Source organism: Prosopis cineraria, unplaced genomic scaffold (assembly GCF_029017545.1).
Source record: "Prosopis cineraria cultivar Desert tree isolate PC_DT_omini unplaced genomic scaffold, ASM2901754v1 PC2, whole genome shotgun sequence".
In the NCBI taxonomy this organism is placed as follows: Eukaryota; Viridiplantae; Streptophyta; class Magnoliopsida; order Fabales; family Fabaceae; genus Prosopis; species Prosopis cineraria.
The window spans coordinates 38,130,587-38,202,675 of record NW_026555333.1 but is presented as its reverse complement, the minus strand read 5'-3'; the positions used below and the strand labels follow the sequence as shown (position 1 = coordinate 38,202,675).

At 30.9% G+C, this 72,089-nt stretch overlaps 1 protein-coding gene across 9 annotated transcripts; it reads right to left on the bottom strand.

Moving 5' to 3' along the window:
* Positions 1-29,577: 29,577 nt before the first annotated feature.
* On the bottom strand, positions 29,578-53,729 carry LOC129304119 (uncharacterized). Of its 9 annotated transcripts, XM_054943766.1 has the most exons (12): positions 53,500-53,729; positions 53,188-53,398; positions 52,882-52,972; positions 52,605-52,750; positions 51,494-51,737; positions 51,181-51,285; positions 50,889-51,071; positions 50,035-50,236; positions 32,002-32,444; positions 30,367-30,524; positions 30,073-30,274; positions 29,578-29,887 (listed from the first exon to the last, which is right to left on the bottom strand). In XM_054943766.1, the coding sequence occupies exons 1-10, from the start codon at positions 53,666-53,668 to the stop codon at positions 30,486-30,488; spliced, it is 1,833 nt and encodes a 610-aa protein (XP_054799741.1). In that variant the 5' UTR covers positions 53,669-53,729; the 3' UTR covers positions 29,578-29,887; positions 30,073-30,274; positions 30,367-30,485. The 9 variants fall into 9 exon arrangements, with proteins under 9 accessions (XP_054799741.1, XP_054799740.1, XP_054799745.1 ...); XM_054943765.1 differs by having other exon boundaries at positions 30,073-30,524; XM_054943770.1 differs by lacking the exon at positions 32,002-32,444.
* Positions 53,730-72,089: the final 18,360 nt, after the last annotated feature.

The window sequence follows — 72,089 nt, the reverse complement described above, 5'->3', positions numbered from 1 at the left end:
CATGTAATTGGTGAAAAGATTATGAGTATTATTATTTCTTATTTTATTTGATTTAGTTAAATAATTATTATTAATATTTGTAGTCTATTGTTACAGGATGAAATTAAAAATAAGAAAGTCAAGGGATTCTTTAGGCTAGACAAAAGGAATGACGTCTTGACTATTGTTATAAGGAAACAAGAGCATCTTGGCTATGTTAAGGGAGTTGGGGTGGGGTGGGCATAAAGGACTTCTTTAGAGCACCTACACGACATGCCTAAAGAGTGGTCATCAGGGAGGATCTGGAGGCAATGTTGGCCACTATGAAGGCAGAGGCAAAAGCATCATTTGATGCCAAGCTAGATAGTAGGATGAAACAAGTAGAGGAGAAAATGATGAATATCCTTAGCTCAAGATAGGATACCTTTGATTCACAAACCTATTGTCGTGCTAGGATTGAGACTTTTTTGGAGAAAGAAAGTTGACAAATGTAGGAAAATGAGAGTCACCACTAAAGTTTTTAGGAAAGCTTAAAAAATGTATATTGGAAAAGACTGGTCCTTGAAAAGGGTTTGGGAGTCGATTGTATGTGGGGAAGGTGTTAGACACTTCATGACAGTCATTCACAAGAATGGTTACCTTAAGTTGACTAAATAAAGCTAATTGACTTTTTAATAATATCTTTAATTACCCTTTATATCCACATGTAAAATAACTCCGCCTATGTTTATAGCCGGTCCCAAGCCCGGGTAAAGGAGGAGGGTTGTGTTAGGCCATCAACAGCCAATGTAAAAATTTGTTGAATCTATCATGAACATGGACAATAGACGTTATAATGTTAATGCTAGGTCGTTGCCCGTAAGTAACGCGCTGCATGGCTCGAGTACAGTGATAAGTGAGTTAGAGCCGCTGCATCGGCGCCCGGATGTAGTGTTAAATGAGCAAGGGCTACCACGTCATTCTGAACGCATGCGGCTAAAGAAGTTAGTCCATAAGAGCAAAATTAGATTTGGTACTTGGAATGTTGGGACATTAAATTGTAAATCTGTAGAGGTTGTAGGGGTTATGATTCAAAGGAAAATCAATATCCTTTGCTTGCAAGAAACAAAATGGCATGGAGAAGGAGCTAAGGATATTCAAGGTTTCAAACTTTGGTATACAGGAAAAGTAAGTGCACGCAATGGAATAGGCATCATTATAGATAAGGAGTGGAAGAAGAACGTTGTAGAAGTTAGCATAATTGGAGACAGAATTATTTCTTTAAAAATGATAATTGGACGTGAGACTGTTAATATTGTTAGCGCTTATGCGCCGCAAGTCGGGACAGAAGCCAGTCTTAAGGAATTATTTTGGGAGGATCTGGAGGGGTTGATTCGACACATACCACAGAGTGAAAAGATTTTTATTGGAGGAGACTTTAATGCGTATGTCGGGAGGGAAGCTGGTCAGTATGCGAGGGTGCATGGTGGTTTTGGTTTTGGAGAGCTAAACAATGAAGGGCAAACTCTTCTTGATTTCTCATTGGCGTATGATTTTAAGATTGCCAACACTTGTTTCAAGAAGAGAGATGAGCATCTCATCACTTACAAAAGTAGAGCCTCAAGGTCGCAAATTGATTTTCTTTTGGTTAGGAACACAGATAGAAAACTTTGTAAAAATTGTAAGGTGATCCCTGGAGATGCTGTAACGACACAACATAGGGTCCTAGTCCTTGATGTGTGTATTATGAGTAAAATCTAAAAACGTCGACAAGTAGTAACACCAAGGATTAGGTGGTGGCAATTAAAAGGTGAGAAGCAAGATATTTTCAAGCAAAATCTTTTGGATAAAGGAATTTGGGATTCTCAGGGAAGTGCTAACATCATATGGGAGGATATGGCTAAAAAGATACGGGAGGTTGCAAAAGTAGTTTTGGGAGAATCGAAAGGTTCTGGTCCGAGAGATAAGGAGTATTGGTGGTGGAATAATAGTGTACAGGACAAAATCAAGTATAAGAAGAACTGTTTTAAAGCCATACATTTGTGTAACAATGAGGAAAATTGGGAGAGGTACCGTATGGCTAAGAAGGAAACTAAGAGAGCTGTGGGTGAAGCTCGTTCCAAAGCTTTTGAAGAATTTTATAAGAACCTTGAGACGAAGGAAGGAGAGTAAAATATTTATAAGATTGCCAAGAGTAGGGAAAAAAATCAAGAGATCTAGAACAGGTAAGGTGTATTAAGGATGAAGAGGGAAGAATTTTAGTTACAGATGATGAAATTAAAAATAGATGGGAGACTTATTGTTCTAAACTTTTCAATGATGGAGAGGATTCATCTAGTAACTTGGAGGATTTAGTAACTGGTGAAGGAGAACAAAATTTGTCATTCTATCAAAAAATACGTGATAAGGAGGTAAAGGAAGCTCTTAAGAAAATGGCAAATGGTAGAGCTAACGGACCTGATTGTATATCTATCGAAGCGTGGAAATGTTTAGGTGAAGAAGGGGTGAGATAGTTAACTAAGTTATTTAATGTGATTTTATGGAGGAGAAGTACATTAATTCCTATTTATAAAAATAAAGGAGATATTCAGAACTGTACTAACTATAGCATGAGCCACACAATGAAATTGTAGGAGAAAGTAATTGAGCACAGGTTGAGATTGGAGACAAGTATTTTTGAGAATCAATTTGGTTTTATGCCAGGTAGATTAACTACAGAGGCGATTTATCTACTAAGGGGATTAATGGAAAAGTATTGTTGTAAAGATAAAGATCTACACATGGTTTTTATTGATTTGGAAAAAGCTTATGACCGTATACCAAGAGAAGTGCTTTGGAAAGCATTGGAAAAAAAGGGAGTACGGATTGCTTATATTAAAGCCATACAAGATATGTATGAGGGGGTAAAAACTAATATAAGAACGCCTAGTGGTCAAACAAAGGATTTTCCTATAGAGATTGGACTACATCAGGGATCATCTCTGAGTCCTTATTTGTTCAACTTGATTTTAAATGTTTTGACGGAACATATTCAAGAGGAAATCCCGAAATGTATGCTCTTTGCGGATGATATAGTTCTTATAGCAGAGACAAGAGAAGAGGTTAATTGCAAACTTTAGTTATGGAGGAGGACATTGGAGTCGAAAGGTTTTCGTCTGAATAGAAGTAAGACGGAATATTTATATTGTAAATTTGGTAAAGGACTATTCGAAAATAATTTGGAAGTGAAATTGGGAGATCAAATTATACCTCAAGTGGAAAAGTTTAGATATTTGAGAGCCATTATTCAAAATGATGGCGAAATCAGTGGAGTTATTTCACATAGAATTCAAGCTGGGTGGTTTAATTAGAGAAAAGCTAAAAGAGTTATTTGTGACCGTAAGGTGCCTAATAAACTTAAAGGAAAGTTTTATCGTACTGCTATCAGACTGGCAATGTTATATAATAGTGAATGCTGGGCTCTAACGGGACAGCAAGAGCATAAAGTTGGAGTAGCAGAGATGAGAATGTTACGATGGATGTGCGGACATACACGTAAAGATAAAATTCGAAATGAGCACATACGTGAAAAAGTGAGGGTGGCACCTATTGAGGAAAAAATGGTAGAAAATCGGTTGAGATGGTTTGGGCATGTACAAAGAAGACCAAGGGAGGCACCAGTGAGAAGAGTGGAACATATAACTTTAAGTCCAATTAAGAGAGGTAGAGGAAGGCCTAAGAGAACACTCTTGGAAGTTGTTGAACGTGATCTCTTAATTAATAATATTTCTAAAAGCTTAATAAATGATAGAGCACAATGGCGTCTTGCAATCCATGTAGCCGACCCCACCTAGTGGGATAAAGGCTTGTTGTTGTTGTTGTTGTTGTTGTTGTATCCACATGTAAAATAAACATAGAAAAGAAATTAATGAAAAAAAATTATTTATTTACATGAAAGGACTTGATCTAAGATCAAAGCCTAGGGCTTATGTAACCTATAATGAAGATCAACATCTATATAGTTTGGGGTATTATTATTTAGGTTTATTTAAATTTTTTTATTATATTTTATGAAGAGAATGTTAATTATTTTTATTTTTTATTTTCTTTTAAATTCTTTCCTTAGAAATACCTTTGTATAAAAGGAAAGTAACTAGTGTTGGAACTTGATTGGTTGACACTTTAAGTGCACATAGTGATTTAGTATCAATTAGGGCAAACCCTAAAAGAATTCTCAAATTCAATTATCTACAAAATGATTTAATTATGAAATTTTAAATGAAAAATTTGACACCTGTGATGATTTAGTGTTATTCATGATATCTAATTTGACATTTTTATGGATCCATGGTAATTTAGTATCACTCATGGCATAATCTTAGATTTGCTAAAAATTTTGTTATTTTCATTATTTTATAATAATGCTTAAAGGGCTTTTTCTTTATTTGACAATCATGGTAATTGAGCATTACTCATAATGCATCGAAACATTCATGGTAATTTAGAATCACTCTTGAACTCTTAAAATTATAAGGAAGATGGAATTGGAATAAAAGATGTCAAGTGGGTATAGATTGTAAACAAAAAAATTGTGTTGGACCAAACATCACAACAATGCTACTAGAACCATGAATGAATAAACCATGTGTGGACATGTAGCCAAACCAAGTGAGGATAAAATATGAAGCAAAGAAAGACACGATAGTCAAACATGTAATTATTTTGAATAAAGGAAGCAAATGTAAGAAGCCATGTAAAGCCAAAAAAATTCAAATCAATGTAAGTGCATTTGGTGGTCAAATATATGGCTATTATTACAACACTTGGTGAGGACAAACTACCATCCACAGACTCAAAAGCATATCACCCTAAGGTAAGGAAACTCTTCTCTACTTTCAAACCAAGCATGCATCTAAACTAAAAGAAATGTGAAAGTAGTACAAGAAAGATCACTCACTTTTAAAATTTTACCAATATGCTCCGTCGTCTCCTCCCAAAAATTCCTCCTCATTGTGGCCCCCTTCTCTCTCTATTATAGACTGAACTAGGGTTTTTGCTTATTAATGGCCCAATCAAATTATGATCCCATCAAATCAAAAATCCTATTTTGACTTTTCAAATAATATTTTTAAATTCTTCCTTTAATTAAATCAAATTCCAAATCAAGTCATAATCATCTTAAAATCATATTTGAATAATTTGACTTTCTAATTTGTTAATTTTCCCTTAATTAAATTAAATTTGGTAGGAACATGATTAGGGGGACTTGGGGTCAGTAAAAAAGAAAGATTTTTATTTTGAAATTATTGTATTTATCTATTTGTTAAGTATCCCTTCACTATAAAACAGCACTTGTCATGTTTAATTAGTGATTGTTGCCTTTGTAATTTTGATGATATGGTTATGAGGACATACCAACATTCCAAGTTGGGGAAACACACCTTTAAGATCAAAGACCCTATATGGATCATGCTAAAGGTAAGAGTATATTTCTTTGGAGGTAAATATACTTAATTTTTTAAAATACTCATTTTGATGTTCTTTCACAGAGTCATAGACAGCTGAAGAAATCTTAATTATGGGGTTTGCATGTCATGTGACACATTTTCAATATTATCAAACATGGCATGACTTCATTCACCCAAGAGGTAAATGTATTGCTTTGGTTTTCTACTCTGAAATTTTTTCTTCCTTTAAAATTTACTAATATTTTGATTTTCTACTTTTAGATGTTTAAACTTACTGAACCATTCCTTGAGGAGGATGTTAATGAGGTTAAGTGATGGTGAATGGAGTTTTTTTTATAAAGCTTTGTATGGTGTAGTACATTTAATAGGGGATATGGAAGTAGAATCATGCTAATTTAGGGATAGAACCCTGAAACACAATAAAAACACAAGAACAAAAAGAAAGGGCCAAAATTTATGACAAAAATAAAGAAAAAAAGGAAATAAACAATATGATAATGATCAAGAATAAGATCCTCTAGAGCACCTATCTCTAGGAACCTCAACCTTCAAAGACACCACAAGAGTCGATCACGCTCTTGATCACGTCTGTTTCTCACACGGAATGCCACTATAAAGCATTAAGGCTCACAAGAGTTATAAACTCTAAAGTGAATAATTTCATTCAAATTCTCTTCCATTTACAAGAGAGGGCATGTCAAATATATATAGGCTCATAGAGAAGACTATTTCTTAAAATTAAAACCCTAATTTCTTAATACTAAAAGAAGAAAATAATATAAAATAAATATTTAGCCACATAATTTAGGAGATATGATCCTAAAATTATGGGATTACAAAACTTAAAAATTAAAATAATATAATTATTCCTAATCTTTGACTAGACTTAAAATAGAAAACTATGACTAGTCTTGCTCTTTAAGAATGGAAGTCAAAGGACCATTAAGATAAAAAATAATTTAGGAGACAATCAAGGGATCATAAAGGATTTAAAACCACACCACCCTTAATTTTTTTACTAAGGTTTCATGCCTCCTTACTTGTAAGAGGCTCAACTTGTAGTCTTCCTTGCATTAGGCTAGGATTTGCATTTCTTGGGCTTGACTCTTTATAGATATGAATCTTAGGCACATTATACATGCTTAAAGGCTCTCCTTTAGGCTTGAGAGGAGTGCCCCAATGCTCTCCAAGCTCTTGGACTTCTTGCACATGACTAAACAAGGCTTGCTTCATGGCTTTAGTTCGAGCTCTTATCACTGGACCTCCAATATATTGTAAAGGGTCTTTAGGTACGTTGGATTGAAAGTGTTGGGCTCTTTGTTCCTTGCCTTAGGCTCCTTTCATGTCACCATGCTTATGATTACTATCCTCAAGTTTCGCTTCCATTAATGCCATGTCATCCATGCTATGGGATCCATCAACATTGTTATAAAGCTCTATTTTTAATTTGAATTGTTAGTTTGATTAGTTTATTGCAATGTTCAATTGTACATAGCTTAAGGTTTATTTGAATTAGATATTTAAATTGGATATTATTTCAATTATGTCATTTATATTAGTTATTTGATTATATTAGATCGTATTAGATTGAATTGGCTAGTTTTTATTTGCAAGTTAAGTGAAGAATGTGCCCTAAAAAATAGGGATTTGTGAAGAGAACAAGGCAAAGTATTTTTTTTTTGTTTAAAGGACAACTTTCTAGACCGATTATGCATAGATAACTAATTTAAAAAGTCATCTTCTAAACCAATTAATGTCATAACCAATTTAGAAAGGATGCTTTTCTAAGCTGGTTATTGTTGTTCGAAAGTATGACTTTCTAACCCATTTATTACATCAACCGGTTTAGAATCATGACTTTCTAAAATGGTTATCTATGCATAATTGGTTTAGAAGATGATTTTCATTTTTTATTTTTGTTGTTCTAGGTCACTTTCTAAACTGGATTTTTAACTCTTGAACCAGTTTAGATGAGCATTTTTAACTAGTTTAGAAGAGTTTTTTCCCTTGGGTGTCATGAATTCACATCACATGACACCAAAAATAATAAAACAAGTCCTTTATGGGAATATTTTATGTAATTTTAATAGGCAAAGCCTTAAGGAGGGGAGAAAAAAAAGATTAACCCATAAGGGCTAACACATGCCTGATAAAATTAATCTTCATAATATCCATATATTATGGTGATGTTTCTTTGATGATAATCTCTTCATCGTCCATGTTATATGAGCTTCTTATACCAGCCAATCAACTCATTTATTTGTTAATATATTAATGTGCTCATGGAATATCACACAATCTCACATGATTAATCCTCTTATTAGTGATTTTGATCACCAAGTGATTCTAACTGTAAAAGGTTAGAGATATTATGTAATGCTTCAGTGTCCTTCTATAACCTTGATTCCAACAAAGATTTAGAACTTCTTTGATTCCTATCATTTAGGAATCGTCACAAAATTTTGCACTTAAAGGGTTAGTGAATTATTTGAATGTTCTTTGTCCTCATAATTTTTTTAAAGGATTTCTACCTATTATAGTATTTCATGAGTAATTGCAGTATTCATACAGTCTATTTCATGTAAAAGAGATGCTACTTATTTTTTTAATAAAATGATCAAATGTATTTAAAAAGGTAAAAAAATTAAAATAATATAAGTATGTAAGCTATGCTTGAATGAAAGAAACTAAATCTAGCAATAACAAAAGAAACAGAGGCAAAGTAAGAACCTAAGTGGTGAATCTTGTGATTAAGAACAGTCAAGATTAAAGATATTTGCTGAAAAGTCCACAAATGCTAGTTACATTTTGTTTTTCTGCCTAACTTAAGGCTCATTGGGTTGTTGGAAAGAAATGAAATTGAATTGAATTGAATTGAATGAAAAAAAATAAAAGAAAAAAACAATAAAGTGATCAAAATGTGAAAAGAAATAGGTGAATCATATTTATAAGAAAGAAGGGTAAGTTAGTTCATAATATTAGGAGTCATGATTTATGAGGCTTGCGAAGGGTTTGATAATTCCCATAGTTATAGTATTTAATATTGAGTTTTGTCATGTTTACCATAAAGGAAAATGATAATTTAGTTCTTTTTTATTTTTTAATATATTTCATTCTCATTCTTTCTAACAATTAAATGGAACCTTACTTCTTTTCTATAAGAATATTTTATTGAGACAATATTTTATAGAAACTAAAATTATTAATGCTTTTTTATTTTAAAATAATTATAATTAAATTATTAAAAATGAAATGAAAAAGATAGAGTGTGCATGTATATCAAACATAACTAGTTACTCGCATGGGATATATGAAAGTAATTTTTTTTAAATACAAGTCATTTATAATTAAGGGTTAAAATATATTTTTCTTTCATACTTAATTATTTTTTAGAAGTGCTGGCTTTTTTGTGCTAATAAGTGAGGTATTTTTTTTTTCTTAAACAAGTTTTCGTTAACGGAGGGAAATTTTCAGTCCTTTAGAAAATAGTTTAGGAGAAAAAATCCCCCACCTATTAGCACAAGGTGCCAAGCCCTCTTCAAAAGAAAGAAATTTAAGCGTACCTGGTGCTCCTGAAAAAAAATTTTAAAGATAAATTAGTACCAAAGAACACGCATGCCATATTAGTAGAAAATGACAAAATTAATGGATTATTAATGAAGAGGAATTTTTTCTCCTCTAGAAAATAATTTAGAAAAAAAATGCTCATTTATTAGTACAGGGTGCCCACCATTCTTTGAAGGAAAGTATGGGAAAAAATAAATTTTAACCCTATAATTAATTATTATTAATGTGTGAAATGGTAAAACATACTTCATTCATTTATAAATATAAAAGAAAAAAATGAACTCCCACACTTTAAGAAAGTTAATTAAGTGTAATAGTTATGTCTAAAAATAAAAAAAAATTAAACTAAATTATTCCTACAATTAATAAAACAAATATGTCCAGTAAACAACAAATTTTAATTACATTAAGTCATTTCATCTTGCAGAGTAATATCAAAATTATTTAGTTTTGTAGAGCAATTAATTGTAGCGTTAATATACAATTTAAATCTTGAACTATAGGTAGAGGGATGTTTTGAATCCTAAACTTTTAAAAGAAACATTATAAACTCTAAACAATTAAAATTGGAACAATTTCACCCCTACCATTAAATTTCAATAAATGTCTATCAAATTAACGTCTAATGTGTCATTTTCACCAAATGAGAGTAAGAGAGAGAGGGAGAGTGAAATTTAGGAAAAAGCTCACATCAGGCCCTAATTTGACGAATGTTTGTTGAAATTTAATGGTAGGGGCAAAATTATTCTAACTTTAATTGTTTAGGGTTTATAATGCACTTTTTAAAATTTTAAAGTTCTAATCATCCCTGAACCTATAGTTCAGGGATCAAATAGCATATTAACCATTAATTTTATCCAATGGTCCTTGATTGTGATTTTCCTTCATTTTCATTGGTTGGTCCACTTTATTCTTACTATTTCAAAAGTAAATAAAATTATGGGTAAAACTACATTTTTGCTCTTGAATTATTCTTGAAGGAACTCTTAGCACCCTAAACTATGGTCAGAGCAATATTATCCTTAAAGTAATTAAAACGAGACATTTTTGCCTTTGTCGTTAAATTTCCAATGCTGACCATTGGAAAATGCTAAATGCAACTCTAAAGTTAAATGGAACTCTAACATTGACTATTAGAAAATTTAATAGCAAGGGTAAAAAGGTTATATTTTAATTGCTTTAAGAGCAAAATTATTTCAACCAGTAGTTTAAGGTGCTAGATGTTCCTTGGATATTACTGCATGAGCAAAGGTGCACCTTTACCCTAAAATTATTATAAAGAGACTCAATATGATGTCATGAGTTTTGAATTTTATAAATAATGAAAAAGAAGATTGTGTTAAGAGTGGCGTTTGGATTTATTGTTGAATTCTCATCCACTAAAACACAACAATTTATTAAATTTTAGGTCAAAATTATTACTCCTTTAATCTAAAATATAAATATTTTTTTAACCAGTCTTGATTCAAAATATAAGCAACTTAGTACTTATAAAAAAAATTCACATTTTAACCCTTATATTTATTAACCTAGATTCTTCTTCTTTTCTTTTTTTTAATAAAGAGGTAGACAAGCTACCGGCTACACATCCATACAAGAAGGCTTCCTAGGCCAATACTTATTCATAATACTAAGGAGTTCTCTAAGAGGTTGAAGAACCGAATGATAACCCAATGTTATTTCAAGTCCCTGTTTTGCTAAGAAGTTGGTAGCCATATTATGATCACGGTACATATGTTGCAAACGTACTTCCTATTGACACTCCAGCATCCTCCGAATTTCCATAATAAGGTCATACTCATAGGGCACCACATTTGGCTCAGTTTAAAGTAAAGATAAGGCATTTAAAGAATCTGATTCAAGCAGTACTTGATGAAAACCAGAATCTCATGCCATTTTGAACCCGAAAAGGCAAGCCCAAAGCTCAGCTGAAAGCCCATCTCCATCTGTTAACCAATTCATGAATCCCTAAAATGACCTACTATTGGAATCTCTCATAAGCCTGCCACAAGCAGTAACTTTCCCGTTAGCTGAGAATGCATCATCAACATTGATTTTAGCCCATCCCATCTCTGGAGGCATCCGCCCCTTATGATTTCCTATTGGAGTTCTCATCTTTTGGCCTAAGGTTGAAAGTTTGTGAGTAGCTTCCATAGTAGTCTCTATGGTTATCTGTGCTTGATTCAAGACTTCATCAAGTCTAATAATCTTGTTTTCAAAGATAGCAACATTCCTTCAGTGCCACAAACCTCGACATATAATTATGAACAAGGCTTTCTATTGAGCATAGATCTCATTTCCTCGATTCAAAATATTCTGAGCAATCTATTCATCTAAAGCTACAGTAATAAACCAATTCCAAGCAAAACTTGACACCAGGGTTCTCCATATCTGCTTACTTTGACCACAGTCCCGAAGAACATGAATTACATCTTATGGGCTTGCTTTGCACAAAGGATAAGCACCATCTGTGCTCAACCTTCATCATTTACATGATGAATTTGTAATAAAGGCATTTCTAAAAGCCAACCAGAGGAACGATCTACTCTATTGCGGAGCTTTCACCTTTCAAATCCTCTCCCAAACAGAATTGAGAGGGTACTCATGTGATGAAAGCATTTCGTAAGCAGACTTAATAGAGAATAGTCTATTTTTTGGCCACACCATCAGAAGTCCAAGCCATTTCGAATATATTTCATGCCAGCCTAAGCCTTCTCCCAAGTAGACTTGATGCCAGACCATATGTTAAAGCCTGGTCTTTTCATATTGATCTTGGGAATCAATCCATCACCACAGTGATATTTACTATGCAAGACTTCAACCCGTAAGTCATCTCATCTCCTACACAGCCCCCAGCGTAACTTCATAAGTAGAGCACTATTCTGAAGTTTCACATGCTGAAGGCCTAACCCCCCTCTCTTCTTAGCAGACAAACCTCATCCTAAGCAACTATACCGATCTTTCTTCATTCTCAAGTACTTCCCTAAAGAAACTCCCTGTTACACCTATCAAGCACATCATATGTATTGCTAAGGAGTAAGCAAGTTTGCATCACATGACCAAGCATCACAGATGTAGTAGAAGACACTAAAGTATTCCTCCTAACTAGAGATAGTGAACTAGGTTGCCATCTCGCTAGTTTAATTTTCACCTTAACAATAATATCTTGGAAGGTATCTTTATTAACCCTCTTATAAATTAAAGGGACTTTAAGATGCTTGCTTAAGTCTGTTATATGTGAGAAGCCTAAACAAGAACTAATCTTTGTATGCTTATTATGATTCACATTCTCAAAGAAAAAGATAAGACCTAATTTGGTGTGAATGGAATTGGAATTAAAATTAGAATCAGAATCAGAATTGAATTGAATTTAAAAAATGTGTTTGGTATGAAGATGAAATCTTGATATAATTTTAATATAAATATGTACTTAAAATTTAAAAAGACCAAATTGCCCTTTTCAAGATTAATAGTCTTCTTTCTCACCCTCAATACTGTCAGCTCTTCTCTACCTAGTACCCCATTACAACAGTGGCTTTCTCAAGAGTTTTGAGTGACGCAAGGGATAAAGCATCCATCGAGCAGCAGAAGAATGCCACATCATTGCCGAATGACTTGATCGCAAACTCCTTGCAAGCAACTGGATGAGCATTCCTAACCATGGACGCCAAGTCTTTTGCCTCGGAGCTGGAGTTTGTGAAGAAAGCTTGAAACCCGATGATTGCTTTCAGATCCTAAGGATTGTTGTCCCAAGCACTCAGCTAGCCTTCAATTTTACAACAACTAAAATCGCTAACCCTGATGAACGTTTGACAACTCTTGCTCTTGATTTCATAAATCATATTGAATCATCTATGGATGCTTGTAGCGGCGACCATGAAGGTTCGATTCATGAAGGATGAGGCGGCAACAGGGATCATGTAGGATGTGTGAAGGTAGTAGGTAGAATAATACTGAGGGCTAAAATTTCCAGGAGATAATTTCATGACAATTCCATCGTGCTTGTGATGGAATCCAATTCTAGCCATTTTACTGGAATCCAGATTCTTAAGAATCCAAATTCTATCATACCAAATATGCTGAAAACTAGATTCTGTGTCCAATTCCATTTCTGTAGGTAGAATTCTTATGTACCAAACTAGGCTTGGGAGTTTTTAAAGAGTTTACCTTCAACCCAGAAGCAGCACAAAAGGAATCAAGACAATCTTGAATTACTTTAGCTTGATGTAAACTTGCCTTAGTAAATAAAATAATATCATACATGAAAAACAGATGAGTTAAGGGGGCCCATTTTTACTAAGTCGAATAGGTCTTGAAATACCCGAATTAACTTGAGACTGGATCAAGTGTGCTGATTTCTCCACACAAGTCACAAATAAATAAGTAGACAAATGGTCACTTTGTCTTTCCCCTCGTGATGGAGTGAATTTATCATCTTTAGAACCATTCTAAAGAGGCTACATATTAGTAGATGAAATAGTAGAATAAACAAGATTAACCATTTTAGTAGGAAGCTTCAATTCCTAAAGACAACATTTAACAAACCCCTAATTAACTCAATCATATGCTTTTTTAAGATTAATTTTGGGCAAAGGGGCAAAAATACCCACAAAGTAGTCAGCGATGGGCACCTAGTATCCTAAAGTGACAAAAAGAGCAAAAATACCCATAACGTTATAAGAATGGGTGCAAAAGTAACAAGACCGTTAACTTTGACTTAATACTGTTAACTTTGACCATTAAATGCTGACTGTGCATGCCACGTGTCAATCTTTGATGATGTGGACTAAAAAAAGGGCAAAAATACCCATAAAGTCATAGGCTAGGAGCAAAAATGCCTATAACGTTACTAAAATTGGTGCCAAAGTGACTAATACATCCAATCCCTTAAATGTTAACTGTTTAACTGACAACCAAGCAAAAGTTGACTATTTTTTCACTGATATAGATAAAAATATTCCTAAATGAAATTTTCTGGAAGCTAATCGGTTATTGTATGAATATTATGTGAGAAAATGTCATTTTGATTGAATATCAAATTAAATTGCTTATTTTTTTGCAACAGTGGTGAAAATCATTTGAAAATTTTGAATCTATCATGAATGCAATTGTTTAAGGTTGTGACAATGTTCTTATGTTAGTTGTGCTCAGTCTTAATCTTTGATTTTGAACAACTTATCTCACTATACTGAATTTCAAGTTTTACAGACAAGAAAAATGAGTGGATGGGGAGAAAAGAAGGGGGTGAGATATGTGGTGATGGAAAGAAACTATATGGCATTGATTTTAACAGATTGGTCACTATTGCACCTATTAAAGTAACATTATAGGAACTTATACAATGATCAATCAATATCCGTAAAAATTTATTTTGGAATATTTTTTATTTACATCAGCAAAAAAATAGTCAACTACTGCTTAGGTGTCAACTAAATAGTCAACATTTAAGGGATTAAATATATTGGTCACTTTTGCACCAATTCTGGTAATGTTATGGGTATTTTTGCTCCTAGCCAATGACTTTGTGGGTATTTTTGCCCCTTTTTTAGTCCACGTCAGCAAAGACTGACACGTGGCATGCACAGTCAGCATTTAACAGTCAAAGTTAATGATGTTAAGTCAAAGTTAATGATCTAATTACTTTTACACCCATCCATATAACGTTATGAGTATTTTTGCCATTTTTATCACTTTAGGATACTGGGTGCCCGTCGCTGACTACTTTATGGGTATTTTTGCCCCTTTACCTATCAATTTTTATAGCCATGAAACTTTTTTTACTTGTCATGGTCAGCATGGAATGGATTACCTCTTGAGCCACAATAATATTATCCGAGTTATGTCTCCCCGGAACAAAGCTACATTAGTACAGAGAAATTATTTAACTTAGATTCTTGCATCTATGTAATTATGGCATTCTTCTCACTCATCATAAACAAGAACTAAGAGTGAAAGGGGAACATAATATATATTTTAATGAAAGTAAAGATTTCATTGATATGAAAATTATTATTAAAAGATGCTTATATCATTGGACCGGAAGAGCAAGTTATTAGTCCATCATCTATGTTACTGCTATTTGCGGCTAACTTTGCTAATGAAGTTTCACTCAGCACAAAGCCAAAAAAAAAGCCAGAAAAAAAACAAAAAAAGAGGAAAAATCATCTTTTTTTTCTTTTTTAATGACAATGAAAATTACGTTGAGGCGTTACTTAGGAATGCAAATGATCACACAATTAAAACAATGCTCGAATTTAATTGGACTGCTTTCATTTGTCCTCTAGCTCTCATTGCCTAGTCCAAAATCCAAATGGTGAGAAGTTTCGAGAAGTGAAAGTGTGGAAACGGGGAACTAATGAATGGTCAAAATTTCTTTCAATCTAACAATCATGATCAGATCTCATCACTTAAAACGTTAATCTTTTAATTAGGATGACCATTACTTAGAAATTGAATTAGCTAGTGGTACCATTAAGATAATTTCATATGTGCCTCTTAGCTAGCTATTTTAGATTTATCAATTCGATACTACGCCAATAATTTTTTTATCTAGTGGCATTTAAGCATTTTTGTAAGTGGAAAGTTGCGGCTAGATTCCGCTTGTATTCTCAGACTTAGTTCCTGCCCCTCTAAATAATTTAATATGTTCCTTTCAGATTGTGTGCTGGTCATTTTAGGTCTATCAATTTGTTGACATGTGAATTTTTAGGGACATGTATGTGTTTATCATTAAGGAAAATGACAATTAAGAACTTCCTAAGGACATTAATCCTAATTAAGGATCATAATATTTTAAAATTTTAATTAAGGACCTGGTCCTTAATTAGGATAAAAAATATATCTAACTTCACAAAATTATCCTTTGTAACACCCTCAAAACTTACAGACCGATTTTTTACAAATTATTAAAACCATTATCATGGTAGAAAATTTTCTTACCATGATACATCCAAGACATAACGCAAGTGTTAAAATATCACCATGAGGGACAGACAGGATCCTCATGGCATGATATTTAAATCAGGTCATGAATCAAGAGGGACAGACATAATCCTCTTGATCATATAAATACTTTTAATAAAAAGGATTAGAGTTTACATGCTTCACAAAGAAGATATGTCCTAAGTTGGCACAAGATACATTGTATAATCCAAAATAAGAGGCAACGTAAAAGATGGTGTCTCATACACTATAGTTACACCTCTGGTGCTTTCTCGGCCGGACTCACTCCTGTAGAAATGTTAACCACGGGGAATGAGACTCGAAAGTCCCAGTAACCAAAAATGAATATGTAATGATGCATGCGGATGTAACTAATCATGCGATTGCTAAGTGAGCACATAAAACATTTAACCAAACAATATTTTCAAACAAACCGAACAAGTATTTAATTGCATGACTGCACCTTATATCCTCCTTTCACCATGCTCAGACGCCAAATCACCCGGCCAAAGGTGAGTTGGACCAAGCGACACGCCACTCATTGGGTCCAATGAGGGCTTACCACATGGTAATAATTAACCGAACAGAAATTCCCATTAACACCATACATTAAAATACCCTGACAAATCATGCATCATTCAAATATCCAAACAGAAATATATCCGAATAATAATATCTCATCATGATAAACAAAAATAAATTTTTAACCCACTTGGCAATAATTTCAAATAAGTATATATAGTATTTATTTTCAATAATTCATAATTTTTTCCAAACAACAAAACAACACATAACCATTTACAAACACACCCATCACAATACATTAATAATGGTTACCTTATGTCTTGAATAACAAGTTCCCCTTCACAACTCCTTTTTCACCACTATCTTTGTCAATATAATCTACATAATTATTTCACAATACTATATATTAATTTTACATTAAAATAAATAACTCTAATTTAAATAGTTAGAAAGTCTTAGATCTATAATCCATATTAACACTAATTTAAGATTTATGCCTCATTTAACTTCCCAAATTCTTTTCTAAAATTCTCATACCCTAATAAACTATTTTTTTTATCCTCAAATCACTTCTAGTATCACAATTTCATCCTTCTATATTCTAAAAATTCGTCCAAAAATAAATTAAAAATTTTAAAATTATCCTGAAGCCTCAAATCACCTTTCTATAACCTCAAAAATACCTATTCATATTTAAATAAATATTTAATAATCATAAGTTTATCCCTACATCTCAGATTGCACATAAATTCAACCATATATATCTAGATTTTAACTCAAAAATTCTTAAACATGAGTTTCAACCTCAAGAAAATATTCTATAATATTTATTATATCCCTAAGAGTTTTAACATATATTTTTAATCCATCATATCATCAGATTAACTATCCTATAGAAAAATCCTAATCAAAATATTTACTCTATCCTACAAAATAATCATATCACTAGAAAGCTAATATTATTTAGAAAATAACTATAAAATTAATTTTGTAATTAAATAAATTTTTAAATGCTAATCTAAACAGGAAAGTTAGAACATACCTGAAGAAAAAGAAAATAATCCCCCCTTGTGAGAAAACGCCGAGCAACGTGAGAGGAAGAGAGAAAAATAATATAAAAATGGGATTGTGAGTCCCAAAATTATATTAAAAAAAACTATAGGTCTGAATTTAATTATTCAAACCTTTGGGCCATAAGTTGCAATTTTTTCTAAATTGCATCTTAGCCTCTCATGCTTCCTAATGCACACACCCCCTCCTTTTTATACATGAAAGCACCCCTTCTCTTCCCTCATCTAACCAATGTGGGACTTAGAAATAATAACCTTCCACCCCCCTTTTTTTTTGTTCCTTCTACCTTCTCTCTCTGTTTTTTTTTAACACACACACAAAAAAATTATTTATGTATTATATCTTAACTAAATATTGCTTATGTGGTTTTAAATTTAAATTTTTAAATTCATAATTAAATACCTAACCATAATATTATTTCTAAATAATCTCAAATAATATAAATTCCTATTATTATCATTTTTTCCTCAAAACCTAAATTCCACAATTTCTTTATTATATAAAAATCAGGATGTTACATCCTTTCCCTAAATACTAAAAGGTAACAGCAAATTAGCTTATGTCACGTTCTCTGTTCTTATTTTTGGGTGTGAAAAATCTGCACTCATGCGCGAAAAATGTAAGCAAAAAATTAGTAGAGTGGATCATCATCTGGGTCATCATCTTCTCCTCCCTTGGTAATAGATAATTACATAATTGCTTTCTTTACATCTTCTCCCCTGTCATGCATGTAAGAAAAATATGCAATTTCCTCTTCTCTATTTCTAACATCTCCTCTACCATGCATATGCGAAAGAATTTTTAGATCTTTATAAATTTTGTCTTACATAGTTTCTCTTATATAACTAAGAAAAAAGTAATTTTTCTTAATGATTAATAAATAATATACATAGACACACACAATAAATGATTTCTAAAAACATAGTATTAAAAAAATTAAATAAAAAACAATAAAGACGTAACATGGATGCTAAATTTTTCTGTTCTATGATAAAAATGCGTTAATGTTGAAAAATGCAACATGAATGCTAAATTATTGTAATCATGGTTGGGATTATAGGAAGGATGGTTGTAAAGTAAAAAATTTATGTGTTGCTTTTGGTTGTTGCAGATTTATTTCTCGTATAGCAAATACTTCAGCAAAAGAAGTATTTTGTTATTTTCACGTTGAAGGACAGTTTGTAAAAGATTCACGAGGAAAGATGACATATGAAAATGGGAGATTAACTTTTAAATTGATTAAAGATGGTATAAATCATGAAGAGCTGTTGAAAATGGTGTCATAAATGACAAGAGTTGAAAGTATTGCAGTTAACTTGAAATTTATAGTGAAATTTTGCTACAAGGAAGAGAGGGATTTGAGATAAATATCCAATGGTTAGAACCGAGAGTAGAGAGTTTAAGAAAAATCTCAACCATTGAATTTAAAAAGAGCCAATGAGAAAAGAGATTAAAAAAATGTAAAAGTTATCTAATTTTTTTTGGTTAGAAATGCCCCTTATACCCTTAATTAACTTTAAAAATTCCTTCCTTGTCTTTCAAAGCCTTGACCATTAGATGTCTCTTGAACCCAAGAATTAATCTTCACCATTAAATTTTATTAATTTTGCTTCCATATCCTAAAAAAATTAAATGCACCCATTAGTGTAAATTATGTTCAAAATAAATTTCTTTTCTCATAAAATATTTTCAAATTAATTTTTTTTTAATTATAATTTTCCTACAAAATGGTCACAAACTCAAATAATATATAATAATTCAAATTAAGCTCAATTAATGATTCACAAAATTAACTCATGTTAAAAATAGGAAAATAAAATATTCACAGTTTAGCTCAAAATTTCTATAATTAATTTAAAAATATATTATTCCTCAAAATTGGCTAATAATTCAAATAATATCTCATAAACCCAAATTAGCCTCAAATTATCATTAAAATGTATAGAAAAGGTGGGATAGAATATATAAAATCTATGATTCATTAATTCTCCTACACTTATCCTTTACACTTTAGGGCAAAGCAGACCAAAACTAAGAAAAAAATAAGAGACAAGATAAACAAAACTAGCAAAAATGAATGTTCCAATCACAAACAATAAGTAAACTAACCATTTGAACATTTTTATCATCCAAGTAATTTTCTCATAAATTAATATCAAAAAACAGCATGGCAATTTACTTGACAAAGGAAAACATTGGCTAGAAATCCTTCACCAAAGGTAATGTGTATATCACTCATCATTTAAAAGTTTATAGGCTTGTGTTTAAACTCTATTCCACAAATCTAATTCTCTTTCCATAAGCTTGACAAGAATCTAAATTCTCCAACACTAACAAAACAAATGCAAACATAAATTAAAAGGATTTTTATTAGGTGGTAATGGGGCAAGAGATAAGAAAGAAAAGATAAATGATGGGAAAAATAAAGATGAATACTTTAGGAAAATGAAAAGCATTATGACATAAAATATGAAATGAAAGAAATGAGACAAAACTTGAGTTGGGTCTTTATTCATATTTTTTTTCTATTTCTTTTCTATTTTTTTCATTTTTTTCATTGACTATTAACATTTTTTTCTTTCTTTCTTGCTTTTCTTTTCTAAACTTTTTGAATTTTTTTTCAAAAATAACTCAAACCCTAACTATATACAAGTTTTTTCATCCAAAACAAGCATAATGCAATGCTTTTCAACTCATAAAGTATTCAAAAAGGGTATGAAGATTGATTTGAATTTTTCTTTTTCTTTTTTTTTAATGGCTAAGTGTGAAAACAAGGAAAATGGTTAAGGTTCATGAAGTTAAACAATGAAAAAAGTGCATGAAAAGGGTAGGTTTTTTGGCTATTATGGCCAAAAGAAAAGTGAATGCCTTTATCACTTCTATATATGCATATGTACAAAACGTGATCTCAAATAAAATTCAAGTCAAGTTCTAGATTAAGGAAAAAGATAGGTGGTATACACACAAAAGGAAATATGGAATATAATGTCCTCAAAACCTCACATAGGTATATGATAACTAGCCTAAATTCACCAAAGCCAAATCATTGCCACTTAGCTTTCTCACTTAACACATGCTTAATTACTCTTCAAATCAAGAATGCATCAAACTCAAGTTACTTAATGCTTGCAATTTTCACATTTAAAACAAAATTTTTATAAATTTCCAAAAAAATTAGAAATTCTTTCTTTAAAAAAAATTTCTTTCTAAAACACCAAAACCATACCAAAAAAAACTCAATGAAACAAAAAACAAAAAAAATATTTACAAACAAAACTAAGTCATCCCTCCCCCACACTTTAATAATGCATCGTCCTCAATATATAACAAACAATAAATCATGAAGATAAATATATCTAGCAAGCCTAACTCAGTAATATGACAAGGCAAAGTAAAAAGAGTAAAGGAAAGGAATACAAAGCCTAACTCAGTTATGTGGCATCCTACAAAGCAGCAATCTCCACATCTTGAGTAGAGAATCCCTCATAGAAAGGTTTCAAGCGATGCCTATTGACATTAAAGCATCTACCTATTGGCTCCCTTTTGATCTCTACAACTCCATATGGAAAAACATTAGTAACAATATAAGGCCCCTCCTATCTAGAGTAGAACTTTCCAAGCATAAGCTTTAATCTAGAAACAAAAACTAACTTTTTTGTCTACATGAAATTCCTTTCTCACTATGAGCTTATCATGAATAGCCTTAGTTCTCTCTTTATAAATCCGAGCATGCTCATAGACTTCTCTTCTTATCTCCTCAAGTTTTTACAACTGCAATTTCATTTTAACACCGACATTAGTGAGATCTAAGTTGCACTATTTAACTGCCCAATTTGTCTAATGCTCCACCTCTAATGGCAAGTGACATGCTTTTCCAAAGACAATCCAATATGGGGACATTCTAATGGGACTCTTATATGCTATGCGATATGCTCAAAGTGTATCATCTAGTCTCTTACCAATCCTTTTTGATTGGGTTGCATCATCTTTTCTAAAATGAGCTTGATTTCTCTATTGGAGATCTCTACTTGGCCATTTGTTTGAGGGTGATATGGAGTCGCTGCTTTATGCATCACACCATACTTGGCTAGCAAGCTCTGCATACTCTTATTGCAAAAATGAGTGCCTTGATCACTAATGATAGCTTTTGGGATCCCAAACCTATAAAAAATATGAGACATAATAAAGAAAACCACTACAAAAGAGTCATCAGTACGAGTGGTGATTGCCTCAACCTACTTAGACACATAATCCATAACCAACAAAATGTAAAGATAGCCAAATGAAATAGAAAAAAGTCCCATAAAATCTAAACCCAAAGATAAAAAATTTCACAAAACAGAAGGGGTTATTGAGGCATCTCTTGCTTTCTAGAAATATTACCCACAAATTGACATCTTGAACATTTTTTACAAAACATATGGGCATCATGAAATAAGGTAGGCCAAAATAATCCACTATCCAATACCTTCCTAATAGTATGCTTAGAACTAAAATGCCCCTCACATACAAGTGTATGGCAAAAAGTTAAAATAGACTCAAATTCATTATTAGGAATGCACCACCTAATAATTTGATCACTACAAATGTTGCCACAAGTAGGGGTCATCCCATATATAGAATTAGCCTCACTTCTAAATTTATCTAATTGATGCTTATTCATATCAGCAGGTAAAATAAAAGCAGCTAGGTAGTTAATAATACTAGCATACCAAGGAACAAACATACCAACCACACAAAGCCTATCGTCAGGAAAATCATCTAAGGGTAAAGAAGATGTTACCATAAGGGTTTCAATCCTACTCAATTGATCAACTACCATTTTCTCTGCATCGCTCGAGTCATGGATCTCCACATCAAACTTTGGTATCAACACTACCCATCTAATCAGGTGATGTTTGGAGTCTGGCTCTTTGAACAAGTACTTGATAACTGAATGGTCTGTGAAGACAATCACTTTAGCGTGAAAGATATAGGACTAAAACTTCTTTAACCCAAAGACTATTGGAAATAACTCTTTCTCTGTGGTAGTATAATTAGCTTGAGTAGCATCTAATGTTCGTGATGTATAGGCTATGACATGTTGTCTTTTTTCTACTCTTTAGGCAAGAATCGCACCTAATGCAAAGTTTAAAGAATCACAAAGGAGCTCAAATGGAAGGCTCTAATTTAGCAGTCGAATGATAAAAGGTGTAGTAAGCCTCTTTTTCAATTCATCCCAAGCACACCTACAAGAATTATCAAAAATAAAACTCACATCTTTTTGCAGCAAATGAGACAATGGCAATGCTATCTTACTAAAGTCATGAATGAATCTCCTATAAAAGCCGGTATGCTTAAGAAAGCACATATTTCACACAAGCAGGATATGAAAGAGATGCAATAATATCAACCTTAGCTTTATCTACCTTAATGCCATCATATGAAACAACATGTCCCAACACAATTTCTTTCCTAATCATGAAATGACATTTCTCAAAATTTAACACAAAATTATATTGAATTCATCTTTCCAACACCCTATCTAAATCAACTAAGTATGCATCAAAAGAATCACCATAGACAACGAAATCATCCATAAATATCTCCATGCAATGCTCAAGAAAATCAAAAAATATGGAAATCATGCAAGGCTGAAAAGTGCCTGGTGCATTATACAGGCCAAATGGCCTGCATCTATATGCAAATGTTCCAAATGGACATGTAAAAGTGGTCTTATCTTGATCTTTAGGAGCAATACAAATTTAAAAATATCTAGAAAAACCATCCAAAAAGCAGTAATTGGATCTACCAACAAGTCTTTCAAGCATCTAATCAATAAAAGGAAGAGGATAATGATCTTTTCTAGTCACAGAATTGAACTTCCTATAGTCTATACAAACCCTCTAGCTATTCTGGACTTTAGTTGGAACTAACTCACCTCATCATTGCGGATAACAGTAATACTAGTCTTTTTGGGGATTACCTGAATAGGACTAACCTATTGACTATCAAAAATAAGGTAGGTAATACCTTTAGAAAGAAATTTAGAAACCTCTTTTTTTTACCACATTAAGAATCAATAGGTTAAGTCATCTTTATGGCTCTTGCACAGCTTTGGCATTATCCTCTAACAAAATGTGGTGCATGCATACATCAGGGCTAATTCTAAAGATATCAATAAGAGTCTATCCACTAGCTTTCATCATTCTCTTAAGCACCTTTAGGAAGCGAGTTTCCTCCTCAACGGCTATGTCACTAGCCACAATCATTAGCAACTTCTCCCTTTCTCCCAAATAAACATACTTTAATGAGTTAGGAAGTGGTTAACTCCAAGGAAGGAGCTTGCTCACTTAAAGGTACAAGTGGCTTTAGATTAATGTTAGTCAAACTAGAAACCTATATTGAAGACTCATAAATAGAAGAGGAGACTTTTCCAACTTGGCAATCATCAGTAGAAATAGTAATAGCAAAGGAATCAAGAATTACATCACAATCCACAAAAAGTAGTGCCATTAGTAGTACTCATCTCAAAAACAGCATCAGAATTAGAATTCTCAACATTAGAAACATGATCAATGCTAATTAATAACTTAAAATCTAGTAATGAGGATGAATCAACTTTATCCATAGCATCAATCACATTAAGTAACTAAAGAAATCTATTTGAGTGAACAAAAATGGTAGATAAACATTCAACAGAACCTCTTAAATGTTTAGCAACCTTAATAAAATTAGTGAAAACATTAATATCAACAAGATATATATCAGTGCAACCATCACAACCATTAATTTCAGAATATGAATAAGAGATAGAATCATATAAACCAGCAATTTCACATGATCTACTCAGCATGCTATCTCTAAAATTCACAAAAGCATCGTTAGCAAGAACATCAATAATACTAACTTCTATCTCAACACAATCATTAGGTAGGTGTCTCATAGAATCAAGTATATCAAATCTAATGGTATTACCAGCAAATTCTATAGTCAAACTACTAGCATCCACATTTATCATAGCCTTAGCAATCTTAGGAAAAGGCCTACCCAAGATCAAAGATGAATGTCCTTTTTGCCTAAACCTATTATCATCCATATCAAGAACATAGAAATCTACAGGGAATATGAGATCTTTTATCTTAACCAAGACATCTTCCAAGACTTCTTCTAGGACTACATAATGTTTATTAGTAAGGGAGGCAAGTAGATTTGTGGGTTTGAGATTCACACCTTAAAGTTGAGAGAAGACTGAATTTGGACATAACATCAATAGCTGCTCCTAAATCAACTAGAGCATTTGAAAACTTAGTGTCACCAATGGTGCATGCTATAAGAAAACTACTAAGATCTTTACACTTCATTATCATTGGCATTTGATAGAGAGGGGAGGAAATTGTGCCGAAGTCAACCTTTCCTTAGTTCTTGAATCTTCTTTTTATGGTGCATAACTCTTTTAAAAACTTTGCATACTTAGGCACTTGTATAACTAGGTCAACTAATGAAACATTAATCATCACCTTCTTGAAGATGTCATAGACCTTAAACATTTCATCTTCCTTCCTCCTTCTCTCAGCCTTGGCTACCCCGTGAGGACAAGGTAAGACTTTCTTACTCACTTCCTCATCTTTTTATCTTTTTCTTGCTTTTCTTGCTGTGCCACTTGTGTTTTTGATAAAGTGGACTCTTCTTGTGATGTGAAGGTAGAAGGAATATCATCGATAGCAGCTTCCTTTCTTGGGTGGCAACAGAATCTATAAATATGACTATTTTTCCACTTTTGAGGGATATAGCATTAAATCCACGAATACTAAGATTCTGTTAGGTTGCAACATTAGGATTGACCACCCCTTGAGAAGGCAATTTTTTTGAACCTTGACGTTGCATATCATTAACTGTCTTGGCCAATTGGCCAAATTGGGTATGAAAATTTTGTATCTCTTACCTATATTGAACTCATTATGTTACATTTGTTTCTGTAGTTATGTGTTACTCTAATTAGTCCTTTGAAGTTGTTGTTGAATTTGCATATTTCCTTTCAAAAATTGCTTCAATATTGCTTCCGTATTGCTTTCCCTCTTTGATTCCTTAATAGGAATAGTCTGCCTCACCAATTGATTATAAGGATCCATGGCATTAAAACCTTAATTCTGATTGCCTCCTTTATATCTTAAATTAGGATTATCTTTCTATCCCAGATTGTATGTGTTGGAGAAGGGATTATATTTCTATTGTCCTTGTTACATCGATCTAGAAGGAAAGACTACATTGTAAGGCTCAACTCTATCCTTCAAAAATGGGCAAGCATCAGTAGTATTGGTAGCCAATGAACAAATGAGCAAAGTGGGCCAACTAAAGCTATAGAGCTAGGTTGTGGGGTAAAAGAGGTAGAAGATCTCGTAAAATTAGCCATGTTGGAAGAATTTTGCATCTATAGTACAACCATCTTTTCCATAACAAATACAAGCTTATATATCTTGCTCTCAAGGTGAGACTATTTAATGAAGAATGTGAGTCAACTTCATTGACTCTAGCTTGTTGTCTAAAACCAAACTGCTAGGTATTTTCATCTTTCTTCTCAATCAGTTCCCAAGCAGCATCGACAATCAAGTGGAGATGAGCACCTCCAACAGTAGAATCTCATAAATCTCTCTTAAGAGATAAAAGGCCTTCATAAAAATACTATATTAGTAATGTATATGTGATCTAGTGGTGTGGACAACTAGATAACAACGTCTTAAAACACTCCTAATACTTATAGAGAGACTCCCCAGATATTTATCGGCAACCACATATGTCCTTCCTAATAGAAGAAGTGCGAGATGCTAGGAAATACTCCTCTAAAAACAACTTCTTAAGTTGATCCCATGTGATAATGAAATTCAGGGAGTAACTCAAGCAACCAATTTTTAGTAGACCCTTTTAAAGAAAATGGGAAGGCATGCATCTTAATCTGATCTTCACAAACACCATTAGGTCTCATAGCAGTGGAAATCATGTGAAAAGTCTTTAAATGGTTGTATGGATTTTCACCTACAAGGCCATTAAGTTTGGGAAGTGTATAAAACCAGACTTCAATTCAACATCAGCATCAATGTCAGGATAATTAATGCACCAATTTTGAAAATGTAAATTGAGTGAAACCAACTCTTTAATGGTTTGAACAAGAGGAACATTTTGTGCATCAGCATTAACATTCACATTCAATTGATTATTCCCTTCCATTTTGACTTTACAATTAGATAAATTGGAAGATGAGTTAACAAAAGAACTACTAGTTACAAGCTTTTCAACCTCAATCTTTCTTCATTGGTCCTCTCAATTTCAAGATCAAGTTCAAACAATTTTTCAAAAGAAGATATGGTCATGCATTAAACAAATTCCAAACACCAAACTCAAGAAGCTCAAAGAGAAATTAAAATGCAAATTTTGGAATTTTTCAACAAAGTAAAAGGGAAAAAAACACCAAAAACATCCAAATAAGTCAAAAACCAATAAAGCTTTGAAAGAAGTATTAAAAGACATTAGTTAACACATCCAAAGCTTCATCAAAACAAAATAAAGATCAGAAAAGTTCAGAAAAAAAATTACTAGAAAATAGAAAAAAAATCAAAGAAAATTTGCAAAAAAGGAAGAAAAATAGAAAAATCACTGAAAACAGCTGAATTTGGCAAAATAGCCCACATCTGGTACCTATAAGTACCAAAATTGATCAGCACACCCAAAAACCTTGAAATATCAAAAACTAAAATTTTCTAGCCAAAAACAGAGCAATTTTCAAAACAAGGTATTTAAGCAAAATCAATCGAAATGCAAAATGTAGAAGACCAAAACAAGATAAAAATGCATGAAAATACTAGTAAAATGCATGAAAACACCTAGGAACTCTTACGATTAACCATTGCTCCTCGACAATGGCGCCAAAATTGATGGATATGCCTTAGTCGTGTTCGCACTTAAACTAAGATTTTCTTAATATAGTATAGACCAACCATAGGTCATTCTTTTTAAGGAACAATTTAGGGGTTATCTTAAGTTGATTCTAGGTATTTAATTACTAAAAAAATCTAAAATAAAATGCTATATTTCTACTCTAAAATGCAAATGAGAAAATGCAATTTATGCCATTAAAACTACCTGAATTGATGTTAATGCTAATGTGTAACAACTTAATTTTATTATGCAATGTATGAGTTCTAAATTATGATTTGGGGGGTTTGTTTAAAGAAAAATTTGAAAAGAAAGCTAAAGAAATTAATTAAGTGACAAAAAGAAATAATTAACTAAAAAATAAGAAATGTTTGATTCAAATGTGATAAAAGGGATAACTTAGGACATTACATGGAGTTAACTTTTCTAGTCCAATTCAATTAGTTAGACCAAAGGGAATTGACAGGAGAGTGAAATTAATAAATTCAATTACATAATTAAAGTAAAGGAAACCTAGAAGTACAAAGTCTAACACTTAATTCACTAGATAACTCAGTGAACTAAATGTTATGACTATGAATTAGACAAATTAAATCTACTAAAACCAATGATGATTAATTGAAAATAAATCTGAAAAATTGTTTAAATTATCCAATTGAACAATTAAAAAATTATTAACTCAATTGAATAATCAAGAGGTAAAAGGAACAACCCAAATTTATAACAAACACCACAATGACAATTAATTAACCATGAGAACTCAATAATTAATTTATGTAAAGCAAGGGTATATAAATATAAATTTTAGAAATTCCTTCAACACAAAATCAATCCAAATATCAATTTAAACTAAGATATAAAATATTTACAACCTAAAATTAAATTGCCTTTCAACATTACAACTTAGAATCATTTAAAACTAAATAATTATAAGCTCTTGAATTAAAAAGATAAATAAAAAATCACTCCCCAATAATCTTCAAATGTAAATTTTAGACTCTAACTTTCTCTGTTTGTCCCAAGCAGTGATGAATCTAACCTTCCCTCCACCCCTTCCTTCCCCACACTTTCATATTTTGCTATTGTTTCTATGTTTCTTACTTGTAAAATAATATCGTAAGATTCCCCCCCCCCCAATCCCTCTCTTATTTTCTCACTCTTGCCCCCCAAGTAACTCACCCTGGATTCGTCCCTAGTTCCAAGTTCTCTCTCAAATTAGCTCCAAACTCTCATGAATTTTGCTCTTCCTCTAAGCTTCAACCAAGTCACTGTTTCGGTCATAGATGAAAATGGTGGAATCAATGTGACACCGAGGTGGCGGAAGAAGGTAATGGAAGAAGTATTGGAGGATGGGCCGTGTGTGGCTATTTGTGGACGTGACTTTAAGTGACAGATTGGAGAGATGAGAAGTGAGATGATGAATGATGTAATCGTGGATGAAGAGGGGAGAGATGCGGTAGATGATGATGCTGATGGACACTGAAGAAGAAAAAAAAAAAAAGAAAAATCTGAGAGAGAGCTTTCTTCATTTCCGGCGGCTGTGTAAAATTAGGAAGAAGAGAGGAATTTAAGGCAAATGATTCAATGCTTAAAAGAGAGGGTAGAGAGTTTAAAAAAAAATTTCAACCATTAATTTTAAAAGGAGCCAATAAGAAAAAAAATTAAAAAATATAAAAGTTATCTAATTTTCCTTAATTAGAAATACTTCTTATATCCTTAATGAATTTTAAAAAAAATTTTCTTATCTTTCAAAGTCTTGACCATTAGATGTCTCTTGAATAACCCCAAAAATTAATATTCACTAATGAATTTTATTAATTTTACATCCTTATCTTGAAAAAAATCAAATGCACCCATTAATATAAATTATATCCAAAATAAATTTTATGTCCCATAAAATATTTTTAAATTAATTTTTTTTGTAATTATAATTTTCTCACAAAATAGTCAGAAACTCAAATAATGTATAATAATTCAAATTAAGCTTAATTAATGATTGGCAAAATTAACCCATGTTAAAAATATGAAAATAAAATATTCACAATTTAATCTATAATTAATTCAAAAATATATTATTCTTCAAAATTAAAAAATAATTTAAATAATATCTAATAAACTCAAATTAGTGCCAAATCATTATTAAAATACATAGAAAATGTAAGATAAAATATATAAAATCTATTATTCATCATTAAAATAGCGTCTTCCCCACCTGGGATCTCTGCGGACCTGTCCATTTGTTCATTCAAGTGAGACACGATTTTATCTATGAATTATACAGACGTAATTACAAGGGGATGGTTTTATCCAGCATGATTTATAATTAGAATAGAATACGGGTTAATTATGATGCACGACGAGCAAAAACAAAGTGAATCCCACTTGCTCTAACTTCCAGTGCTGTTGCAGCCCCAATTCTTTCTGCTAAATCCGCATCTCTACAAGCAGCCACCAGTGAGAAATGAAAACTACAAAATGTCAAGAACAACGGCAATTATTTATTCGTACAAATGCTGCAGTAACAAGCAAGCTGTTACGGGATCAGTTCTTGACCCCACTTGTATAATTGACAAACATCAAACAGCATGAGAACTTAGAAATTACTACCAATGAAGAATTGGTACTCTAATCAAATTCAAGGGAAAGCACCTACCTAGTAGCTCCGAGGCCAACATTGAGAGGATATATAGTAGCACCGTATATCTTTATTACCATGAACAGCATCGATCCCATATACGAGCGGAATGCCTAATCTGGACTCGAGAGCCGACTTTTGAAATCCATCCACCATGTCAGTCCAATCCGACGCCATGGCATTTTCAAAAGGGCCACTACCTCCACAACTAAGCATGCTCCTTCAAGTAGCAGAACCAGAACCAGAACCAGAATACCAAACATCTCAATCTTCAAATCCTAAAGGAGAAAAAAGTAAGAGATAAAATAGTACCAATAGACAAGCCGCTAATGGCGGAAGGAGTTGCGACGCGACGCTCGATTTGGGTCATCTGACCAATCTTCTCTTTCAGAGTCATTCGGGAAAGGTCCTGAACACGAGCTTCAATTGGTTCATTGGGATTCTTGTACAAGCAATCCATGTCCTCCAATCTGTTCATCCAACTCGTCGACTTCAAAAAGCGGAGTACGAACAAGAAGCAAAACGTATTGTATTATAATGGGAACTGGACAATAATGGTGTTAGACACGAGTTAAGCATCGTCTCGTCCTGTCCCGAGTGTGCGTGTGTATTAATTTTATTTATCATTTTGCTTTATACATAATAAACTTATTTTATTTTCTAAAGTTAAATTTTCTAATATTTTATTACTTGTGATTTATGGTTATTCATTTGTGTTGTTTTGAATTTAAAGAAGTTATGTAATTTGATAAATATTGTGTTGAATTTAAGTTTTTTTGTTTAAGCTAGTTTTATTGCTCCCATTATAAGATTCATGTATGCTGTTAGTTCTCTATCAAGTGTATTTTAAACTTGTACTATAAGGTAATATATTGATGTTTGAGTTTACAAAATAATACATTTTAGGTTAAATCTACAAGAATTCTCATTATTTAATATCTTAAGAAGATTAATGAATAATAATGCTTTACAACAAATGGATTTTTGTTGGAGAAAAATTAAAAAAAAAAGTGTGCTTGATTACTTATAATTTGAAGATATGAATATCATCAAAGAAGTTGGCTAATTAGTTCTTGCATTTCAATCTCTTCTATTTCCATCTTTTTTCTTTGATTAGGATTCTCTAGTCTTGTCTCGTCCTGTTTCAATCCCAAATGAGACAGGACCACCTTCAAGATTGGACGAGGCATGAGACTAAAATCTAATCTAACTTATTTTTAGGAGAGGACATGGGATAAACTTCTCCTAAACTCATCCCATGCACACCCTTAGATAAAAATTTAGTTTACAACTTCTACAATCACACTACTAAATTAATGTAAATATCACAAAGTAATGCAAAGGAATGAGAAAGAGTGTAAAGAAGGAAACTACATTCCATAGAGAGTCTTGTTCGTTTATATCTCACCTAATGAATACATATCTACATAGTTGTAAAAGATTCAAAGCCTATTTAGATAACCCTCAAAAGCACATTCACACAACATTCAAGATGTGTTTTTGCTAAATCCAACAAATAGTTGAGTCTCCCAAATAGACTTTTGCCATATGTAAATTGAAAATCAAATACACACTTAGTCTAACCAACATGAGGTTTTAGGTCCCACTTGCTTACTAGAAAGGAATGGAATGAAAAGAATAAAGGTAAAGATAAGATAATTAAAGGGAATAGGTGAGTATATTCATTAGGGGGAGATGTAACTTAGTTTACGAAGTTGAGATTCATGTTTCATAAGATTTTTAGAGGCTATGATGATTCTCACATTTGTAGTATATATTAATAAATTTTATCATACTCACCATAGGGGAAAGGATTATTTAGTTCATTTTAACCTTTAATTTTTCAATTCATTCCACCCCACTCCTTTTTATTAACCAAATGGGACCTTAGTTCTTAGAATATGTCAACCCAAAGCCAAGTGGGAATAAAGGATCATGCATTTTAACCTTATGGTTTGATTGATCAAGATCCTCAACTCTTCTAAACCAAGTCACAGGAAGCTGACCCTTGAAGTCAACATCTCCAAAGATAACATCTATGATTCCCTGAGCTTCAGTGCCAGGCAACCAAGCAGCAACAAGAGCATCAATCTTTTCTAACAGCCATGGTTCTAATAATAAAGGTCTTCCAGATATTAGAATAACCAGTGTTGGGAATTTGTCTGCAATTGAGCTTATAATGTCAGGGCCATTAAATGGGATTACGAGCTCAGAATTGTCACCAAAAAACTCGGCATAAGGTTTTTCACCAACAGCTACAATAGCAAAAGATATGTCATTGCGTTTTAGAGTATCTTTTGATGGACTCTGCTCATAAATAATTTCTGTTTCATTTCCTATAGCTTCCTCAATGGCCTTCAAGAGCGTTGTCCCTAGAATAGTGTGCAAAGCTTAAATGTAGCAACCATGTGGAATAAGGAAGTAAGAGAGTGGTATAAATATAAAGCATGAAAAATTAACATTAGCACAAAGCATAGAGTAAACTTAGATATGAAAAAATGAATTGGGTTAGAAGGTTACAAGTTAGTCCAAGGTCTAATAGACTAGACCTACTCATGTCTTTATCTTTTTAAAAGTTAATCTTTTTTTTTTAAGAAAAGAACATTAAAATTAAAGGTGCAAGTTGCTGATGAAGTTCGATATTTCTTTGAAAATTAAAATTAATTCATGTTCATGTAATTATGTTTTCTTTTAATTATTTGATTACATGATGAATATAATTTTTTATTTAAATTGTCAAATTTTCAAGTCATGTGCACTGTAATTTATTTATCGTTCAAAAAATTGCCACTTCAACCTTATATACTTTATATATTATATTTATATTTACTAATTTTGTAATGTAATATAAAATAAAATAATCACACACCCACACATATATTATATATTATATATGATATATACAATCTTAGTACCCAACTTTTTTTTTTTTACATTACTATAAAATATACATTTTATATCCCTCAATTAACGTCACCTTTTATAAAAGTGACATAAAAAATAGAGACAGTGATAATTTTATAAATAAGTATTAAATATGTAAGACTATTAATGTTGCTTTTTTAAAAAGTGATGTGAAAAATATCAAAAATTAATAATTTAAAATAATTTATTTTCTACTTGTCACTTTTTTAAAAAAAGCAATGTGGATTATAAAAAGTAAATTATTTTAAATTATTAAATTCTGAACATTTTTTAGTCACATTTAAAAAAAAGGGACGTGAATTGTATAAAATGAATTATTTTTAATTATTAATTTCTGAATATTTTTTACATTGTTTTTTTAAAAAGCAATGTGATAAGTTATTCACATCACTTTTTTTTTTTAAAAAAAGATGAGAATTGTAAAAAATAAATTATTTTAAGCTATTAATTTTTTGACATTTTTAATGTCACTTTTTTAAAAAAAGCATGTGAATAACTTACCACATTGCTTTTTTTAAAAAAGTAACGTGGATTATAAAAAATAAATTATTTTAAATTATTAAATTTTAAACATTTTTTACGTCACTTTTTTAAAAAAAATGATGTGAATAACTTATCAGGTCACTTTTTTTAACAAAAGAATGTGGATTGTATAAAATAAATTATTTTAAATTATTAATTTCTGAACAATTTTCACATCTCTTTTTAATAAATTTATTTTAAATTATTAAATTTTGGATATTTTTTACAACACTTTTTTTAGAAAAGCGACGTGGATTGTATAAAATAAATTATTTTAAATTATTAATTTTTAAAAATTGTTTACATTTCTTTTTTAAAAAAATGATGTGGATTATAAAAAATAAATTATTTTAAATTGTTAATTTTTGAACATTTTTCACTTTGCTTTTTTAAAAAAGTGATATGGATTTTAGTTAGCTTTTTTAAATCAGATTGAGCTCCTCCCTCACTTCATTATTCTGTATTTTAATCTAACTCTTCTCCCTCTTTCTCTTTGAGGCAACACGTCTCTCTTCTCCTCCCCACTGCAAATCTCTCTTCTCCCCCACACAACAACTCTCTCTTCTTCTTCCCACTACATCGAGACCCACAGCATCGAGATTTACAGTCGACAAATTGAATAAAGACCCAAGGCTAGCATTCAACAAACAACTCTCTTTTCTCCTCATCTCCTCCTCTTCCCCCATTTGATAGATAGCTTCAAGACTCACGATTGAGATCCATGGCTTTTCCTCTTCTTTCCTCTGAGCTAGTGAGCAATATTTAGTTAGTATCACTTTCACCCACAAACTTTTTTTTGTAGATATTTTTGACCTCTACTTGGGCCTTCTTCATTTTATTTGATTGCTTCATCAATTTTGGTGTGGTTTTATTTTTTTTATTTTGTTTTTAGGTCTATAAAATCCATAACTCACTAGAATAATGAAATGAGAATGGCAGATATTCAAAGTTAAATTATTTTAATATTTTTTTCAGAAGAAACCACGTGGCTTTTTGCAAAAAAAAAAGGACGTGATTTCTCTATAATCTACATCCCTTTTTCACAAAAAGGGACATCCATTTTTTTTACAAAAAACAACGAGGTTTTTCTAAAAACTACATCCCTTATAAAAGTGATGTGGATAAGTCAACCTTCTATGTCACCTAGATTTATATCCCCCACAATAGGGATGTAAAATGCCCTATAAAAGTGACATAATTTTTTTTTTGCAGTAGTGTTACTTGAAAATACCCAACTCTAAGTCCTTACAACATGGGGTAAGGTTCCTTGGTCTACTTATTTAATTATTTTTTCATGTTAGTACTTGCCAAAAAAAAGAGGTTTTTGTATGAATATAAAGTTAATAATACACATTAACACAACACAGCAAGTCACATTATGACAAGGTGAGCTAGATTCAGCTTGCCTCTGAATGCCAACCCACCCATCATAGGTGACCTGGTGGGCCAAATTGCCAACATGCTTTTTAAATATATTTTTTAATTACTTTTTGTAAGATTTTAAATTGAATTGCAATTTTTATAAAATAAACTTAAATTATTTTGATATTTTCTTCATATTTTATGATTAAATTAATTTTAGAATCTGCAAATACATTTTACTTAATTATTTGATCAATATAAAAATAATAAATGAAAAAAACAGTTAAACGTAAAATTATGTTCCTAACATGAATCAAATAAAGTTATAATTAAAAAAAATAAAATACAATTTTTTAAATAAAATTAAAATTATAAACAAAAATGATTAAAAAAATAAAAAGCAAGCCAACATGTTGGGTTGCGAGTTAGGTGGGTGGGCCAAATAAGCCTGCCTTTAAATGGGTTGAAAATTTTCTAGCTCAACCTGTTATTTTTTGGTAGATTGGCTCACTAAACCTAATTCATATTATCTACTCTATTTAAAAGATCTTTTGAGCCTAACCTATACATGCCCAAAAAAAGGAACCGAGCTTAGGTTACCCATTTAAAACTATCTTTATTTTTTAAAAATAAAATGTGAAAAAGAGATAGGGAGACCTTGCAATGTAAGTTTTCAATGAACAATCTAGCAAGTTATCTCCAATACAATTTGTAACATTTCTTCATTTTCCTGTAGGAATTTGTTGTTAATGACCACCTTTCCCACTTATTTGATAATTCAACTTACATAAATGTATATTATGGTTTAATATAATCACTATAATCAAGCAACAAAAGTCTTATTATCATGAGAAAGTAAGACAAGTAAACTATTCAGAAGTTTCAAATTTATATCTCATTTTATACGTGCATATATCTTACTCTTGTCCAGGTGAGAATATAATGTGCATGTTTAGTCAAGGTGATTAAGTTTTTTTTTAATTAAAATAAACATATTTTTTAAGGGTTAAATGTTTTATTTCTGAGTGATGATGGGAAGGATTAAAGAACATTTATATATTTTGATCAAATTTAGACTTGAAATAAGTGTTTTACAAAAGATTAATGAGCGAATGATAGATAGATCCCAAAGAATTGATTAATTCAACTTAAGTTTCAAATACCAAACACCATGAATTTGTAAGTTCAGTTCTAAATTTTGTAACTTTGTTGTAATAAATTTGCAAATTTTGTTTTAAATTTAAACAGAAAAAATAAATTTATTTATTCCTCAACCATGTTAGAATTTGTAAAATAAGTTACAAATTCATCACAATGAAATTACAAAAATGAGAGATAAACTTACAAATTTTTGAAATTTAGCACTTAGAATCTATATTGAATCAATTGATCCTTTTGAGATTTCTCTATCATTCTTCTAAGATTAATATCTTTTGTACAAATTTAGACATAAGGCTAAGCCTATTAGGGCAAGGCCAACACATTTTTTAGTTCTAGATAAAATAGAAATATTTTTGGGCTTAGGCCTCTTTTGTAACTAAAAAAATATAATTCCTTTATCTTTCTCCCTAACCACTCTCATGAATATGTATAAGAAGTTTTGGGTAAGGGTGGGAGACAATTATTTGAAAAGAATTTGATGGGAAGAAATAGAAAAAGAAATAATTAAGGATATTACAAGGATATTACAGATTTAAAGATTGAAGATATTTTGTTTTCATATTAATGGGTCATATTTTATTTTACTTTGAATTATTGTTATTTTTCAATATTTATTATTATCTTTTCAGTTATTATTATCTTTTTATTTAATTTTAGAATATCTATGATTTTCATGCATTTATTTCTAGGATTGGATTGAGGCCTATAAATAGCACCTCAACTCATTTGATTTGTATGCACATTTAATTGAATGAGAATTACTGTCATATTGTCTCTCCTCTGAGTTTTCTCTTCTCTCTATTCTCTCTATTGATCCCTTTCTTTCTTTTCTATATTCTCTCCCTCCTCTCCTTTCCCATTCTGCATTAATTAGTATCAGAGCCAGGTTCCTACACCACTTCTATCACCAAACCCACTAAAAAAATACCTTCTTAATACCAAGAATCATCATACGAAAAAGCTTTAGGAGATAAGTTTATAACTTAAGACTTCTTAAGTTACTAGGTAAGGTTCTTCGATCCTAAATTTCAAGTCCCTTACTATGTGTCTCCTTTCCTTTTTCTTTTTTCCTATTATTTTTATTTGTTTCTACTTTCCTTCACTTTAAGCCATGCTACCATATTTCCTTCTTTTTGATATTATTTTATTTTCCATATTTCCTTTCCTTCACTCACTCATTCGTCTTTTCCTTTGATTTAGCTCTTAAAAAAAATCCCCTTATAAATAGTTATCTACCTTAGACTGGTTGAAGTTTCTATTGATTTTTCTAAGGGGTTTCTAAACCCCTACTGAATCACATATTTTGCATATTTTTTTATATTTTTGACCATATTTTATTAGTTTAGACCCTTATATGCATGGTTTTGGTACTAAATTTAATCATTGGCTCACTTCTCATTAAATTTTGGTATTAAGGGCATTTTGGTCATTTTATACATATTATTGAAATTAATTGTTTTTAATCTGGAATTTTAGTTCCTTAGCAAATTTTATTATTTGGACAATTTTTATTCTCATTTTTAGGATTTTGTTTGGTTCAATTTCATTAGATTAATTTAGTTTTTTTATTTTGCATTTTTTAAGCATTTGAGGGCCAATTTGGTAATTTGTTCAATTTGATTTTAAATTGTTTTTTTTACTTTTTAAAGGGGAAGAAATGTAGGAGAAGGAAGCTGGGGGGCACGTGATCTTCTTCTCGTCTGGGATTGAACGCAGATCATCATCTACATCTCTCCTTAGAGTCACACAGCATCACACACCTTATCTCCATTACTTCCTCTCAGTTTGAGTCCATCGCACTCGTCTCTCATCTTCCTCTGAGGTTTAGAGTCCAGCTCGTCACACACCCACCATCACTCATCTCTTCTTAGTTTGGGTTCGGCCATCAGAGACGTGCGAAGGTTTAGCTCATCACACATACTCATCACATTATCACACAGCTCGCCCATCTGTCTCAAGTTGGAGGCCACACACACATTCATTGCTCCAAGCCACTCATCTTCGATCACACACTATCGCATATCGTCATCTTATTCAATTCAATCCAGACTCATCCAGGCTTACGAATTTCTTTAAGCAATAATCCATGGCAATTCTAACTAGTATTTTCCTTGATTAGTCATTGAGGAAGTTTGGAATGGACAGCTAAATCTTCTCTAGAGTTCTTTAAGGGAGATGACACTTTAACTTGAGTTTCCTTAGATTTTTTCCAATCGGTTCTGTCACAATTCACCTTTGATTTCTCTAATTTTATTTTTGCTATTGACTTGATGATTCAGTTCTGGTTAGGTTGAATTTTTTTTAGTTGATTTCATTCCTTCAAGAGACTTAGATGCTATGATTTGATTCTTTAATTAGATGATGCACACTATATGTTTGAATTTATGGTTCAATGGTTATTGTTGTGTAAATGCTAATCCGTTCAATCCTTGTGGTGATGTTTGAATTATTTAGCTTCTATTTAGGTATTAAATTGAAGCAAATTGCTTAATTCTTGATTGGTTCTAAGTGTTAGAATATAGTCAAGGCAAGGGAAGGTCTAATTCTTGAGTTAAGTTATTGTTTGGCATAATTTTTAGAGGTTTTGTGTCTTGCTTTAAGCCACAATCACCTAGTCCTAATGGTGATTAGCCATCTTACTTAATGTCAAATGAGTTGCAAGAACCAAATAGATTGAAATTAAGATTCTATGATGGTGAAAATGGATTCAAACCTTAGAGAACTCACTTGTTTGCTTGGTTAAATCAACCTTGCTTTATTCCACATTTTTTTCATATATAATTTAGAAAAACTAAAAACTTTTCTTGAATTTTAGTCAAACCAATAGTGACTTTAAGTTATAAAATAGTTTATGAATTGAACTTGGCTATTTAAGCTTGCTCTCTTAGGATTTTAATGACCTAAAATGTACTCAACTACATTCTAATTTTTTTTAGAAGCTTGATATGACATAGGGCTTTTTAGCTCCTAAAGGTCACTGTGAAGACTTTACTCGAGTTGTTATTTATTTAGTAAGTATAATCCCTGAGGAGCTTTTAAGTTCTTGGAAGGTTAGAATAGGGGCTTTAGATAATTTATATTTAATGTTCATAAAGCCTCACCATGCAGTAGGGGTCCAATGAAATTTATCCTGCTCAAGGCAATCGATGATAGGGCTCATGATAGTACTAAAATCCCTAATAAAGTTCCTTTAGAAAGATGCAAATCCATGAAAACTATGCACTTGTTGAAGAGATCTAGGTTCAGGCCACTCACAGGTAGCCTTGACTTTTTTAGGATCAGCAACTAATCCTTTTTTGGAAACAATAAACCCTAAGAAAATAACTTTCTTCTGTTGAAAAGAGCATTTGGGAAAATTGACATAAAACTTTTCTTTCCTAAAGGTAAGGAATACTTGGTAAAGATGAGATAAGTACTCATCATTGGGCTTGTTAAAGATCAAAACATCATCAAAGTAGACAACTAGAAATTGGGCCAAGTAAGGTTGAAATATGTGGGTCATAACCTTTATAAATATACTAGGGGCATTGGTTAGACTAAAAGGCATTACTAGCCATTCATACAATCCATCTTGTGTCTTAAATGCACTCTTCCATTCATCTCCTGGCCTAATCCTAACTTGGTGGTATCCACTATGAAGATCAATTTTTAAAAACCAACTAGAACCTAAAACTAGATCAAGCAGATCCTCAAGTCTAGGAATGAAAAACCTATACTTAATGGTGATCTTATTAATCGCTCTACTATCCACACACATTCTTTAAGTTCCATCTTTCTTAGGTGTGAGTAAGTCAGGCACAACACATGGACTAAGACTATATTAGATATAACCATTCTCTAGCAAACCATTTACTTGCTTATTGAGTTCTTGCCTATGTTTAGGGTTCACCCTATAGTGTGGCAAGTTAGAAAGTTGTGACCCTGGAACTAAGTCATTAGCATATTGGATTTTTCTCATAGGTGGTAAATTAGAAGGAAGCTTATCTGGGGTGATGTCCTTAAATTCTTCTAAGAGACGAACTATTTCCTTTAGTAGCTCAGTATTCACTAGGACAGCAACCCTAATGGAAAACTTAGAGACTACAACAAGGATAACATTGGCCTCTTTGGACTCTTGAGCAAATTATTGCTTTGTCAGGAGGTATAAGCCTTGGAGCTTTGATTAGGAGTTCTGTAGATTCTTAAAACTCGTATCCTTTGACTCATGTTTAGTAGGATGTAATAGGATAGTTTTGCCCTCATGCTTAAATGCATAAGTGTTTGCTCGACCATGACTAGTGACATCATGATCATGAAGCCAAAGGCGTCCTAATAAGATATAAGAAACATCCATAGGGAGGAAATCATAAAGGATCTCTTTTTCATAATCTCCTAAGTGAAGAGGCACACAACACTGTTGAGTAACAGATAAGGAAGTATTATTAACCCAAGCTACATGAAAAGGTTTTGGGTGGGGCCTAGTCTTAAGGCCAAGTCGAGCTACTCCCTGACTGAAAATCACATTCCTCTTACTTCTACTATCAATGACTAGTTTACACAATTTATCTCGACATTTCACAAAGGTGTGAAAGATATTATTCCTCTTCCAAGAGTCCTTAGGTGTAGGGATAGATAGGAGACATCGCATTATCCCAAGGTGTCCTAACTAATACTCTTCTGCAATAATCTCTTCGTCCACATCAAAGGGGTACTCAGTGAGATCTACTACTATATCAAGAATATCCTTAGTAATCACATCATCCTCTTGTGATTCAAGAAGTAATGCACATTGTGAGCATTTTGATGCTATATGACCCTTAGAATGGCACTTGAAATACTCAATAGCTGAGCTATTAGGCAGAAAACTACGACCTGCAGATTCATTGGGCTTCCTTATGTTACTCCTAAAATTAAAGGTTTGACTAAAAAGAAGTTGAGAGCTTGACTTAAGGGAAAAACCTATAGTTTGATCAGCACTAGGAAGGTTGTGAGTTTTTCAAAACTCTGTGCCTTGCATGGTAGGTTGCCTAACGGGGGGTACCTAGATAAATATTCTATCTCACGAGCTTTATAGTAAGCTTCCCCAAGGGTTTTAGGAAAGTTGATCTTAAGCTCTCTTTGAATGTCTGATCTAAGCCCATTGATAAATCTAGTAAATGCTGTCACAAGATCTTCTTTTAGGTTACATCAAATTGTGAGGTCATCAAAATAGGATATGTAGTCAGAAACTATGGAGGTTTGTCTTAAATTAAGGAGTTGACTTAATAGTTGGCTCCTATAATGGACCAGCACATACTTTTCCTTCAACTTCATCTTCATTTCAGCCGATGTAGTTATTGATAGTTGACCTTAGTAATCCAGGTTTCTTTGAATAGTCTGCCAATATTTTCGTGCAGATCCAATGAATTTCATTTTAGTGAAACATATTAGTTGGATATTATTCATATTGTACCACTTAAAATAATCCTCTATGTTGGCCAGCCAATCTAAGAAAGTAGTCAAATTTAATGTACGATCAAATTCAGGAGCATCTACCTTGACTTTCTTAGTGATGTCATCTACGTGACCATATCTAGGGATAACTCAACCATATCTAGGGATTGACTTGTCATTCCTAACAAGGTCTTCTATGACTTTATCTTCATTCCAAAGATCATCCATGTCTTCAAATTGATAGGTATTAGGTCTACATGGAGATGCTCTACAGTGGCTACTACAAGCATTTATGGAAAAATGGTGTGTACCAACATAAGGTACTCTCTATTGATCAGGTGTAAGGATAGGTTGGTTTGATATCTTACTACTATTAAGGTTTAGTAGTAAACCTTCCCTAGGGCTTGGACATAGGTCCTCTTTATCTTTGCTTATGTTACAATGGTCTAAAAGGCGAACTACATCTAGGGTTTGTCCAACCAAGGCTCTCAAGTCATCAATCTTAGCATCATTCCTAAGAGTTGACTCCTTAATTGAAGGATCCACATACTCCTTAATAGCCCTTTCAAGGTTATGAAAGTTAGCAAGGGTGTTTTCATTTTTTTAAGTCATGGTGGATTTTATGGTTGTAAGTTCTTGGTCAAATAAGTCTTATTTATCAATGTCTTGAATGGTCATACAAAGTCAATAGGTGTTATACTATCGTGGAAGGTTTAAGGTAGATCTAATATCCTATTGGACAAAAGGTACCCAAGTTGCCTCCATTAAAAGGTGAAGATCCTATTTAACAAATTTAATCCTCCGAGAACTTAAAAGCTCCTTAGGGATTATACTTGCTAATAAGTAACAACTCGAGTGAAGTCTTCACAGTGACCTCCAGGGGCCTAGAAACCCCTCAGGGAAACCGATAGAAACTTTAACTAACCTAAGGTAAAATTTGACTTAGGTGTAGGGTCGAACAGTGTGTGAGGTGGTTATGTCCTAGGGTTATAAATATGAATAATGCTGAATAACAAAGCAAAAAATTAAAATAAATAATAATCAATAAAAGTTAAAAGATCTTAATCGTAAAGGAATTAAAACTCAAAATTTTATGAAAAGTGACTTCTTTTTTTCTTTTTTTTTTTTAGGTGTGGATCAAAGGAAGAGTCAAAGAAGTAAAGGAAAGCAAGGAAAACATGAAAAATAATAAAATAAGAAAAGGGAGGGAATAAAACAAAATAAGAGCAAAAGAAAGAAATATGGTAAATGGCTTAAGATGAAGGGATATAGAAATAGTCAAGAATAATTGAGAATGAATTAGGAAATGAAATAAGTAGCAAATGAACAAAGTAAATATCTCCGTAATAATATCCAAAAGACCTAGAGATTAAAATTTAGGATCAAAGAACCCTTTGATTTCCTTTGATTTAACTCTTAAAAAAATCTCATTATAAATAGTTATCTACCCTAGGCTGGTCAAAGTTTCTATCGATTTCCCTGACAGGTTTCTAGACCCCCAGAAGTCACTGTGAAGACTTTATTTGAGTTGTTATTTATTTAGCAAATGTAATCCTTGAGGAGCTTTTAAGTTCTCGGAGAGTTAAACTTATTGAATAGGGTCTTCAACTTTTAGGTGAGGACAACTTGGGAACCTTTTCTCAAATATGATATTAGAGCCTCCTAATCAAAAAAAAAAAAAAAATTCACCTTTCATTGCCTACCATCACCTAAAAAACAAAACCATATTCAATTGTGATGTTATGGCCTCATTTAATTGCCGATATAATTCTATTTACCATCATCAATATGATTATATTGATTGTCATCGATATAATTGTTATTATCAATATGATTATGCTGATTATCACCATTATGATTATGTCAATCATTATCAATGTCATTACTTACAACATCCCAAAAATTAACCTAAGGTTAATTAAGTTAATTTAGAGCAAATGAGTAATTTTGGAGGAATATTTAGATATAAATAATTTTAGTTAGAAGATTATTATTGGATTTAATTTAGATTAAAATCCTAAGTTATGATTTTATAGTAATGATAATATTATTAAAAAAAAAGAAGAAGAAGAAAGAAAGAAGAAGGAAAAGGAACATAAAAAAAATTAAAGAAGGGGGAGGGAAGTAATTTTTGCTTTTGTGTGTGTGTTGAGGTGTAAATAGTGCAAAAGGAAAAAGGAAGGAACGGCCTTGTGCTGCGTAAATTCAAGAAAACAAAAGAAAGAGAGAGAGATGTGAATTAGCTGTAGGACTCACACAATTTTTAAAAGCCAACAAAGCCTTTTTGACTTTTCATTTCCTTCCTCTTCCTTTTCATTCAGTGTCCGCGCACAGAGAGAGAGCGAAAGAGTAAGCCACAGTGCAACTGGAGCTAATTTAGAAGGTGAAGCTTCATAATAGGATACTTCAGATGAGATTTTAAGTATTATAAAACTAGGTAAGTATTCTAAATATTTTCTTAGTCATTTTTTTCCCTGAGATTGCAAATCTTGAGATTTTGAAAAACCTAAGGTTTGAAAGAAGGATGAATTTTTGATGAGTAAATCTAATTATTAAGGTTGTTGGTAGTGTAATAAATATTTTAGAATATTATTTTGTTGATAGAATTGAAATTTGAGGCATTGGAGTTTATCCCTAGATCCCTATGGGTAGATTTTTGGTTAAATCTAAAAATATAAATTGATTTATTGATATTTAGATGATTGTTTGAGATGAGAAATAAATTATTATGGCTATAGAATAATGATTCTAGGCTTGAAATCAATTTTGCAATTTTTGGGTATTTTTATATGCAAATTTTTAGAATAAAAAGGGAAATTCTGATATTAAAAAATTATTTAAATAATATTTTTAGCCAAACTTCGATGAAATTATTATGAAGGAGACCACTGAAACAAGTAGGTAAGTTCAAACACATGAAATTAAATTTTAAAACTTAAAAGGCTAAGAATAAGGTCTTACAAAAATGAAATAAAATAAAATAAATATTTAGGTATTAGAATATGAGTGAAAATTATATTAATAATATTATTGACACATTGGGATATAATTAATTGTAAATTAATTTCCTTTTGACACCATTCAACCTTTAAAAAGCTTTAGAAGTGTTGTAACTTGAGGGGTAATCTTTGACCTCTCAAAGGTTGAAGTAATCGAAGGAAATTTATTTTATACATTTGTATATTAATTAATTAATTATGTTGGTGAAATAAAATAATATATATATATATATATATATCTAAATTTTGAAATGGTTGTTTGTAATGTATATGACTTTGTTGAGACTCTATAACTTGTGACCAAGTTAATTGTGACTTGGTGTGAGTAATGAGATTGATGGTTGATGATGATGTGTACGCTCTTGGTTATAAGTTGTGGATTATGAATAGTGATGAATTGTATATGAGCATGTTGAGTTTTATATGATACTAATATAGTTTTATGTGATAATATAAAAATTGCTGCAAGAGGCATGATTGAAATATGATGATTCTTGATATTTGTTGAGCAAAAAAGTTAATGAGCATGTGGGATAATTGTGAAATATATATATATATATATATATATGAGTTTTTAAAATACATTTTCTCATGAGCATGATCATATGATGGGAGTTCATCTCAATGAAAGAGTTAGCGATTATGCAAAATTCATATGGTACTTGGCTATTAACCAATAATCCTAGGGGTTATAGCTGCTACATACCTTGTAAGGTACTGTAGCATTGTTTCTATTAAGGGACTTGACCCTATTAGCCTACCTAGAGTTTTGGGTAAAGCTAGTTTTAGGTATGACACCCCATAGTGTGTAATTTGGGAGAAACCGTGTTCATAAGTGAGTAAGGTAACCCTGACCCGGTAGCCCCTCATGATATGATTAAGGTCTTGGGTAATCTCAACACATGGACGATCCCTTCTGGTTGTTGGCCTACTGATTTCAGGTTAGAAAAAATAAGGGGAGATATAAGGAAGAGATTAATCATGCATATTATTATTATCATGCTATTTGAGTGATTGATGGCTATATTGAGAATATGATTATAATTGTATAAATGAGAATATGTAGTAATTATGCAAACAATGTATATGTGGCCATTTGTGCAAATTTTATACTTGACTTTACTCTTGAGATTATTCACATAAGTTAGATGTTAATGAGATTAACATATTCTTAATGTCATTGTTTACATGGTCACCTTGATAAATTTATCAGCCACTTGTATTCATGATTAATTATCATGCATTTGTATAACTTAGATATACCTTGGTTACTGACTGGTTGTACTCACTCCTCTCTTTTAACATATTACAGGAGTTAGCTCATCTCAGAAGAACAGAGGAAAGGAGCATTAGGCCAAGTGATAGTAATCACTTCTGTAGGCCTTTCTCTTTTTATTTTAATATGTGTATTTAGTTTATAATATTGCCAACTAGGATAATATATTCTTGATCCACTTGCATTATGGGTTTTGTGTTGGGTAGAAATGTATTTTAGGCTTTGGGGAATATGGCTTGATGCTTGTGCTATATTAATGGGCCAAAATATTTGTGCAAGTGAAAATAATTAATATCTGCTTAATTTGAGAACTTGAATGTTGTTATGGTCTCCCCTTGTATTTTTGATGTCCAAGGGTGAGCAGTTGATATTATTCATATGTGAATGAAAAAAAATCCATACATATGATGGGCTATTGATGAATAGATGATATATAAAGTATGATGACTAGGTAATAGTCATTGTGATAAATGTGATTGAGACCTTGGACGCCCGCTGCCAGTTACTGAAGGGTTTGAGTGGCCAAGTGTTATGTTGTAAATATGTATATATGTATTATAGAATAAGGCATAGAGAGAAAATAAAGAGGGAAGCTTTTCTCCCTTGTGGATATGTTTCCTTTAGCATGCTTTTGCATATGTCTAATTAAATGATATGGGTTCTTGAAATATTTTAAAGACTTGGGATCCCTTTGTGTTGAATCATTTGTGAAAATACATGTTAAAAATTTATTTAGGTTAATCTCTTATAGGATAATCCTTTTGGGTTAGTTCTTGATTTACTATAGTTAGTCTGATGATTAAGTCCTAATTTAGGACACCTTTTATATTACCAATATGATTTAGTTGATTAATCGGACTTGGATTTCATACATTCAAGCTTGAAACTTGTGAGAGATAAAATTGATGAACTTTAAAGCTCTTTTCAATCAACATTAAAAGAAGGGTATTGCCATCAAGTTGAGAAAGAGAGAGAGAGAGGTCATATCGAAAGGAAGAAACTTCTAATCTTATCAATAGTATCTTAGAACTACACTGTGACCTTAATATTTTAACTTCTAAAGGGGATAACATGCTCAACAAAGACCTTTTACCTATGTCAATAATGCCAAAAAACAATGGTGTTGATAATTTTGGGATTAATTTATGTGACAATCTAGATGTGAAGGAGGTTTCAAACCATTCTAAAGATTCTAACACCTACTCTAAAGATAGGTGATGTTGAGAAACAAGTAGAAGCCAGTAATATGATAGAGCAACTGCAGATACAAATTCTATCTATGATGGCTATTCCATTTGAAACTATTAATGATGGTATGCAATTTGATCCTACTCTTATTTTACCTTGTTAGTCTACTGCACCACATAATATTAAGGTTATTGTAGCTCTGGAAGAACAAATTGTTCTTGAACCACATGGTCCCCTCCAACATTACCTCGTTTGTTGGAAAGGATTTCCAGACTTGCATTTTGTGATTCTACATGCTCAAATTATTTACTGTTCACTTAATGTCATTTATTGGTATCTAATTTGCTAGAAAGAATTTCCAAATAGAGACACAACTCAAAATCTCTCGATCCTATCATACTTCCAAAGCATATCCATAATTTTACTCTCCGGGGGAGAGTTTTTCAAGCAGGGGAGAAATGATGGGAAGAAATAAAAAAAGAAATAATTAAAGATATTTCAAGAATATTGCATATTTGAAGATCGAAGATATTTTACTCTCATATTAATTACACATATTTTGTTTTAATTTGAATTATTATTATCTTTCAATATTTATTATTATCTTTTCAGTTATTGTTATCTTTTTTATTTAATTTTAGAATATCTATAATTTTCATGCATTTATTTCTAAGGTTAGGTTGAGGCATATAAATAGCACCTCAACTCATTTGATTTGTACGCACATTTGATTGAATAAGAATTACTGTCATCTTGTCTCTCCTCTAAATTTTCTCTTCTATCTATTCTCTCTATCGATCCCTTTCTTTCTTTTCTATATTCTCTCCCCCTTTTCCTTTCCTATTCTGCATCAAAATTACTTCTATTTCTTATACAACACCTCAAATACCATAAATTCTATTAACAACTATATGAGTGGTCAATTTGTTATGGTCAAGTTATCAATAGATAAGGAATAATTTAGAATATTGTGAGATTTGAGAGTTTTTCTCCCAAATTGTTTTTAATGTTTTTCAAATTTTTAGCGTTTTACATCAAAAAGAAAAAGCTAAAAAGTTTCATAATAGAGGTTTTTTTCATAGATGAAATAGTGATGTTTAGATATATTTCCCAGTCTTTCAGCTAACATCAAATGTATAGTCAAATGTTTTGGATTTTGGAAGAGACCCATGTTAGAGGTTATCTTGCTTGCACTTAGATGGAAAGAAAACAAAAAAGAGAGAAAAACTATGAGGCGAAATTACCAAGAATAATAATCTTTTTTACTAATTTTAGGAGTTTTTCTTTTGGTTTTCTCTCCTCCCTATTTTTCGCTCTACTAAACAAAGGATGAAATTAAAAATTTATTTCTCCTCCCCAATCTCTAGAGTAAATTTTCATTTGTACTGATAAAAATTTTTATTTTCCCTATTTAACATTTTGATTTGTCAAACTTAATATATATATATATATATATATTCTTATCAGATAAAATTATGGTGTGTATTCTACCAAAAACAATAATGGTATACTCCATTTGTTCAATATCGTAAGACCTTTTTTTAAGTATCATAAAAAAAATATAAGATATTTCAAGTCTTTTAAGGTGTTATTAAGAATTTTTTCTCCAAAATATCTTTAATTAGGGGCATAATTAATACTATTTTTTAATTGAAATGTAATACTAAATAAAGGTAAATATGAAAAATAATATTTAATTTTAAATGTCATTAATTAAATTAGTCAAAGATGTAAATTAGTTAAAAGTACCTTATAATTTTGACTGAAAATATTATTTACTCCCCTCGTTCAAAAATTTAAAGCATTTTTAAAAAGTTAAATATTAAAAAATGTAAGGCATTTTTAGTCTTTCAAGATGTAATTATTGCCTTTTTTTAAAGTATTCCTATTGATGAATGACTTTATATTTATTGTAAGATATTTAATAGGGATAAATATAAAAAGATAGGGTTAGTTTGAAAGTAAGTAATTACTTTATTAGGGGTAAAATTTGGTTAAAAATGTTTTATATTTTTAAGCGGATGGAGTAAGAATTAATTTTGGGAGAATTATAAATAGATCCCAAGTATAGAAATTAACTTTTTTTTTGTTTGGGACATGCATGTAATATTGTAATTCTCTCTTTAAGCTAAAATTAATGTTTGACATTTTTACCATACTTAAAAAAATATTATTTAGATACAGTTTATAATAAAATAAAAAAATACTCCCTCAATTTAAAAATGTAAAGCATTTTTAACTGAAGCCCACATTTCAATAAAATAGTTATCTACTTTTCAACTAATCCTATCTTTTTATATTTACCCATATTAAACACCCTATAATAAATATAAATTCATTCATCAATAGGGTTATTTTTGAAAAAAAAAAGCAAAAATTGCATTTAGAAAAACAAAAAATGTCTTACATTTTTTAACAACTAACCCTTTAAAAAATATTTTATATTTTTGAATGAAGGAAACAACATTCTTTGATTGGTTACAGTGAACATTTTATCAAAAAGAATTTCTCTCCCATGCATAAAATAGTTACATTTTTTTCATTTGTTAAAAATAAAGAACGTGACTCTAATATATACTGATTCTATCACTTTTACAATAAATATTTCTTATATTGAGAGAATTTTTTCCTTGTTATTATTACTAACAATATAATTTTTATATTGTTTCTTTAGAATTTAATTCTAATAAATTTTGTTTTCATATTAATTATCATTATATTTTGTTAAAGAATAAAATTTATATCAAGTACCAAGATTTGTTTAATTAGTCTCACAGGTTGAGAGTTTAAGAGGAGAATCTGAAGAAAATTACAAATAAGGACATGCAAAAATCAGTAGTAATTTTTAAGGATCATAAAATCTTGAAATTGAATTTAAGTGCTAGGATTTTTTTCATAATTTATAAATTATTGTTATAACTAAAATACTCTTAAAAGTAAGTGACTAAATGTATATTTCATGCGGATGTTTTAATCAAAATATTTTTAAAAAAAAAACTACAAAAAAGGATCAAAGTTCTTAAATTCAATTTCAATATTTTGTGGTCTTGAATGATTGATTTTCGCAGATCTTTAATTTCAATTTTTCCAATGAAAATCAAAACACATACAAAAGCTCTGAAAACAAAGGCATACCAATTGTAATTGACCCACTTTGACCTTGCCAATCTTTAGTCCAGCCCCCACATTGAAATCCTAGATTATCTGCATGAGTTCCAGCTATAAGAATCCTCTTGGCTTTTCTATTTAAAGGAAGAAAAGGTTTGCTATGAAGCTTTCCATTTTTCAATAGAACCAAGGACTTTTGAACTGCTTCACGTGCAAGATCTCTATGTTTCTGCATAAATGGTGGAAGATAAACTAGTTTTTAAGAATGATATAAGAAGATGTAAGTGGCATTGAAATCTATCAATCATTATTGTACATTTAAATGTTCACAACTGAGAAAAATGGAAATCCTTGATTAAAGAAATTTAAGGATCAAACTATTGAAAACTTGCAAAAGATATTTATATATGACAAAACCTCAAGCCAGTTTTAACATCATACAACTTGAGAATCATTTCAAAATGCAATGAGATGAATGACATGCAAATCTCTAAATTAAGAATAAAGAAATACTACTCCTCTAGTTCTATTTATAAAATAGAGAGAGAAAATTGATTTTAATTTTATTTATAAGATACTTCCCTATTTTCTTTGTTCATTTTTACCTTTTTATCTTTATTACATGCTATAAAAAATTAATAAAAATAATTATTTTTGTTTTTATCAAAAGATAGAGGTGAAAACTTATTAAATTTTAAGACAAAGTTAAGAATATTTAAAGTTTTACTTGATTTCAATAAAATATGATGGGAGTGGCCTATAAATAAGATCAGAAGCAATAGAAGGTTAAGTGAAACTTATTCAACTTGATCAGATCTTGAATGAGAAATCAGACTTAACACATGAAAGAGGATTTGAAAATATTCTGAATGATTATTTACCTTGCAACCAACTATATCAAGCAAAGATCTATCAGATAAAGGGGATTCAAAAAGACTAGAAGCAAATTTCACCCTCAATATCCGTTCAACAGCATCATCAATTCTAGCAATTGGTACTTCCCCTGATTCGACAAGGGAGATCAATTCTCCAACAAACAGTTTAAATCTATAAGGCACCATCACCTGAAAATTTTCTTGAATAGATGAAGTAAAAGAAGGGCAAAAAAAACACAAAAACAAAAGAAAAGATAAGCGAACCATGATAAGGGTTTCTAGAATTGAAGATTCTTACCATGTCAATTCCAGCATTAATAGCTAACATGATGCACTGTCGGTAATCTAACTTACTTGGTGTGCCAAGCTTATCAATTCCCATCCAGTCAGAAATTACAATGCCCTATAGCAGAGCCAATAATGGTGTGAATTAAACAAAACCATTAATTCAAATGGTGTGAAATAGATGGACAAGGAAAAGAACTTCAATTATGATAGTGTTTTATTCAAATGATGAAACAGGAAGGAGTCTTAGCCTCTTTGGATAAGAGACAAAACAACAAAGACAGCAATATCTTCAGCACTAATTCCTATCATCATTGTTGTCTTACCTTAAAACCTAGCTTTCCTTTCAGAATTTCGGTAATAAGGAAATGGTGAGAATGGAGTTTGCTTCCATTCCAACTTGAATAAGAAACCATAATGGTTGAAACGCCCTGTGAAATGCAGTCCAAATAAGGAGTCATGTGGATTGTTTCTAACTCTTCATATGATAATATTGTATTTCCTCTATCTTTGCCGTTCTCAATACCTCCATCTCCAACAAAGTGCTTTGCACAGGCAATAACCTTGTTGCTGAAATATTGATAACATATAAGTAAAAAATTTTGATAGAGACCGATGTATGACCCCTAGTTTGGTGAATTTTCTAGAATGTGGTAATCCATGAGAGGATCTGTAACATAAAGTAGCCAAGTGTTTAAATGGGGAATATGAAAACATAAAGATTAGCACGGAAACTTCAGAAACATAAAAATTTTCATCAATGAAGTAACTAAAACGAAGACTGAAATGAAATACTCTATCTGTTTAAAAATATAAGGTATTTTTTGATGAGTTAAATGTTTAAAAATGCACGGCATTTTTAATCTTTCGAGGTGTAATCATTGCCTTTTTTTCAAGTGTCCCTATTGATAATGATTTTATATTTATTGTAGGGCGTTTAATAGGGATAAATATGAAAAAATAGGGTTAGTTGAAAAGAAGGTAATTATTTTATTGAGTGTGAGATTCAGTTAAAAATACTTTATATTTTTGAATGAAGAGAGTATTTCTTTTCTAGGGCATGAGTCAATCTTGGCAAAATCATATGAATAGACTGCAAATTTAAAAAAAAAAAAAAAGCAGAGAAACTAGAAATTTAGAAAAAAGCAGAAAAAATCGAAGTTATCTGCTGTCAAGCTTTAGTATAAATTGTGATTGGGATGGTACGTGATATTTTTACAAGTATCACTATTTCCAGAGAGAACATTTTTTCCCTAAAAAGTTTCTCTTCTAGGTGAGTCAATCTCGGAAAAGTTATTTGGATAGACAACAAATTAAAAAAAAAAAAACAGCATAAAAATTGGAGTCATCCTATCCTCAACTGTCAGGATAATTATTTAATTATTATTTCCATAGAAAACATATTTTTCCAGGACTTATGTGAAAGTTTCCCTCTACCTTCCACCGACAAACGGATAACCATGTTGATGTCCTTGTGGAGGATGACCCTGCAAGCCTGAAACTATGGAGCTCATCTTTCTGACTATCTCAGTATCTTCACTGTAACTCTCATAGCATCTTCCCCACCTGGGATCTCTGCAGACCTGTCCATTAGTTCATTCAAGTGAGATATGATTTTATCTGTCATTTATACAGAGGCGCGATTACAAGGGGATGGTTTTATCTAGCATGATTTAAAATTAGAATAGAATACGGGTTAATTATGATGCCTTACTGCAACACAAGGAGCAAAAACATAGTGAATCCCACTTGCTCTAACTTCAAGTGCTGTTGCAGAGCCAATTCTTTCTGCTAAATCCGCATCTCTACAACCAGCCACCAGTAAGAAATGAAAACCATAAAATGACAAGAAGAACGGCAATTATATACCCATACAAATGCTGTAGCCACAAACTAGCTGTTACAGAATCAATTCTTGACCCCACTAGTATAATTGACAAACATCAAACAGCATGAGAACTTACAAATTACTACCAACGGAGAATTGGTGCTCTAATCAAGTTCAAGGGAAAGCACCTACCTAGTAGCTCCGAGGCCAACATTGTGAGGATATATTGTGGCACCGGATATGCTATTATTACCATGAACTGCATCGATCCCATATATGAGCGGTATGCCTAATCTGGACCCGAGAGCCGACTTTTGAAATCCATCCACCATGTCAGCCCAATCCGACACCTTGGGATTTTCACTTTCAGAAGGGCCACTACCTCCACAACTAAGTATGCTACCTTCAAAGATAAAAAAAGAAGGAAGAAATCAGAACCAGAATGCCCACGATCTCAATCTACAAAGCCTGGAGGAGAAAAAATGGTAAGAGATAAGATAGTACCAATAGAAAAGTCCCTAATGTCAGAAGGAGTTGCAACGCGACGCTCGATTTGGGTCATCTGACCAATCTTTTCTTTCAGAGTCATACGGGAAAGAAGGTCCTGAACGCGAGCTTCAATTGGTTCATTGGAATTCTTGTACAAGCCATCCATGTCCTCCACTCTGTTCATCCAACTCGTCGGCTACCAAAAGCAGAGTACGAAGACTTGTAGCGGCAACTCTTAGTTTGTGTTTGAATTAACAAATTCAAAACTAAAGTTAAAAATTAATTGAGGTTAACAAATTAAGAATAAAAAAAGTTTGTGATTATAATGTGATTTATATTGGAATATTTTTTTGTTTATCAGAAATCAATTGAATAAATTAAAATTTATTTGGATGATTTGATTTAAAAGATCGTTGAGATATATAATAATAAAAATGAACATCAATTTTATTTTTATATATATATATATGACTAATTTGATATTTTTAGGAAAAAAATATTAAACTTAAAATTATAATTTTTTAGAAAAGTATATTACAAATATAAAATACATTGATAAGTCAAAAATCTTAATTTTTTTAAAAACATTGAATGAAATCATAAAATTCAAAATATTCAATTATGATAAAGTAAAATAAATTTTAAAATTACAAAATATTCAATTCATATGAACTACAATTTAGTTTCTAATTATATCACAAACATGCTCATGATCATATATATTTGTCTTGACAATCCAAGTAAATTTAATAAGAATATCTCACTAGTATCTATATCATGCTCATGATTACCTACACTTTCATCTCTATTTTGTATGAAATGCACATTAGTGATTAAATTTATTCTAATAAAATTATGTCTTGCTATTGTTGCACAAACTATTTCTACAGTAAATTTTATTATTTTTATTTTTAGGATTAATTTGACATTTTTAAAAATATTAAACTGTAAATTAAAATTTTATTTTTTAAAAATGTAGAGTTAAAAACTCCAAAATAAATTAATATATATTAAACTTACAAGGTTAATAAAGATTCTTCCTTAGGCTTAAAAAATAAAAAGCTCGCTCCCTCTCTCAACTCATATGACATATACACTGTCGTTTCGTCATTCCTCACATTATTCAAGCAAGTACACAGCAACATTATCACCAACCTCCTCTGTTGGTCAAATGATTTGTTGCAATGATGCTGTTCACACTCACAATTTGGTCCATGCTTGCCAGTTGGCTAAATCCCTCTGATATGGTCTCTAATGTGTCTAATGCTTTCACGATGCAGCCATTGATCTCTTCAAATTCCATCGACACTAGGGTATGAGATGGGGATCTTTAAGGCTGGATTTGATTACATGATAAGTGAGTTTTAGTGATATCAGGAAGATGGAGTTGGTGGTGAGAATGTTGAAGATTTGGACCTGAGAGCACGAGTCCATTTTGGAACAGCTTGGAGTTTCAGGGGAGATAAGGAGGAGAGAGAATCTAATATCCAAGCCCATTCTGCAATGCGCGTCAATAAGCTCCTTTTCCTGGCTTCATTGCTAACGCTCGTTTTGTTTTGCCGCTCGTTCAAATTCTTTTTCTTCCAAACAAGCATTTAAATGGGACAATGGGCGTTTTACCTCCCAACTAGGTTTGGGCTGCTCCCTACCTCAGTTGAAAGATAAACCAAACATGCTCTTATTGATCAAAAAAATCACCACCAAAAGTAGACAAATTAAAGTCATCGTCAAAAGTTCACTTTGATAATAATTTATTACTATCAAAAGTCTCCATCAAAATTATATTTTTAGTGACAACAATTAAATGTCATTGTCAAAAATACTTTTGACGGCAACATTTATTGTCACCAAAAATATTTTCATAAAAAATAATTTAAAATTTTAAAATAATTTATGCAATTTACTTTTGGTGGTAACATTTATCATCACTAAAAGTATTTTTATAAAAAATAATTAATATAATTCACTTTTGTCGTCGTCAAAAATATTTTTATAAAAAATAATTTATATAATTTACTTTTGTCACCACTAAAAATATATTTATAAAAAATAATTTAAAAATTAAAAAAAATTTATATAATTTATTTTTGGTGGCAACATTTGTAAAATTATAATTTAAATTTTAAAAAAATTATGAATTGTTTTAAAAATTTGAAATTAAAAAAATTATTCAAAATATATTTATGAAATTAAATTTCTTATTTTATGTATAGAATTAGAAATAAATTATATATAGGATTGTGAAACAAAAAAATAATAGTCAAGATATGTTAAGTTTAATTATTAAATTATTTTTAATTTATATTATCCATAATAATTTTTTAGACATGTATAGCTCATTTTTTTTATAATTATGTTATCAAGCTAGTATTTTAATATGATAAATTAAAATCTTAAAATGAGTTACTATTTTCAATTATAACTAGGTTAAGTTATACATGAATTATTATTTACAATTAAATACATAAATGGTATTGGAATGTTAAAGTTGTACAAATGTCGTGAGATACAAATGATATTATAGACTACTTAGCATATTACCCACTTGATGCTTAGCTTGATATATATATGTGTATATATATATATATAGTGCCTACTTTTTCTACTAAGCTCTAATGATTTTGGGACAAAGATTTCATGTAATTCCTCCCAATCTATTTAGGTTTTCATTGCTATAAAAAAGAAATCACTAATAACATTTTTATAACTAATTATTACTAAGAATAATATAAATAACTATTCAAATTCACCTTGCTATGAGGTTAAGGATGATTAGATGTTAACTAGATTGATCATATGAGATTCTTGTAATTATCATATATTGTAAAAGTTATTAGTATTCATTTCCAAAATTATTCAAAATAACTATTAAAAAATTTATGTGATTAAAATTAATTTGTTATTAAAATAAATTTGTTATCAATTTTTGAGAAAAATATCGAGAAGAAAAAATTAAAATATATTTAACATAAAATAATATTATACATATTTATAACAAAATTATATACTTAATAATTTTTATTTAAAAAATAAAAATATAATTTAAAAATTGATTACAATGTATATAAGAATATTACTTAATATTTTAAATTTGTTTATTTTAAGTTCATTTTCCTAACAAAAATAATATTTATTGGTGAAAAATAATATTTTATTAAAATTATAGTTTAAATATTTATATAAATCATTTTGTCATATTAATAATTGAAAATAAAATATAATATATGTATATATTTTTAATAATATATTATTTGATATCTGTGTATGCAATTGCATAACATATATTTATTTTTGTATATAATAATTGTAGGTGTATTTCAGTTTAACTAGCAAAGAAGGGAGGCTTAAAGCTTGGAGGTGGAAGAGGTCAAGGCTTCAAACCTTAACTTTGTTATATTTTGCAACAAATATGTGATGTCACACGTGGTGGTGATGTGGCACATGAGATGGCTTGAAAAGGCACACACGTGGCAGGTGACGTGACATTAGATGATGGTGTAACACATGACGTGGCTTGAGGCAGTACACACGTGGCTGGTGACGTGGCATGAGATGGTGGTGTGGCAGGTGGCATGAGATGGTTAGGTGATGCGGCATTATCTGTCGAACGCGTGGACTGTGACGTGACACAAGATGCAAGTGACATGGCATCACTTAATGCGTATGTGACAGAGTGATGTGACATAAAATAAATTATGATTTCTCAAAAAAAGTTTGTCATCGCTAAAAGTACTTTTGGTGGCAACAAATGTCATCGTTAAAAGTCTTTTTAGCGGTGATATTTGTGGCCACCAAAAATATTTTTAGTGGCAAAAAACTAATATCATCGCTAAAAATGGACTTTTAGGGGTGATAATATTATTGCTGTCAAAAACTATTAACGATGATTATTATAATGATGACCTTTTAGTGATGAAAAGTCATGGTTAAAAACTTTTAACGATGACTTTTGGACTTGTCGCCGCTAAAAGTTTTTTTTTTTTTTTTGTAGTAATTATAGAGTGGGAAGAGAAATTGTTTGTTTATGTTAACCATGACGCATCACATCCTAACCAACATGTTAGTGACGACCAACACTTGTCAAGACCTTAATTTTCTAAAAATTTCCACTCTCTCGTTTAAAGAGTAAGGCCGCTGAGATTGCTTGATATCACATAAAGTAATTACTATCCGCTGCCGTTGCGTCACGGTCCCTGGTACACTCAAGAAAAGAACACACAATACGAGATATGGAACAAATTCAGTGCAGCATTATTAGTCACTCTCGCTGGAATACTATAAGTTCCAGCATAAGGAGAAGCATTGAATACAGCTGAATATAATAGTGAAAGCAACAGCAAGAATTGACATAACAGAACCACAGAGTAGACGAGAAGGTTTGAAGAGAGAAAAGAAAAGCATAATGAGAGAAAGTACAATCAAATCTTTCATACCCTCTTTTCACGTTCCTCTGGTATCATGTAACCTTATTTTCTAGGACCTTCCGCATTTTCCTATGCTCACAAGAGCTGCTCCTAACCACGTTTTCTGTCCCTCAAGATTTCTTTGTGAAGAATAATTCCCTGGACATGCAGCCATGTCATGACCACAATTAGCTGTGCTCGTTACACGTTGCTTGTTGCAACACTTCGGCACCCATAGTTATTGGAAGAGGAAGGGAAATGAGGAAGACTGAGGAGAAAGAAAAGAGGAAGAAGATTTACGGTAGAACTGGCTACGGATGAGCACATGATCCTCATCTTGAAAGAGATTTGGATCATTCAAAATTTAACCTGGATGATTCAGATTAAAAATATTATTATATTTTTTTTATATTATATGTATTAAAAAAATTTATAAAAATTTAAAAAATTTTAATAATTTTTTTATTTTTAATATGGTCTAGATTTAATTTAGAGGGTTTAATGTAATATTAAAATTTTTATAATTGGTTATATTGATTACTCTTATGTACTCTGCATAGTCCAAACATTTGGATAATCAATATACATTAATTATAAAAATTTTAATATTAAATTGGACCCTTTAAATTAAATCTAAACCAAATTAAAAATAATAAAATTTATTAAAATTATGTAATAATTTTTATAAATTTTTATTTTAATAAATATAATATAAAATAACACATAAAATCTAGACCATCCAAATAAAAATTTAAATGGTCCAGATGTCATCCCAAGGATGAGTGATGAGCAGAGAAATTGATCCCATGTAAGAGTGGGTAGCAGCTCATTATTTGAGAGGTAACTTAGTAGTTTTAGTGAGAAATGTTGGAAATAAAATCTAGGAAAAATATCAATCAATTACTGTTGAAGAAAATTTATATCAGTCAAGAATTATTTAATATCAAAACTTGAATAAATAGTTGTCAATGTGGGTTAGTCTTTTATCAACAATTATTCTTTCGAGTTTTGACAATAACTTATATTTTGTATGATAATTTATCAACATAGATGTGTTTAAATTCAATGAATTATATTTTAAATATATTTAAATAAAATTTTGGCCATATTTTATATTTTAATTTCTTAATAATAAATTTTTAATAGCTATTTATTAAAATAAAAGTAAATTCTTATAATTTTACGATTCAAGTTTACATTCCTATTACAAGTTCATTTAAACTCGTAAGTTTAACCATTTTGGTTGTCCAACTTTATGAATAGATTCTGCCATTTGAAAGTTTCAAAAGGTGAGGGCTTACAACAGATTTTTTTTTTTTTTTTTAGTCAGATGGATGAGGATTTTTGTTGTTGTTGTTGTTTTGCATTGATATATATACGTGCCTAACCATCCCTGACCATGATATTTGGGCTAGATATCATTATAATTATTATATTAGAATTTGTGTGTGTGTGTTATATGCTATGTTTTTTTTAAGATCTAGTAATTAAATTCAAATAATTACAAACAGCATTTATTTAATTTAATTCCTTAATGATATGTTTAGATACATATGAATTTGAATTTGAATTTGGATTTGAGCCAAATCTATTGTTTGGGTAATTAAAAATTTATAAATTTAGATTTGACCCAAATTCAAATCCAACTTTTACTTCAATTTCTTTGTGATTTGAAATCTTTTATAAACTCCTATTATTTCAAATCCCAACTCAATCTCTTTTGTAATTTGATCCAAATCCACTAAAGCTTGATAAGCTCGCTAACAATAATTAGGCCGGACTGTCGAAGTTAACGGAAACAAGCCGTCACTATTGACTAGGAGTCTAGGACCGAATGGCCAACTTCCACCGAGATGGGACTGACGGCGATGATGGTGATTGAATTGACAACTTCCACCAAATATGACCAACGGCAACAACCTGAACTGGATAGTTGACTTCTACTAGGACCGAATCGAGGCAACAATCAGGATCATTCACTCGACTTCCATCAGGTCCGGTCACGATGGAAGTCGGCTATCCAGTCCTAGTAAAAGTTGACCATCCTATCCCGGTTGTTGTAACATCTTGAGTTTTTGACTTAGAAATTTAAGTGTTGAAGAAGGGTAATTAGGTCAAAATGAGATATTTATGAATTAATAATTTTTATAAGACTAATAAAGTTTTTGGACCTTTGAATAGCTATGAAAATGAGCTAAGATGTTGTACAAATCAATCAAGCTCAAGTGGGAGGTCAAAACAGCCTTTGAAGTCGGCTGTCTAGTCCCAGTCATCGTTGTCGGTTCAGTCCAGGTGAAAGTTGGCAATTCGGTCTTGGTCATCGCTGTCAGTTTAGTCCGAGTGAAAGTTAGTCATTCGATCTCAATTGTCACCGTCAGTCCAATCCTGATGAAAGTCGGCCATCCAGTCCTGATAGAAGTCAGTTGTTCGATCCTCATCAATCCGATCTAGGTAGAAGTCAGCCGTCTGGTCTTGGTCATTGCCATCAATCCGATCCAGTTGAAAGTCAGTTATTCGGTCTTGGTCATCACCGTCAATCCAATCCTAGTAGAAGGTAGTCATCTGGTCCTAATGGTTGCCATCGATCCTGTCCTAATGAAAGTCGGTAGTTCAATCCCCGCCATTGCGTCTATCTAATCCCGGTAGTTGTCAACCATCCCATCCTGGGGTTCACTAGTGCTATAGTCCCAATCGGCTTTAATTGTCTGATCATGGTGGAAATTGGTCATTCGGACTATCAACTTTGACCAAGTGTTCAATGTTCTTTTAAATTCAAATATAGAATTTAAAATTTAAAATTTTACTTTAGATTTAAATAGAAGATTTTAATATTATAATTTGAAAATTTTTATATCATCCAAATAAAGAATTTAGAATATATAAATTTTAAATGTGAGATTTCAAATATGAGATTTTAAATATAAATTCTCAACTTAAATCCATCCATCCAAACACAATCTAAAATTATTTATTATTTTTAGTAATTTAATTGACACATGAATGTCGCCAAAGTGACCTTTCTTGTGAAATTATTTTTCATGTGTGACAATTATAAATTCTTACATGTGAATAATATTTTTAATCCAATGATTATTTATTATTTGAAAGTAATTATCATAAATATTTGATTATTGTGACAAGATTAGCCCTTTCAATTAATACTATTGTCCAAAGACTAAATATTAATGTTGGATTGATATCTTGCCATGGGTGTTAATTATTTGAATTTATTTGCTATCATTGTCAATTTATTTTTTGTTGTGAGTATGATTTATTTTATTATATTCTTTTCTTTTATTTGCTATTTCATCAATATTTGTCAATTTAAATTTTATTCCTGTTTTGAGTGGAACAAACTTTAAGGAATGGAAGGACAATATACAAGTTGTATACGATTAGTGTGGACCTAGACCTTACTTTAAAGGTTGAGCAACCCCTTCTTACATATACATGTTCCTCCAATAAAAGGAGATACTTTGAGAAGTCGAATCGCTCAAACCTCATGGATCTAATTATCATTAAGTCTAAATAAAATAATTTATTTATATTAAATTTTTAAAACTTGGGGGTATAATTGTAATGGAATAAATGTGTAAAAACTAAGATAATATTTATGATTTGTTTAGAGGCCAAATCATAAATATCACAAATTTATTAACTCTATAAATAGAGATTATGGTCACTAGTTTGGTCACTTAGTTGGAACATTTTCCAATCTTCCTTCTTGAAAATATGCATAATTCCTTCCGATAACAAATCCAGAAAATACACGTCACATACTCGAATATTCAAGAAAGCAACAGATTCAGGTGCGCTTCTATGTTCTATCTTTATCCCTAAGAATTGATATAGGATTGATCATACAGGTGAATATAAATTTGATTATGTGTTTGCTATTTCATCAAATCTATCAAGAAACGTAATTGCAAATTAAGGCCTGGAACCTGCAAAAAAAATCTGAGAATCTATCATGTCTTCGCTACAAATATCTTCATTCCGAGGACGTGATAAGATTCTTCCCCTAAAGAATAGAAATATCTTTCCAGTAATTTTATTGTTTGGTAGGTTAAATTAGGAATACCTTTCCAATAATCTCTTTGGCAGCTTAAATTAAATTGCCTAATATTCATTTATCATATTTAAATTAACCATACTATCAGTAAAACAAATAAAATTCTTTTCATTACCTTCTATTAACAAACATATAGAAATATATTCCCTCATTTTAATTATGACAATTTTGAAAAAAAAATTGTATTTAACAGGACTGAGTTACCCTAAGAGCATGAAAATAATCATTTTAATTGTTTAACTTAATCAAATTTGTTCTTTTTAAAATTTTCTCTTCACTTTCAAAAGTATTCTTTCACTTCCAAAAGGGTTTCAACGGTAACAATGTCAAAATATTAAATGCATATCTACTTTTAGACGAGAACATGTAACCCAGTCAAAAAATTTTCTTCCATCTTTTTTGGGTAACTCAACCATTGGCATTTGCTAGTGTTGGATACAGCAAGATTAACCCATGACAAACAGACTTATGACTTTAATGGATGCATCTCCAACAACCAATATAAATAGGCTCATTTATAAAGATGAAGATATGGTAGACACGTGTGCGAAGAAACTCTAGCATTCAATTTTCTTGCATACTCTCTATGTATTCATTTATTACTTTTCATTGATTACATATCTATTTTTTGAGAAAGCTTTTACAATACTAAATCGTTTGTGTGATTTTACTTTACTCATTCCTGTTTTACATTCACTGAAACAAAGTCTTAAGTTCTAGGAATTTAAGCAGGGCATTTGATTATCTTTATAAGGGAAAATGGTTCAAATGAAAAGTTTGTGTTGTACTAAAGCTTCCAGGAGCTTGGATAAATGTTGAAGAAGATAGTTTAAAATCTCAAGTAGTAATACTTGAGGACTAGATTTAGACTGGATTTTGACAAGCGGATTAACCGAACCAAGATAAATTTTTCGTGTTGATTTCTCTCTTGTCTACTCCAACACTTATGGTTATACATTTCCAATTTCTCATCTCTTTAAATTAAGTTATTATTTGACAAAAATTTTATTAGCTCGATTCATCATCTCTTGGATACTTTTTCAAAAGGCCCTAAGGGTATTTATAAAAGTCCTAGTCTAAATATTACTCCTTATACACTATAGTATGGGGCATTAATAACTATTTTATGGTTCTTAAAAAAAAGTTAAGTGAAGCATTAATCTCTTAAAAAAAGTATATTTATTTTCAATGAGACCCTCTTTCAATAATAAATACTTTATATTATATATAATGCATCATTTTCTAAAAATAATAATAAATTATGTAGGATTATAGTTAAAGAAATAATTATAAAACTAACTAATATTATATATTTTGAAATAAATAAGGCTTCTAAAAAAGGCTTTATATTGTGGTCCAACAAGAGTATTTCTTTACCTCTTTTATTATTATTATTATTATTATTATTATTATTGATTAAAATAAATATTTTTATTACTCACATTCTGAACAATTTTAATTATGGCAAACATATGTCACATCATAAAATATAAATATTTAAAGTAACAGTTTTTTTCCCACAGGTGACTTTATATTATGTGTTTATTAATTGCCTTTCTCTGTTTTTTTAAAGGATAACATTACACTTTAATTACTATAATTTTTGAAATTTGTGATAATTTTTCAAAAATTTATCACTTTTAAATGGATTCGTTAACTTATGTGTTTCAGCTCACAATTTGGAACCATTCCTGGTGGAAGTCATCTTCTTCAAGAAAATTTCCCGCTCATTTATTGGCTTGATGGAAAAAAACAAGCTGGATCAAAGAAATGCTGTCGTCCGATATTAAAAGTTTAGAACTCTTGCAAGCATCTTTATCTCTATTTCTTTTAGTTTTGGGAGAATGGCACTAAGAGCCCTAAAAAACACATAATTGCAGTTTGGGCCTGAAAAGTTTGATATTGCACTATAGGCTTTAGGGCTCTTATTGCAATTTTTCTTGAAATCAAAAGTACATTTTTTTCCCCTTTATTTGATTTGAATTCAAAAAACTTGCGTGAAACCATGCACAACACAATATCTATTATGCACAAGACAATGCTCATGTATGCTCTGTTGAAAGTACATGTATTTTCAGTATTTCAGTAGCCTAGACTTAACAAAATGGACAACTTAAGTAGATCATGCACAACAACAAATTATCCACTATGTATAAGATAATGTTCATGTATGCTCAACTTAAAGTCCATGCATTTTCAGTATTTCAAGGTTTTTAAGGTCCATTTTGAGGTGATCAAGATGTTTCTGGGGCTAATGGCATTTGACATTTTGATTTGAACACCATTGTGTGTGTTTTGAAATGAAAACAAACCATTTGGGTTGCGGGTGTCTATCTTTTAAACAGATGATTGTTTGAGTGTAACACTAGTGCCATTAGCTAGGGGGCTCAAGGAGCTTCGTGTAGACACTTGAATCGCCTAAATCAGACGGCGGATGATGAAACGGTGCACTCTAAAAGTTCGGAGGGATGTCATGATAGCAATATGCTGTCATGACAATGGGTGTGCGCTGCGGCGCGTAGTTATTGCAGCGCGGCTCAAGAGGCCTTTGAGGGACTTGTCCCTCTGTGCCATCCGTCGTGAAGGACGGACCAAAATTGTAGAAAAATGGCATTTTAGCTAAATTTTAACGTGGTTTGTTTCCCATACTTCTGTATTTGTTATTAATTAATTTTTAACTATAGTTTGAGCTCAAACAATATTTTTAAAAGGGTTTTCTTAGGATCGTAATGTTTTAAACTAATTATCTTCAAACTCTTGAGTTGTGGTAACTTTTTCAAGGATTTTTATTTAATTCTAGTTATTACAACGATGTGCGAGTGTTTCCTGGTAATGTCAAGGCGGACATTGCAACTAAACTTAACAAAATGCTCAATTTAGGCGAATAATGTACAACATAATATCTATTATACATAACAAAAGGTTCATATATTCTCAATTAAAAATCCATACAATTTTAATTTATCAGTAGGTTAGGCTTAACAAAATGCTCAAGTTAAGCAAATAATGTATAATACAATATCCACTATGTACAACACAAGGTTCATGTAAGCAAATAATAAACAACACAATATCTACTATACACAACACAAGGTTTATTTATTCTCAATTAAAAGTCCATGCGATTCCAATTTACCATTAGATCAGGCTTAACAAAATGTACAACTCAACATTCAACAACAATTTAAAGTTAGTTTTTGCACAACAAATATTTCAACATTTTTGATAGCAGATTTTTTTTTATATTAGGTCATATTTTATTCAATTCACATGTTAAAGTCTAATATAAATAAATCAACCATCATTATTATACAACAACTAATCCACCATAAAACTTTCACAACCAACTCAATGGTTCGGCAACCTTTAGCTTATATCAATAGTAAAATCACAACTGAAATTCCAACTGAAGGTTTTTCCATCCAACTAAATATTTGTCTAAAATTCAACTATTTTGGATAATCCTCTCATCAATTTATGTGAGGCTAAAAAGTTAGCAAGCTCATTCTATCACTCTCTACTTGTGGTTCAATGAAGAAAATGTGGCCAAACAAGGAGCAATCAACAATAACAAATATTGAAAGCCAACAAAATGTTACATCACTCTTTGCTTGTGGTTTAACTGTCAGCTCTTTTTTTGTTTCAGCATAAAAATGATGGATAGCATCCTGAATCAAAGCTCAACAAACAAATTTTCAATCAAAGCACTGTTTAGGATGGAGGGATTTTAAAATCCACGCACCTTGAAAGTTACTCCTCGCTATTAGAGTTGAGAAACCTTCACATCCTCCAGTTGGGTAGCCTTCCCACATTTCTCATCAGTCCCACTACTTTCTGTTCGTTCATTTCCATTTCTTTTCGTAAAGGGTAAAGTTATATTTTTTAAGTGAAGACAAATTGCAATAAAAGCTTAAAGTCCTGCAGAGTAATATCAAATTTTTTAAAATTCAAAATGTAATAATGTGTTTTTTAAGGTCTTTTATGCCATTCTCTCTTTAGTTTTTATTTTCTTTTTTCTTGTTTTAAGTAATTTTATAAACAGAGGACCCACTACTTAAAGTGGATGTCCCCTTCACCGCTTGTTCTTTTTATTTAATAATATAATTATTGATTTGAATTTTTTCCCCAAAAAAATATAAAATAGCTTAGGATATGTCTGTTTTTTTTGTTTTTAAAAATTATTTTGTAATATAATTTTAAAAATTATTTTAAAAATAAATAAAATAAATTTTTTTTAGTTATATCAATTAAAAAACAGTTTTAGAATTAAAAAATAAATTGATAGTGATATTTATAGGCCGTTATTGGGGCGATTAATGATAAAAATTAGTCGAGATAACTATAATTTTTAATAATCAAATGTTGAATATTTTAAAAATAAAGAAAATAAAAAAATAATTTAAAGTTATTTCTATTTTTTATTTTTAAAAATTAAAAAAATAAAAAAGCTTATCTAAACAAAATTTTTTATTTTTTTATTTTAAAAAATAAACAACAGTTTTCAAAATTAGAAAACAAACAAGCCCTTATACTCCTTCTGTTTCAAATATAAGACTTTTTGTTTTAATCATATGTATCAACATACAAGGAGTTTTAAAGAATTCTAATGCAAATTTATATCTTTTTATCCAAAATATCCTTAGTGCAATGTCTTACATTTAAAACTTATAGAGTAGCCAATCCTAGTGGATCAAATGGCACTCTATGTGGCTCGAGTAAGCGTGTGTGAGACTGTGAGCGCGTTAGGTTGCCTTATAACTACAAACTTAAAGAATGTCATTGCTTTTAATTTGCTTTTTTAAATTTTATAAAATATTTTTAAATCTCTAAACCTAACACGTTAAATTTAAATGATTATTTTTATATTAATCATTATTATTATTTTTAAAAAATAAATTTAATATGTCAACATTTGATGATATTTTGTTGATATTTAAAATTTAATGTAGGAATTTCTTGTTAATAAAACTAAAGGCATTAAGATTAAAAAAAACTAAAATGATATTTTATAATATTAATGGACTAAAATAAAATAATGAAACTAAAGGTGCACTTTTGCCTGACTGAAAAAAAAAAAAGAAAATAATGGAGAAATCGACGCCAAGAAAAATATTGATGAATCAATTTCAACAACCAACATGATATTCTAGCATAAATGAAAAAAGCATTCAACATTATAATCTACTGTTCATGTATAAAATATTTTAACATTATTTAGAAAAAACTAATCATGACTGTTGTATGTGCATGAAGTGAAAGACAAATGGTTTTTAAAATAATCCGTCCTATAATAAATTATAAATTATACATGTGCACTCCTCCCTATCTCTATTATAGGGTGCATTATAGAAATTTTTTTATTTTAAATTTTAAGTTAATATTTTTATGCAACTCATACTATGTTGTGTTTCTTTTTTTTTAAGTAGGGAAAAAGCTATAATATTTTTAAATTTCAAAATAAATTTAATAACTTAATTATTTTTTATTAATTTCAGTGAAGTAGTTGAAAATAATTTATAATGAAAAAAGGGTTGTCTATATTAAGATCATTGTTTATAATTGTTTTCCGACAAAAGAAGAAAGTTGGAATATTTAATTTATAAAAAAAGTGTTGGAATATTTAATAAGGAAAATTTCACCAAGGGACCCTTGGTTAAACATAATAAAAAAGAAGACCCCAAACTTTTTGATATATCACTGCATGATTGGGCCTCTGATATGAAATTAATTTTAAAAGTAAAATGACAAAGTTACCTTTAAAATTGTCGAGATGAAAAATGTCTTGCAAACACATTCAACACATATTCACTTGGAAGCTTTGAAGCACGTAAACAACACACCACGTAGTGAGGTTGACAAAGTTTATCAATGAAGCCTTCTTCACTGAAATTGTTATCCAAGAATCTCCATTGAAGGAATGACCAGCAAGTTGGCCACTTCCTCTGATCTCATAGTTTCTTTTAGTTGGGGTTGTTCTTCCCTGAGGTTAGACAAGGAAGAGAATTCCATTAAGCATTTCACGGAAGAAGAACTATTAGTGTCTGCAAAAAACTGGTAGAAGCATAACAATATAAGTTAAATTGTGTTTTGATTTTGATAGTGGTTTGCGAAATCTCTATTTCAGATTGAAAAAAATAATGAAAGTTAATGTCTTAATTTCTAAATCAATGAAGTTGGAATTAGCTAAGCCCTATTGCTCATTACCTAAATAATAGTTGTTAAGTAGCCTGTTGTTACCCATATAGCAATTGTGGGCAAGTGTGGTTAGGGAGATGAACAAGTTAGGTTAGAGAAATAAACATGAACTATGAGTAAAGGAATAAGTTTAGATATGTAAATTAACAAGTGATTGCATCATAATAAAGAATTAGGAATTGTAAATAACCCCGCTTAAGTTGTTCATTGCTCGAAAGTAGTAGTTAATTTTGTGTTAGAAAAAGTATTGTGACTTTCATCTTCTTCTTCATCTTAGAAGAATGGGACATAGGGTTATATTGAATCATAGATCTGAGAGGTGTAACAGAGATTAGGTTTAGGGTTTCTGGTAGAGTGAGTGTTTAGGAGATAACCATAGAGGGAATTTGGTTTTGGTGAAGAGATGGGAACTATCGAGCTAAGATGATCTTAGTTTCCTGTTGATAGGTTTTCAACACACCAGTATGCACTAGCAGCCATTGGATGTACATTTGAAATAAACAGTTGAGATTAAAGGATGAAGACTGAGAAAGCTTACCTTTCTTATCGATATGTTGAATTGATACTAGCATGTAATAATATACATACATGTATAAGTTAAACTTACCAATATGAATGAGGTCACTATGGAAGCCTCATTCTTACCAGAATGTGTATTTGATACTAGTAACATCTTAAAATTATGATTGGGTTGTAGAGTATCAATAGACAATTTAAAGAGGACATGAATTTAAATGTTGGGCCTAAAAGAGTAAGACATAAAGAAAAAAAATTAAAGTAATTAAATTTACTACTGGCCTTAACTTATAAGACAAAAAATGAAAGGAAATAATCATAATAATATAATCTTGTTAAATTTTTATGATCATCTTAGGATTATCTTAAAAGATATAGGTATGGAAATAATGATAACAATAATAATAAAGAAATTAGTTTAATTTTATAAATTATAAATTTAAATTTTATAACCTAATGAAAACCCTACATCTACCCTCATTCAATCTTCCTCATTCTTCCTGGACACGTTACACACTGCTTCAAATCTCTAGCAGGGGGTTTCTCAATTTTTCGTCCTTCTCTTCCTTCCCTCATTCATCCTTTCTTTTCTCTATGCTTCTTTTTCATTGTGTTAGCAAGCAACCCACAATCCATACACTTGTATCTTTTCACATTGCACAATACACAAGGAGGTGTCAATCAAATAAATGTATCATTTATAACCTTGCTGATTAGAAGCAATCATCATTCGAGTGTAACATTGCAATCACCTCTTCAATCAATTCTTATATGTTTTTATGTGTGTGTTATATATATAAACACATACCGGTAATGCACAACATCTTTTCATTGACATTTACCTTTCTTTCTTGTGTCTATATCCTTCAAATATATTGTATCTCTAATTGTGCATGTGTACCCATACACCCTCCAAATATAATATGCAAATTTAATATGAGTTTAGATTAGGAATTAAGATTTAGGAATTTGAAAATTTCTATAAATTAAAATTTAGCATGAATTTGACTCCTCTAATCAACTAATTAAATTGTAAAGGTATATTGACTTAAAAGAGAATTTTGGGTTATCTTAGTAGCTTTAACATCCTAGAGTAACTTAAGGTAGCCTTAGGGTAATTTTTATCAACTTTGAATTATATATTAACATTTTTGTATATATGTGTGTACTTTTGTAGACTTTCACTGAGAGTTTTTGCTACATGGATTGATGTATGACTATTGGTAAGCTAGAGGAGAACAAGTAACTTAGAGTTTTTCTATGTGTGTACAAACTATATTTGGTATGGTGATTAATACAAATATAATCATGTATAATTTTAATTAATTGAGAATTATACATGTTTATAGACTACATGATAAATGGTTGAGAAATCATAAAGAATATGATAATGAAATTTAAGTTACTTTAATCCTATCAAGCATGATTGTGAATTATTGCCATGATTCAATGAGGTAACATAATTCCTTCAAAACTTGCTTGTAAACTATGCTTGTTGCATTCACATGGCATGCATTGATGATGGGATGAAGAGATGATGATGTTGAAATATATGATTCAATGACCATGTGGTTTGCCTTCACTTTACGCATAGCGATTGGCTTTCTACAGGGTTCCATTGCTCAATACTTACCTGGCTAGGTTTGTAAAGGGGGAACATGGGATAATAACACCTCTTTATTGGGTTCTTTAAGGAGGGGAGCCATAATTTGAGTTTAGCATAGTGCCTTTGGTCGGGTACATGTCGAGCACTGGAAATGCTTTAGTTGATCCAATATGTAGGCTAGACCATGAATAAACCTATGGTTTCAGTCAGCAATATAAGGTTAGACGAAGTAATAAGGAGGGTTATACTGCATACAAATACTATGCATATGAATAATGGCCCATATGTTATTATGTTGATAATTAAATAATAATGATGAAACTATATGTATGCATATAGTGTTGTTGTGATGGTTGTTAGTTTGCACATATATAGTAAAAACTCTAAGTTACTAAGACGTTAGTGCTCACCCCTTTCTTATCATTTTAGATAAGCTTAAAGGAGAAAAAGGGAAGCATATGGAAGCTTGTAACTTAGCCTAAATAAGCTTTCCATTTCAATTTGTAGAACAATCAATTGCTAGTATAGGACTTATTTTGTCATTTAGGTTGACTTTTGAAATTTGTTTATTATTTATTGATAAATAATAAGAGTATTGTTGAGGCATGAGTTCATAGAAATTGCATGTCTCATTTATCTAGAATAAATATTTTTAATATAGAATTTTAATATTGAGGCTTTTATTAAAATAAATATTTGATTATTTGTGATGGGATCTGACAAGCATGTTTGCGGACTTAGTAAGCTAGACTTTTGGAAAAAAAATATTTATTTTTTAAGTTCTTTTCAATCTACTATGGTAGACTCTTTTAGGGTTATTTATGATTTTAAATAGTAAGATCAAACTTTTATAACCTTGGTATCCTTTTTTACAAGTTTAAACCTTTTCTACCAATATTATTTTAAAAAAAAATCTACTCATGAACTAAATCTCTTTATAACCATGGTAGCTCTTGAAAATAAGTTTAATTCTTTTCTACCATGGTTGTGTAAATAAAATAATAAGTTTAAGGAACTAGTTTTTGATCTTTTACACCATGGTAATTGTTTTTATTGATCTAAATCTTTTTATCACTATGATATTTGATTAAGTTTTGGTTAGTAAGATTTTAGGGTGTTAAAAGGCTGTTATGGAAGCCTCATTCTTATTAGTATGTGTATTTGATACTGGTATGTGCTTTATATATACCAGTATTAGTGAGACTTATTGGTATGAATGAAGCCACCATGGAAGCCTCATTTATATCGGTATATTGAATTAATACTGGTATGTTGTAACATCCTTTAAATTTAAACTTGATTAATTAAGTTTGATTAGAGTAATTAAGTTTATTAGTGAGGTATGTGGCTAGAGAGGTCTAACAGGGTTTGATTTTAATTTCAGCCCTAAATACGGGTCCAAAGTAAAGTTAGATCACCTAGATATGAAAAGAGGAAGAAAATCTGAAGGACAAGGTTCTGTGCCATGTAATGCAGCTTATGGATGAGCCGTTATGGCATATGTGTTCTATTATACTTGGGAGGGCTTCTTTGTGTCATATATCACGACACATGGTCACTTTTCTACTAAAATACAGTCGCAAAACTGATTCAAAGTAGAAGAAAAACAAAGAAGAAACAAAAGAAAACGTAAAAGGCTTTGCTAAGATTTATAGTTTGGAAGCATTTAGACTATTTTAAAGCTTCTAGACACAAAGGATAAAATTTTCAAGCTTAAATCTACCTACTTCTTCCGTTTTCTTGATGTTGAAAGTTAGGGTTTGGTTAAAAATGATGATTTTCAGTCCATATAGGCTATGGGTTCAAATCCATT

Coding starts and splice junctions, on each gene's coding strand:
- LOC129304119 (XM_054943763.1), bottom strand. CDS start 53,668: ATGAACAGAGTGGAGGACATGGATGGCTTGTACAAGAATTCCAATGAA. Junction 51,072..51,180: donor TTAATGCTGGAATTGACATG/GTAAGAATCTTC, acceptor GAAAATTTTCAG/GTGATGGTGCCTTATAGATT. Junction 50,237..50,888: donor TTGATATAGTTGGTTGCAAG/GTAAATAATCAT, acceptor CCATTTATGCAG/AAACATAGAGATCTTGCACG.